Source organism: Lipotes vexillifer, unplaced genomic scaffold (assembly GCF_000442215.2).
Source record: "Lipotes vexillifer unplaced genomic scaffold, Lipotes_vexillifer_v1.1 scaffold1484, whole genome shotgun sequence".
Lineage (NCBI taxonomy): Eukaryota > Metazoa > Chordata > Mammalia > Artiodactyla > Lipotidae > Lipotes > Lipotes vexillifer.
The window spans coordinates 114,942-187,030 of record NW_006798010.1 but is presented as its reverse complement, the minus strand read 5'-3'; the positions used below and the strand labels follow the sequence as shown (position 1 = coordinate 187,030).

Here is a 72,089-nt window from a genome sequence, read left to right as displayed (position 1 = left end):
AAAACAAGACCCGTATATATGCTGTCTATAAGAGACCCACTTCAGACCTAGGGACACATACAGACTGAAAGTGAGGGGATGGAAAAAGATATTCCATGCTAATGGAAATCAAAAGAAAGCTGGAGTAGCAATACTTGTAACAGATAAAAGAGACTTTAAAATAAAGAATGTTACAAGAGAAAGGAAGGACACTAAATAATGATCAAGGGATCAATCCAAGAAGCAGATGTAACAATTATAAATATATATGCACCCAACATTGAGCACCATAATATATGAGGCAAATGCTAACAGCCATAAAAGAGGAAAACAACAGTAAAAAAATAATAGTGGGGGACTTTAACACCTCACTTAAACACCTATGGACAGATTATCCAGACAGAAAATTAATAAGGGAACAGAAGCTTTAAATGACACAATAGACCAGATAGATTTAATTGATATTTATATGACACTCCATCCAAAAACAGCACATTACACTTTCTTCTCAAGTGCACTCTGAACATTCTTCAGGATAGATCACATCTTGGGTCACGAATCAAGCCTCAGTAAATTTAAGAATATTGAAATCATCTCAAGCATGTTTTCTGAACACAACGCGATGAGATTAGAAATAAATTACAGGAGAAAAAATGTTAAAACCACAAACACATAGAGGATAAACAATATGTTATTAAATAACCAAGAGATCACTGAAGAAATAAAAAAATATCTAGACACAAATGACAACAAAAACACGACAGTCCAAAACGTATGGGATGCAGCAAAAGCAGTTCTAAAAGGGAATTTTATAGCAATACAATCCAACCTCAAGAAACAAGAAATATCTCAAATAAACAATCTAACCTTACGCCTAAAGGAACTAGAGAAAGAAGAACAAAAAAAAACCCCCAAAGTCAGTAGAAGGAAAGAAATCATAAAGATCAGAGCAGAAATAAATGAAATAGAAAACAATTGCAAAGATCAATAAAACTAAAAGCTGGTTCTTTGAGAAGGTAAACAAAATTGATAAACCTTTAGCCAGACTCATCAAGAAAAAGAGGGAGAGGACTCAAATACATAAAATTAGAAATGAAAAAGGAGAAGTAACAACGGACACTGCAGAATTACAAAGCATCATAAGAGACTACTACAAGCAACTCTATGCCATAAAATGGATAACCTGGAAGAAACAAACAAATTCTTAGAAAGGGATAAGCTTCCAAGACAGAACCAGGAAGAAACAGAAATATGAACAGACCAATCACAACTAATGAAATTGAAACTGTGATTAAAAATCTTCCAACAAGCAAAAGTCCAGGACTAGATGGCTTCACAGGTGAATTCTATCAAACATTTAGAGAAGAGCTAACACCCATCCTTCACAAACTCTTCCGAACTATTTCAGAGGAAGGAACACTCCCAAACTCATTCTATGAGACCACCATCACCCTGATACCAAAACCAGACAAAGATATCACAAAAAAAGAAAATTACAGACCAATATCACTGATGAATATAGATGCAAAAATCCTCAGCAAAATACTAGCAAACAGAATCCAACAACACATTAGAAAGATCATACACCACGATCAAGTGGGATTTATCCCAGGGATGCAAGGATTTTTCAATATACGCAAATCAATCAATGTGATACACCATATTAACAAACTGAAGAATAAAAACAATATGATCATCTCAATAGATGCAGAAAAAGGTTCTGACAAAATTCAACACCCATTTATGATAAAAACTCTCAAGAACGTGGGCATAGAGGGAACCTACCTCAACATAATAAAGGCCAGATATGACAAACCCACAACAAACATCATTCTCAATGGTGAAAAACTGAAAGCATTTCCTCTAAGATCATGAACAAGACAAGGATGTCCACTCTCACCGCTATTATTCAACATAGTTTTGGAAGTCCTAGCCATGGCAACCAGAGAAGAAACAGAAATAAAAGGAATACAAATTGGAAAAGAAGAAGTAAAACTGTCACTGTTTGCAGATGACATGGTACTATACACAGATAATCCTAAAGATGTCTCCAGAAAACTGCTAGAGCAGATCAATGAATTTGGTAAAGTTGCAGGATACAAAATTAATGCACAGAAATCTCTTGCATTCCTATACACTAACAACGAAAGACCAGAAAGAGAAATTAAGGAAACAATCCCACTCACCATTGCAACAAGAAGAATAAAATAACCAGGAAAAAACCTACCTAAGGAGGTAAAGACCTGTACTCAGAAAACTATAAGACACTGATGAAAGAAATAAAAAATGACAGAAACAGATGGAGAGATATACCATATTCTTGGACTGGAAGAATCAGTATTGTGAAAATGACTATACTACCCAAAGCAATCTACAGATTCAGTGTAATCCCTATCAAATTACCAACGGCACTTTTTACAAAACTAGAACAAAAAATCTTAAAATTTGTATGGAGACAGAAAAGACCCCAAACAGCCAAAGCAATCTTGAGGGAAAAAAACAGAGCTGGAGGAATCAGACTCCCTAACTTCAGACTATACTACAAAGCTACAGTGATCAGGACAATATGCTACTGGCACAAAAACAGAAATATAGATCAATGGAACAGGATAGAAAGTCCAGAGATAAACCCATGCACTTATGGTCATCTAATCTATGCCAAAGGAGGCAAGGATATACAACTGAGAAAAGACAGTCTCTTCAATAAGTGGTGCAGGGAAAACTGGACAGCTACATGTAAAAGAATGAAATTAGAACACTCCCTAACACCATACCAAAAATAAACTCAAAATGGATTAAAGACCTAAATGTATGACCGGACACTATAAAACTCTTAGAGGAAAACATAGGAAGAACACTTTTTGACATAAATCACAGCAAGACCTTTTTTGACCAACCTCCTAGAGTAATGGAAATAAAACCAAAAATAAATGAATGGGACCAAATGAAATTTAAAAGCTTTTGCACAGCCAAAGAATCTATAAACATGATGAAAAGACATCCCTCAGAATGGGAGAAAATATTTGCAAACAAATCAATGGACAAAGGTTAATCTCCAAAATATATAAACAGCCCATGCAGCTCAATATTAAAAAAGCAAACAACCCAGTCAAAAAATGGGCAGAAGGGCTTTCCTCGTGGCACAGTGGTTAAGAGTCTGCCTGCTGATGCAGGGGACACAGGTTCATGCACCGGTACAGGAAGATCCCACATGCTGTGGAGCGGCTGGGCCCGTGAGTCATGGCTGCTGAGCCTGCGCGTCTGGAGCCTGTGTTCTGCAACGGGAGAGCCCGCAGCAGTGAGAGGCCCATGTACCGCTTAAAAAAAAATAAAAGGGCAGAAGACCTAAATAGACACTTTTCCAAAGAAGAGACAGAGATGTCCTAGAGGGAATGAAAAGCTGCTAAACATTACTAATTATTAGAGAAATGCAAATCAAAACTACAATGAGGTATCACCTCACACCACTCAGAATGGCCATCATCAAAAAAATCTACAAATAATAAATTCTGGAGAGGGTGTGGAGAAAAGGGAATCCTCCTGCACTGTTGATGGGAATGTAAATTGATACAGCCATTATGGAGAACAGTATGGAGGTTCCTTAAAAAACTAAATATAGAACTATCATATGACCCAGCACTCCTACTACTGGGCATATACCCAGAGAAAACCATAATTCAAAAAGACACATGCACCCCAATGTTCACTGCAGCACTATGTACAATAGCCAGGTCATCGAAGCTACCTAAATGCCCATCGACAGACACATGGATAAAGAAGATGTGGTACATATATACAATGGAATATTACTCAGCCATAAAAAAAAGAATGAAATGGGTCATTTGTAGAGATGTGGATGGACCTAGAGACTGTCATACAGAGTGAAGTAAGTCAGAAAGAGAAAAACAAATATTGTGTATTAACGCATATATGTGGAATCTAGAAAAATGTTACAGACGAACCGGATTGCAAGCAGAAATAGACAACAGATGAAGAGAACAAATGTATGGACAGCAAGAGGAGAAAGCGGGGGTGAGGTGGTGGGATGAACTGGGAGATTGGAACTGACATATATACACTAAGATGTATAAAATAGATAACTAATAAGAACCTGCTATATAAAAATAAAATAAAATTCAAATAAACACTTGTAAATTTTTCCAAAAAAAAAAAAAATGGAAATGAAATTGAGTTATTTGTAGTGAACTGGATGGACCTAGAGTCTGTCATACAGAATGAATTAAGTAAGAAAGAGAAAAGCAAATATCATATGCTAACACATACATATGACATCTAAAAAAAAAATGGTTCTGATGAACCCAGGGGCAGAACAGGAATTAAGACACAGACATAGAGAATGGACTTGAGGACAGGGAGGGCGAGGAAGGGTAAGCTGGGACAAAGTGAGAGAGTAGCATTGACATATATACACTACCAAACGTAAAGTAGATAGCTAGTGGGAAGCAGCCGCATAGCACAGGGAGATCAGCTCAGTGCTTTGTGACCACCTAGAGGGGTGCGATAGGGAGGGTGGGAGTGAGGCACAAGAGGGAGGGGATATGGGGATATATGTATACATATAGCTGATTCACTTTGTTATACAGCAGAAAGTAACACACCATTGTAAAGCAATTATACTCCAATAAAGACATAAAAAATAAATAAAGGAACACTTCTATTACCTCACTTGTGGTTGAGTTCATGGAAAAATTAAAAACTGTGAAATAATGAAGAGAAAATAAAGCTTTATTATTATGAAGACCTAAAAGGAAAACAGAATTTTGAAAAGTTTTTACTATAACCTTTTAAAACTATTTTCTATTTAGGAGAAAATCATAAGCCATAGCTTCTTTGAAGCTGGAGTATGAAGTCATAAAGACCAGAACAGGTTAGGATGAAAGAAAAAATTAAAAATAGAGCACTACAAGTTTTCATAGAGGTAGTAAAGGCAGAACTGGGGCAGCATGAAATATGTCAGTGGGTGGAGGATGAAACTGAAAAGATCTCCTGGAGGTCTTAGTGCCTCCTCTCAGTCTTACAGGGATAAAACCTAAAATAAAATTAATTCTTTTTTTTTTTTTTGCCATATGTGGGCCTCTCACTGTCGTGGCCTTTCCCGTTGCCGGACGCGCAAGCTCAGCGGCCATGGCTCACGGGCCCAGCCGCTCCGCGGCATGTGGGATCCTCCCAGACCGGGGCACGAACCCGTATCCCCTGCATCGGCAGGCGGACTCTCAACCACTGCGCCACCAGGGAGGCCCTAATTCTTTTTTTTTAAACAAAAAAGTATTACATGGGAGTATTGTGAACACTTCATGCCAAAAAATTAGAAAACTCACAGGTAATAGAGAAATTTTTAGAGGTACACAAATTACCAAAGCTTATGCAAGAAGAAAACAGAAAATCTGAATAGACCGATAACAAGGAAAGAAATTGAGTTGGTAAATAAGGGAAAAAATTTAAGCCTAATCCAAAATGGCTTCACTGGTGCATTCTACCAAATATTTAAATGAAAAAATAATACCAACCCTTCACAAATGCTTTCATAAAGTACAGGATGGGGGAAGAATTCTCAACTCATTCTATGAAGTCAGTATCACACTGATATCAAAGCCAGATAAAGATATCACAAGAAAAGAAACTGTAGACAATATACTTCATGAACACAAGCATAAAAAATCCTTAATGAAATATCAATAAACCAAATTCAGGAATGACAACAAAATTATATGTCGTGATCAATTTGTGTCTATCTCAAAAATTCAAAGTTGCTTTAACATCTGAATAATATATAATATTATATAACACAGTATATTATAAAGGACAAAACCATACAATAATCTCAGAAGATGCAGATAATGCAGAGAAAGCATTTGAAAAATCCAATCCAACATTTCTTCATGATAAAAATTCTCAACAAATTAGTAATATAAGGGGACTTCCTCAACCTGATAAAGGGCATCTCTGAAAAGCCAACAGCTAACATACTTAATGAGGAAAGAATGAATGCTTTGCACCTCAGATCAAGAACAAAGCAAGGGGGTTTCCCTGGTGGCGCAGTGGTTGAGAGTCCGCCGATGCAGGGGACATGGGTTCGTGACCCGGTCCGGGAGGATCCCACGTGCCGTGGAGCGGCTGGGCCCGTGAGCCATGGCCACTGAGCCTGCGCGTCCGGAGCCTGTGCTCCGCAACGGGAGAGGCCACAACAGTGAGAGGCCCACATACCGCAAAAAAAAAAAAAAAGAACAAAGCAAGGATGTCCCACTCTTGCCCCTTGTAATCAACAATGTCCTGGAGGCTCTAGCCAGTGAAATAAGAAAAACAGTGACATCTTAACAGCATGTGGATTGGAAAGAAGTAAATCTAAACTGATTGTATTCACATATGATGAGCTGACATGTAGAAAATCCTAAGAAGTTCACAGAAAAGTTATCAGAACTAATTCTTGAGTTTAGCAAAGTTTCAGGAGGTTAGTTCCTAGAAGGGTGAACAAGGAAATTTCTGGGGGAGCTGTTAGTGTTCTGTTTCTTGATCTGGGTCTTGGTTTATTACACTGCCTATTTGTCATCTCCTTTAGATGTCTTACAGGCATCTCGAACTTAATACGTCAAATAGATTATTGGTTTTACTCCCTAATCCACATCCATTCCCAACTGCCCACCAACTATCTCCCTTCCCATTAACTGACATCAAGATTCACCTACTTGCTCAGTAGGAACTGGAATTATCCTTGATTCCCCCCTTTCCCTTGCATCACATGTGTAATTCAACAGCAACTCCAGTGGGTTCTACCACAAAAAACATGGGGGATTCGTCCACTTCCCACCATCTCTATTACAACATCACTCTTCCTCATCTACTGTCATTCCTTGGTTTAATGAATGCATAGGCTCCACCAAGAACCTTGTCTGCCATCTCTTCCTACTCCCTTGCCTCATTAAAAGTAACCAACAATTTCACAAGTTTCCAAGTCCAAGGCAAAGGTCACTGGCATGGCTCCCAAAGGCTTGTACCACATGCCCCTCTCCATCTCCTCTTTTGCCACGTCAGCCCTGTGTTTGTCCTTAGGACTTGGCAAGCTCTATCCTGCCTTGGAGGATTCACCTATGCTCTCTTGCTGCCTGGAACCCCACTCATTCTCCATAACAGCGTGTTGTTCATGACCTTCTACTCACTTTCCACAGTCTTTAACATTTTTAAAGTGTTGATTTATTTACTTGTATACTGTCTGTCTTCCTCTGCTACACTAAACTTGCACGAGGTAGGCCTATGCCTTTTTCATTCACTACTATGTGCCCAGCATCTGCACAATGCCTGTCAGGTAGTTGGCATAGTGCTTATTTATGCAAATGCACAGTGAATAAAGGAATAAATCAGTAGATCAAGGAGTACTGGGGCAGACTCAGATGCTACATCTGATGATTCTTCACGCATTGCATATACCAGGGGTTCCTAAACTTGGCTGCATATTGGAATCACCTGGGTAGCTTTCAAACATCCCAACATACAGATTAAATCCTATGCCTATCACATCATAATGGCTGGGACTGAAAGGCAGACAGCAGCAGTTTTTAAAGTTCTCCGGCAAAGTTGGGGAACCACTGACATACACCCTTTAAAATAAAAGCATGCAATAAAGTCTTCAAAAGAAAAACTTTCCTTGTATTTACATAATACATGTTTGAAGTTAAAATGGCTCCTGCAATATACATTATAAGCCTGAAAACATAAAGATGTGCTATGCTAAATTCTAACTATGGTTAATATTGACAACTACTTTTATTTGTTAATTTGCAATGTATTCAAGAAGTCTGTAAATGATGTCCAGTAATGTAAGCACTTCTTTCAATATTAATAATGTTAAAAATGGTGTTTTTACCTGTATATTTTCAATTTTTAGCTGATTTTATTGATTAATGTTGATATTACCCGGCTATTATAATTACATATACATGTGTATGTGTAATTCCACAAACATTGAATGAACAAACATTATTTAGCAGGTATTCTGCTCAGTGTTACAGAATGTGGGAAACCTAAGACGGAGTTTTATTTATATAAAACATTCACGTGTTGGCAGTTTGCTAAGATGATGAGTGATATATTATCTGACAGAGCTCATTACCTGGTGTAGCAGCATCTTCCCCATTCAACCCAGTTCAAATTCCAGGCTGTCCTCTTTACTATCTGTATAAATTTAGGTGACTTTGTTAATCTTTTTATTTCCATTTTTTACCTGAAAAGTGAGAAGGGCAAGCTGAGTGCTGGAACTTTGGATAGGTTTAAATCATATGAAATACACAAAGTGATGCTGTTGTTTCCAATCAGTCAACAGACACGCATGTAAATGAACTCTGTTCACTCCTAGCAGCATATTTACTGTCCCACAAACAGCGTATAAGGAAGTGAGGTATTGGGACAGCCAATTTATAACCTATCAAAATCTGATCACCAGCACCTTTAAAACCAACAACAATAAGAACTGATTCTCAGCAACCACACTGTTTAATTGTCAAGAAGAAAACTTGGCATTAGTCCCACTGAAATGAAAGTAGTAGCAGGGTGGGTAAAAAGAGTGAAAACGAGGCTATCAGGAGATGAACAATAACACAGCCATATATTATGATAGGGCACATATGATAGAGGCTTCTTTTCTTCCCCAAAACAGCCTGAAATAGGGAAGAACAAATCTGACTCCATATTAGATCTGTTCCTTTTGTTTTAACCTTTGTGTTCCCTTGACTGTGCTTAGTCATGCTGGCTCTGCACCTTTTGTAAAAGAATGTTGTCTATGGCATGAAATATACAGGATAGCCCATTCTCAGGGCTCTGACCTTTAAGAGTCCATTCATATAGAGATAATAAGTTGCAGAACAGAATAACATTTGTCTTGTTGGAGGTTTACAGGAACATGGAGACCTGACCCACATGGAGAGCTGCAAGAACAAAGGATTCTGACACCAAGAAGATTGCAACAACCAACCATGCCCTCCCTCACCTGGCCTTAAACCTGCTTTGCTGAAACCCTTCGGGGAGTTCGGGCACTTTTGAGCATGAGCCACCCCGACTCCTTGCACGGTCCTGCAAGAAACCCTTCTGTGCTGTAAACTACAATGTTTCAGTTTGTTTGGCCTCACTGTGCCTTGGGCACACAAACTGGCGTTTGGTAACAAGCCCTCCCCCGTGGTGTCCCACGGAGTTAGCCATGAAGCACAGGATGCTGTCCTCCAAGGAGGGCTGCCCAAGGCTTCCTTGGCCTTACAGAAAACCCTGAGGCAGCAGGAAGTTCAGGTTCGCACAGGTGCTCTCTGCAGCCCTGGAACATACCTGCTGCCTGCTGGGTGCGAGCCAAGCCCACAGCTCCTAACCCAGCCCCATGGCTGCCCTGAACCTCGGCCTGCATGTCTTCACCCAAGAGCCCTCATCCTGGCTCTTTGCCCCTGTTTTAGGCTTCCTCTATCACCAAGATGTTCCCACACCTTGAAAAATACTATCTTTGGAGTTGGAGAACAAGAGAACTAAGAAAGATCAGCTGGGAGACAAGTGAAGGACCATCTACCTGCAGTGAAGCATTCTGGCTGGAACCTGCCCTTCCAAAATGAAGCTCTCATCTGCCAACAGGGATGTGATCACATCTGGCACATGGAAGACATTATCTCCGGAGGGTGGATCTCAAATACCCATTGCTCCTTGCTGATTAGAGCCGCATCAGCCCCCTGGCGACATCCAGATATTACACAGCATGCCTTTGATGGAGGCTTCAGTAGTGATCCCAGGTATCTAGGAGACACGATTGGTCTCATGAATTAATTTGGGAGAAGAAGAGACATTTGCACTGAAACAGCAAAAAGCTGGAACACCTCCTTAATAAGAGTCAACCCAGGAGATGAGACCACCCAAAGCAGGGTCTGAAGCTGTTAGCACCTCCTGGGGGAGCCAGCCTAGTCCATCAGGGAAGGAGGACCTGGTGCATATATATACACACACACATATACATGCTCATAACCATATACTCCACACACACACACACACACACACACACACACACACACACACACACACACACACACCTCCCCTCTCAACACTGAGCAATTCCAAAGTCCTGGAGAGTCTGACTACATGAATCATTGCCCTATTTGCTTTCTTGAAGACTCAGCTGCTTAAGAAATAAAATGCCAAAATAAATGGACCCATATACATTTTTAAGCTCAGCAGCGTGGGTTCATGGAAACTAACAAAAATCCTGTATTTGTTCATTCCACAAATAATCACACAATGGAAATTATTTTAGGTGCTCAGCGCACAGGAGTGAACGGACGAAAATCCCTGCCCTGGGGGAGCTTATATTCCAGTAGGTGAGACAGACAAACAATGAATAATCGGTATTAAAAAATGTCAATTAAACAAGAGGTTATGAGTCTGTTATAAAAAATAATAAGTCTCTTAAAGAGGAGATTATGAGTCTGTAAGTGCTATGACTAAAACAGAGGACTTGGCATGCCGGGCAGGAGCGGGTGGGGGTGGGAGAGAAGGTCATAAAATCAAACAACCTCATGGAGAAGATGATGAGGATGCAAACTCTTAGAGAAGCTGAGGGCTTAGCTGTGCAGATATCTGGGGGAAAACCATTATTTGAAAACTGATTTATTAAGTAACCAAATGTGATCTTTTTCACAGGAGACACCATTTTTCTAACTCAGTCCTAATGAGTGGGCTTTTAGTTCAGGGGGACAGAGTCTTGCTCCTGGATGCCTAAATGAATGATTTTAGAACTGGGCAACGTGGCAGGGGCAGGGAGCAAGAGAAGGAAAAATGTCAGTGTCTGCCTCAGGAGGTCAAAGTTGGAACTGGCTGCACCAGGGGCTGGACAAGGATGTCTGGGTCTCAAAAACCCAACCCACATGCATAGGAGCACCTTGATTTCTTCAACTAGTTTGATTTCCAGCAGCAGTGTATTAAAAGCTTAATTGCAATCTGCAAGTCATACAGTTAATATCTGATGTAAAGACAAATTTTTAAAAATCAACGGAAGAATACTCCAGGAAAAATGCATACCTCAGTGGACACGGACACACATCCTGCTCTGAGTCACAGCCGAAGCTCTGGGCCAGGCCCTGGAGAAGCAGCACCCCCTGGGGGGTCCTCTGAGAGCTTCCCAGGCGGGTGTCCCCCCTACAGGGCCCAGCACCCACCCGGCGTGGCTGAGGCTTACTCACTAGAACGCTTCCAAGGTGTGCAGAGAGGTGGTGGTGACAAACCTCCTTCCTAACCACTCTGTGGGGAGTGCTGGAGAAGGGCAAAGTCCAGGGTGAAACTTTGTGGGCAGATCACCCACAGAAGGCAGACCTCACATAAGAGAAGTATCTTGGCAAAGTGGGTAGGTTTGGAAATTTAAAGACTAAGATACACGCACGCACACACAGAGGCATGCACCTGCTCATTCTGGAATGTTCTGGAACGTGCTGGAACCCCACACACACACACAGCTCTCCCTCTGCTCACTGCCCCTGCCGATGACTGGCAGCTCCCATCTGTCAATGCCCAGGCTGGAGGTGAGGACACCCCCAGTCCCTGAAGTCCCTGGCCGGTGGTTGTTAGAGGCCGGGGACTGGCTGCCAGCTGTGTGTCTGGGGACACTTCCATGGGTAGGCTGCCCTGGCCACCTTGCTGAGGCTGGCTTGGGTGGCCCCAGGGCTGGCCTTCTGAGCTCCTGGCAGAGCACAGGGCTGGGAGCACTGCTGGCCCCCTGCTCCCTTGGCTCAGGATGTGTGGCCCTCTCAGTGCCCCGTCCTTCCTCAGAGGCCTCCACAGCCACCTGGTAAGAAATGTCTTCACCTTTGAGTTCAGTGCTTTTCACACTTTTAAATTCACACAACTATGAAAGATTTTACATGAGGGACAGGGCATTTATGTTTGAACCAAAAATTACCCTGGCTACCCTTTAAGGTAAATCTATTTTTCATTCTATTCCATTAAAAAATGATGGTGATGATCTACCAAATGGATTCCAGGCTCTAGGGGGTTGCTCAGAATGGCCTGACTTGAACTGATGTTGGGGATCTGCTGACTGAGCTGATGGGTGGGGACAGGAAGGCAGGAAGGCCTGGACAGCATCCAGGAGCAGGGGTGAATGACCAGCTCCCTCTGTGCTCCACAGCCCTTCACTCCTTGCTGTGGTCTAGATGTTTGTGTCTCTCCAAAATTCACGTACTGAAATCCTACCCCCAATGCAATGGTATTAGAAGGTGGGGGCTTTGAATTGGGTCAGTGACCTTATGAGAGACCCCAGGGAGCTCCCTCGCCCCTTCCATCAAGTGAGGATATGAGCAGACGGCTGTCTGCAACCCAGGAGAGAGCCCTCACCAGAACTTGGCCTGGCCCCTGATCTCAGACTTCCGGCCTCCAGAACCATGACAAATACATTTCTTTTGTAAGCCACCCAGTCTACAGCACTTTGTCATAACAGCCAGGACTAAGACACTCCTACCACTTGGGTCTGTAATGTGACTGAGGAGGTTTCCTGAGGCAGGGGTGAGACTTCCCACAGCAATGGCCCCAGCTCCGGACATAGCTGCTGGTGAGCAGGAGGTCCAGTAAAACTTCAGTGGATGAACAAATGAATACTTTCAAGGTGGAGAAGTATATCGTGCATTTAATACCACTTTTACTCACTTGAACTTTGCTAACCAGGAAGAAATAGTCAATTGATTTTTGAGGTATAAAGCAATAGCTTAAGAAAATCAACATTTTAAAGTTAGATTTTGTGTACAGGTAATATTTTACGACTCTGATTGCACTTCTTTATAAACATAGTGACAAGTGACACTGAAGGTGTACTATTTGTGAAGAACTTTTAAAGCACTTAACATGCATTATTTTATTTCATTGCCTCTACCATCCTATGTGGTATCATCGTCCCCACTTTACAGATGAGAAAAGTGAGGTTTGGAGAGGTGAAGTCACTTGCCCAAGGTCACACAGTTGGTGAGAAGCTGGAATTCGCATCTCCCGGTCTGACTCTAGAATCTGTACTAGAAACCACAGCATAATTTACTAACCTCTGATGACAGATTGTTGTCTAGTAAAAAATCTGTCTGGCCTTTGTCCCTGGCTTCCTGGGAAGTAAACTTTAAATCCTTGGGATTTCCTGAGTGATAGGTGTGCCTTTGTCATTCATGGTGGATCCCTTGGATCACAGCTGCATTTATGCTAACCAGATGACTCAGGACAAAGCTGCCCGGGCCACAAAGACCAGCTATGTAATTAGTGATTAGTAGGTTGGGGCTTTTAGTCAAATGTTATCAGCCTAACCTCCCAACCTCCTGGGAGGGAACTGGGGCTGTGGCCAGTGATCCAACCAATCACGTCTCCATAGTGAAACCCCGGTTAAAAACTCTGGACACAATGGCTTGGGTGACCTTCCTGGTTGGTGACCACGTCTGTGCCAGGTGAGTCATATGCTCTGACTCCACGGGGAGAGGACAAGGAGGCTCACAGGCCTCACACTGTGCATCTCCTCGTTTGGCTGGTCCTGATTTGTACCTTTATCATAAAACGTAACTTGTAGCAGTCAGAAGTACAGGTGGCCTGGGGACTGTGGAACTTGTGCCCGGTGTCTGAAGTGAGGCAGGCTTGTTGGGGACCATGCTCTTAACTTGTGGGGTCTGTGCTGACCCTGGGTGGTCAGCGTCAGAACTGCCCAGCCACACTATGCCATCGGATCTGGAGAAGCAGGAATACAAGGGAGGGAGCCTCAGATAAAAATCTGGTTCAGCCTCATGGGGAGAAATTGGCCCCCAAAGGGAAGCCCTTCAAAGATGTGTCCCATCCTTGTTGGACTGCAGGAAAAGAAATGTCTCCTTGTCAGATACAGAGTGTTCCAGATTTACTGTGGTCAGCCTTGAGCATGGCTGCCCTCCCACCAGATGGGGTGAGGAGAGCGACAGTTCCATTTCAGTGGAACTGCTTTGCTCTACTAAAACTATAACCAAATTAAAATCAAAGGACCATTAAGACTTAGGACCACTGAGGAGAAAGTATTGTATCCCTTGTGCATCAAACAGCTTTGCAATGAGACGTGATTGCCAAGGTCTGCCTGTAGGAACTGAAGAGCCCTTACAGCACCCTTCAGGGGATGTGCAATCCCAGAGCTGAGCTGGGATTTTGTCCCTAAAAGCAGCTGTTCAATTTTCTAGGAAATGAAAGTGGGCTTTAAGTGTATACTAGGGAAACTTGCTATATATTTAATAGGTTCCTATCATTAATCCTGAAATGGAACATCTTGTTATAAAGCCACCTGACCACTTGTCTTAGTCCATTTGGGCTGTTGTGACAGAATACCATAGATGGGGTGGCTTATAAACAACAGAAATTCATTTTCCACAGTTCTGGAGGTTGGGAAGTCCAGGATAAAGGTGCTGGCATACTCAGTGTCTGGTGTGTGCTCCCTGATTCGTGGATAGAGCCTTCTGTGTCCTCACATGGTGGAAGGGGCAGGGGAGCTCTCTGGGGTCCCTTTAATAGGGCAACAACCCCATTCATGATGGCTCCATCCTCATGACCTAATTTAACTCCTAAAGCACCCCCTCCTAACACCATCACACTGAGGGGTAGGATTTCAGTATATGCATTTTGGGGGGACACGAGCATGGCATGCAGTCTATAGCACCCTCCTAATGGCTGGTATTCCCATGGGTTCAAGGTGATTCAAAAGGTTAATGCTGAACCAAATTAAATGTGATCCTTGCCTAGTGGGGTATCAGGACACTTACATGGACCCTGGAGGCTCTGTGGGGTTTCTGGGGTCTTGGGTTAAAGCTGGCAGCCAGCATGGCTGGGCGATGGGGGGAGGCCCCTCACCCTCTGTCCATGAAGGAGGCTGGGCTAGGAGCACTGCACAAGGCAGGCAGCATGAGTGGGAAACAGTGCCTGGAAGCTGGGGTCCCAGGGCTAGTGCAGGCCCTACTGCCATCTGGCCGGGGCCAGCAGGCAGCCAGGCAGGGCCTCCACCCCAGGTGCACACTGAGTGAGACCTCACCACAGGCCCTGGAGTAGGTGGGCTGGAGAGATGGGGGGGGGGGGGGTTCTGCCTAAAGGGGGCTAAGGGGAAGGGCTCTGCACCATTCTGTGTATAGAGGACCACTCTATGCAAAGTAGCCAAAGGCAGGAGCCTGGTCAGAGGATGGCTGCAGTGTTCAGAGCCAGGACGCCACTGGCCGAGGGAGGTGAGAAAGGGGATGGACACAGGGAGTTGAAGCAGGTAGGGCTGACAAGCAGTCTTGGTTGGGAAGGGAAGGGTGGCAGGGGAAGGGGACAAGAGGCCCCTCCCCAGTCTCTGGCTTGGGTCCTGGGGTGAAGTGTGTGGGGGACAGCGCCTGGGGGCTGTGTGCCTGGAGGGGCCCCTAGGAGGGGCTGGTTAGGATGAAAGGGAATGGTTCTTAGACACAGAGTTCCCAGTGGTCAGGCAAGTGGGCCCCCATCTCAGGAAGAGGGATGGAACTGGCTGAGTTATTTGCCCCATGGAGAGGGGCAGGAGGAGCAGACATTAAGTCTAAGGACAGTAGCTCCAGGTTGCGGTCCAAGTTCTACATCATAAGAGCTGCAAGGCTCCTCTGTGGGGCTCCAGGAGGTATGTTCACAGATAAACCACAGAGTATGACAACCGTGAGGACGGATGTGCCACGTGTGAGATAGAGGGGGTTCACCTGGATCCCCCACGGTGATGGGAAGGTCTGAGAATACCAGACTCGCTCACTGCAAATTACTTTTCAAAAAGAAAAAAATACAGAACCCAAGGCAAGGTTTCAAGTACCTGACAAAGTAAGTGCATCTTCTAGTTGAAGGTGCCACAGAACCACACACAGCGCACCTGCCACCAAGGGGCAGCATACCACCTGCTGGGAGGACGCCCTGCCCTGGGCCTGCACCCTCCCCTCCAGGAGCGCTTGTGTGCATCAGTGTGCCCGCGCGCAGAGGAAACCGCTCCTCAGTTGTGGGCGTGTTTGGGAGATGAAACATGTTTTTTGAAAAAACAAAGAAACAAGATGTGCATACATCTGATTGGGAGTTTGAGGTTAACGGAGGCAAACTAGTATATATATAATGGATAATCAACAAGGTCCTACTGTATAGCACAGGAAATCTATATTCAATATCCTGTGAAAAACCGTAATGGAAAAGAATATGAAAAAGAATGTATATATATGTATAACTGCATCACTTTGCTGCACAGCAGAAATTGTAAATCAACTATATTTCAATAATATTTAAAAAATAAAAAAGATGCACATATATATATTACACACACATAAATGGGGGGGGTGTTCTTTTCTTTCCTTGCTCTTCCCCTCCCCTCCCCCCCCCAAATCAAGAATAATGTCTTCACTCTTCAGTCTTGTAATTTCAACAGGATCCATGAAACAAAGATCACTGTGGACACCAGTGTTTGTAATAAAATGTAGCATTTCAGCCCCATAGGAAAGTTACACAGAGGGGACACTTGGGAAAACAGCTGTATCTTAAAAGGATACAATCTACTTGATGAAAATAAAAAAAATATTTTAGAAACTTTGAATACATCTAAACAGTTCATTTCCACAGAAGAGTTCCAGTCATTTTGAAAAAAAAGACTGTTCTCCCTTTAGCTCTCTCCCAGGTTCACTGTAGAGGTCGAACACTGCACCTCCCGAGCCCATGTGCACCGCTGAGCCCAGAGGCCAGCGTGTCCCCAAGGCCCTGCATCCCTTTCTTTTGCGGTACTGTGACCCCAACTGACACCTGGCTGGGATCTTGGAACTGAAACTCGCATAAGGAAGAGCCACACGGTGCTAATGCACTTTGAAAAGTCTGCTTCACTGATTTAAACTTGCACACAAAGGCAGCTGGGCAGCATATGCATTTCATCCACGTTCTTACAGGCTGCATGGGAAGCAAACCTGGTATCAGAATTATCTCATGGGTGTGATAAAGCCAATCATTTCATATAAATAGCCTTAGTTACATAAGAAAAAAGATGCATGTTCCTGCATACCTCACCTTCCTGCAGGCAGAGGAAGAAACCTGCTCCTTGCCCTGGCTCTGTATATTAAAACAGATGTCTGCCTGGGTCTGAACCTCCAGGAAACAACTTCAAAGTACTGTCACACCTTTTTCAGCCCAGATTTGGGCTCCTGGTGAAACTTCCTGAACATCAAACCAGATTGTCACTGTCAGCCTCTGGTCACCAGAGCCCTCCTCCTGGACACTGTGTAGGCCTGGGGGGGTGGGGGGGGTGGGGGGGGAGCCTACAACACAGGGACACAGAGGGAAGGGGCATGTCCACTCTAGATCTGTCTTTGGTAAAGGAGGGTTTGGAATTCACCTTCTCCAAGGGTCCTGCCAACCCTGCAAGAGTTACAAAGAGAACCTACAAGAGACTGGGAATTGCACACCCGCCTACTTCCAGTGAAGGCCTTTGAAGTTTCCTAGGGCGGCCCAGAGGCCCAGGGCAGAGCAGCACGATGTGATGTGATACATCCCTCCTTGGGGGAATGCCCCCTCGTCATACAGGGAAGAGAGAGCCTGGCTTGACTCAACAGTGACAACGGAAGAAGCAGGCAGGCCACCACAGCTGTAATTAAAAGCCTCTGCATTATCTGCCCCTCTGCTTTATGGATTCACCTAAAACTTAAGCAACCAGGTATCAATTTAGCTGGCCCCATGAAATTTCCTGCTGTTTTATCCACTTCTAATAATGTGCACGTAAGCACTTAATGTTCGAACTAGCTCCTACTTTATGTATATATTATATCTAAATCATTTATTTAAAGGGGCTCCTGAAACGTAAGAAACAGCTACTTGTCTTTTAGATATCAGGGGGTAGTCAACCTCATTCTGGACTAAATTCTTGAATTAAACTAACAAGAAACCTAAATCAAGCCTCCTGACAGCAGAGAGTCTTGCAGGATACAGGAGGCGCCAGCAGGAGCCACCCTGAGCTTGGCACCTGTGACAGTCTGTCCTGGGCCTGTGGACTCTGAAGCCTGAGGTTTCAGTGACCCTGGAAAATGCCCCTGGCCTGGAAAAGGGATTCAGTAAGGGGTTTTCACTTACTAGCTAAGTCTCCCCACATAGGTTATGTGGGGAGAACTGAGGAAGGAGTCTTCTTCGGTAAGAAGATCCCCAGCAAGAAAGAGCTGCTCATGCTGCCTTCCGCAGAGGAGAAAGGGCAGGGGGATATGTAGGAGTCTTCCGCCAAGTTGACTGCCAAAGTACATCTCTACACAAGACGGGCTGGCCCTAGGTTGGATGGTTGGAGATGCTGGGTCCTGCCCTTCAATTCCTCATATTCCCATGTTCTAAACAGTCAGCAGCTTCTGTAGACTTTCCCCAGGGAGAAGGAGGCACTGACCACAGGGGGACATATTCTGGATCTACTTAGCAGTTTTTCACAGCAAATTTTAACAGTAGGGTTATACGTCAGCCTCTTGCTTGCCTGGTTAAAGTTCATAATACCCCTTGTGGCAAACTATTTTCTAATAAGGCAAGGGCATTTCTATTATCACAGCATCATATCTGCTCTTTTATTACATGGCCTTGCTACCCCTTCCCCCAAGAGGAGGGGTCCACTACATTTCCCCTTGATTCCTGGCAGGTTCACGACCATAGGATCAAGAGAACACAGCAGGCAGGGGGTGACCTCCTAGGATGGGTGCTCACGGGTGATGCAGCCTTGACTCCTGGAATCCTGTAACAACAGCCCTGAGGCCGCCATTCTATCAGGATGCCAGGCCACATGGACAGGCAGGTGTAGGCGGTCGGTGGGCAATCCTAGTCTTTGTGTCATCCAAACCCAGGCCCCAAAAGGAGCCTTCAGGTTAATCCCACCTTCATTCTTTCCAGCTGGGGCCCTGGATGTTATGGAACAGAGACAAACCATCTTCATTCTGTCTGAGTCCAGCTTAATAAAAAAGTGGTTTATCTGGGGCTTCCCTGGTGGCGCAGTGGTTGAGAGTCCGCCTGCCGATGCAGGGGACACGGGTTCGTGCCCCGGTCTGAGAAGATCCCACATGCTGGGGAGCGAGTGAGCCATGGCCGCTGAGCCTGTGCGTCCGGAGCCTGTGCTCCGCAAAGGGAGAGGCCACAACAGTGAGAGGCCCGCGTACTGCAAAAAATAATAACAATAATAAAAAATAAATAAAATTTTTAAAAAGTGGTTTATCTGCTAAGTTGTGGTGTCATCTGCTAGGAAGCAGTTAGTAACCAGAACACCCTGAACCAGACCGGCTTGAGTATGTCGAAGTTTGGGGCTATGCGAGGCTGCACGTGACACATGGCCCTCCCAGGTACTCCCGACTTTGTGAGACTACCCTTGGCACCCAGCTGTCTTTCCTGAAAGGCATGGTTTTGCAATTCTTGCTCACAAAAATGTATTTTAGTGCCTGACTATGACAACGGGTACATCTTTACATTTTTAAAGGCAACACACATCCCAGGTCTATCCTGGGTCAGCTAGGACAACACAACCTCCCCTCCACTTAGATTCTGACTTGGCACCCGATGCCCTGCACTGCCTGGTCCCCACATAGCCTTTCCATCCCCAGATGCACTGTCTGTGCTCCAGTCATACTGGGCCTCTCACCTCACCACTGTTTATTCATTTAACCTTTATCCTAACGAGGGGCATTTTTACTGCTTCCAACCAATTAGGACAGATTTTAAATAATAAGGGATAAACATCCTCACATATAAGTCTGCATCATATCTTTAGTCATTTCCATAGGAGAGATTCTTAAAAGTGGGACTGTGGGGCACTGAGTATGAGTTTCAAGGATTCTGATACATACTGCAGAGTGGTTTTCCAGAAACCGATTACTAGCAAAGTTGGACATGGTTTGAAACCTCATAGGTCATTCCTATTTTTCTTTTGTGAACTGTTTCCCCCAGTCCTTTGGCCATTTGAGGGCATGTGTTTTCTCATTGGCGGGCCGGGGTCTTTTGTGATGCCCGTGTTCCCAACGTAGTTACTGCACCCACCCTGCCTCCGTGTGGGAACAAGGCAGGTGGGCGCCGGCTGGCTCAGAACCCACACTGGTGGGGACTGACCACATGACGATAACCCAAAGGTTAGAGTCATGAGGGGATGCAGGGTAAGGAGATACGGGAGTTTGGGAGGGGGGGATGCAGGAGCTTAGCTGCAGAGCTGCTCACTGAAATGAGGCCCAAAGGGACTTCATAACCACAAACAGAAAGCCCAGAGGGGGCCGAAGGCTGGGTCTGTCCCGAGAGTCCACCACAGATCAATGTGCTTGGATCTGGATGGGCAGGTAAAGAGGCAAAAGGTGAGGTCAGAAAGTGAGGGACAGGGCCCCGTGGGTGCAGGCAGGGCGGCAGGAGGCCTGAGGAGTCGTGAACAGGGAGGGCCTGAGTAGGGGCCCTGGCTGGGGGATGGTGTGGGACAGGGCAGACCAGGCAGACAGTGACAGCAACAGTCCTGGCAAGGGGCCTGAGGACATGACTGGCAGATGGGCAGTGACAATGGAAAGTAGGTAAATTTAGAAATAACTTCTCATGACTTCATGATGGATTGGCTGTGCTGAAAGACAGGTGTTACATGTGAATCCAAAATCTCTGAACATCGGGAGGCCTGGAGCAGAAGCTGGCCGACAGACAGAGCTCCCTTTGGAACCCCACGTTGACATGCGGATGTCACCCCGGTGACTAGCATGCTGGCCCGGGGCACAAAGGACAGTTCTGAGTGGAGGGATAACTTTGGGAATCTGCACAAAACTAGCATTGAAAGCCACGGGTCTTGAGACACCAAACAAGAGTTGAGTTAAAAAGAAAAGGATTCTGGGCTTCCCTCGTGGCGCAGTGGTTGAGAGTTCACCTGCCGATGCAGGGGACACGGGCTCGTGCCCCCGTCCGGGAAGATCCCACGTGCCACGGAGCGGCTGGGCCCGTGAGCCATGGCCGCTGAGCCTGCGAATCCGGAGCCTGTGCTCCGCAACGGGAGAGGCCGCGACGGTGAGAGGCCCGCTTACCGCAAAAAAAAGAAAAGAAAAGAAAAGAAAAGGATTCTGGACTGAGCCTGCAAGAACTCCAACATCTGAAGGTCAGCTGGACAAAGAAATGCCAAGAACCAACACTTGGGCTGGGAAAGCGTGGCCACTGAGCTGGGGAGAAACCGAAACACTGTGGCATTCTGGAAAACCCAGGGAGAAAGTGCTTAAAGACTATGGAAGGTCTCACTCACTTCTCTCCGAGTGGGACCCTGTCCGGACAGTTTGTGTAAGCTTCTATACTTGTACCTGTATAAATCCTTTGCTAATCTTTCTGCTTGGTGTTGGTGATTCTCGGGTGTCCTTGGTTGGGACACGGGTCGCATTTACCGGGGAACTTGACTCCAGGCATGTGGGTCCCGGACCGTAACATTTGGGGGCTCGTCCGGGATAGGACAGTGGAGGTAAAAGACCTGAAACAGGGTCCCTCCCTGTCTTTGGAATACCCGAAGTGGAGGTAAAAGACCTGAAACAGGGTCCCTCCCTGTCTTTGGACTACTCGAAGTGGAGGTTAAAGATCTGAAACAGGGTCCCTCCTCCGAAGCCACCGCCTGCTCCTTCCTCGGGTAAGTTTGCGACCCTTGGCTTGCCGGCAAGAAACTAGGAGACTCCATTAAGGCTTGTCGGACGCGACGTTAAGCCTGGAGTCAGGAGGAGTCCCGGGACGCCGCGATTCCTCCCTGGGAATTCAAAGTCGGTTTCGATATTCTTTGGTCCCGACTTTGAACTGGGATTGTGTCAAAACTTGTTCTCTCCTTCTGTCTTTTGTCACTCGTGTGTGTGCTCTTGCATTTGCTTGGACACTTTGGCTTTGTGCTTGTGCTAAAACTTTTAGCTCAACAGGAATTTAACAATGGGACAAGGTATGTTCCGGATGCAGACCCCCCTGAGCCTAGTTCTGGACCACTTCAGAGACTTCCGCCAGATCGCCAGGGAATTCGGGGCCTCTGTATCCCCGGAAACCCTCCGCACCTTTTGTGAATTGGAATGGCCGACATTTGAGGTGGGATGGCCATCCGAAGGTACGTTCTCTATTCCGGTTATAGCTGCGGTGGAAGATATTGTCTTTAAGGTACATGATGATCAGATTCCTTATATTGAGTGTTGGCGGGGTCTCGTGGAGACACCACCTGACTGGCTGAAGCCCTGGTTGCCCCCGCCGGGAGCTACCAACAGAAAGGAAACAAGATCTAAAGATAACATGTGTGCCGCCAAGATGGCGGACGGGAAAAAACCTAATGTTAAAAGCTCTAAGTCCCCGCCCCCTCCTCTTGTAGGGGAGGGAGAGGAAGAAGAAGAAACCCCTCCTCCCGAGGCGTCTGCGCCTCCCCCTCCCTATGTCCCTCCCGAGGCGGATACCGGCCCCGATGACGACATCCTCCCAGGTCGGCCCAGGAGCACTTGACTGAACCGCGGCCCACTGCTCTGCCTCTGCGGCAACAAGCACCTAGACCAGGGGAGGCACAGCCTTTTCTTACTTACGCCCCATTCTCCACGACTGATTTATATTAATATCACTGTTAGAAACTATATTTGTAACTCATCAGCCGACCTGGGATGATTGTCAGCAATTGTTACAGGTTTTGTTTACCACGGAAGAAAGAGAAAAAAAATCATGTGGGGGGCCCGTAAACAGGTACTTGGTCCAGATGGACGGCCCACTGATAACCCCAACCTAATTGAAACCGTGCTCCCTAGTACCCAACCGGAATGGAATCCTAACACGGAGGAGGGACGAGGGGCTTTGGCCCGTTTTCGCCAGGCTCTGTTAACAGGACTTCGGGCGGCAGCACGAAGGCCAACTAATATGTCCAAGGTTACAGAGGTGACCCAGGGAGCCACAGAGTCTCCAGCCGCCTTCCTGGAAAGGCTGATGGAGACTTATAGGCTATGGACCCCCATAGACCCTGAGGCACCAAAAAACAGGCAGGCGGGCAATTAACTTGGCCTTTGTGACACAGTCGGCCCCAGATATCCGAAGGAAATTACAAAAATTAGATGGTTTTGAAGGGAAGAACTTATAAACTGAGAAGAGACAGTTAAGGCAGGTATTAAAAGAAAAAGTATTCTCAGTCACTAGGCAATGTGTGACTTGTGCACAAGTAAACCAAGGGGCCAACTCACAACACCAGGAACTGCATCGGTATCGAGGCAACGAGGCAGGCCGCTTTTGGGAAATGGACTTTAGCCTGATAGGAATTTTAAAAGAGGCCTTCTCCCCTAAGCTAAGTATTAAACAAAGGGGAAACCTTTGAGATACAAATGTCCTATCTGGTCTTCTAAGAAACCCTTATCTCTGCCATCTTTTTAAATGCAAATTTAAAAAAAGAGGGTAAAGTAACTTAACACTTGACTTGTCAAGGATAAATAGAAATCCCAAGTGTCTTTTCTATAAGCACTAGTAAAAAGGATTTAGCCATCTAGATTGGTGACCTTGATTTGTTCCATCTGCCAGAAGCCCAATTTGAATCCAACCCCTTGTAACTGATAGATTTTATGTTGTACCTGACTCAGGACTGAAATTTTGGAATGGGAACAATGAGACCTCTGTGTTTGTACTTTCATACGTATCTATATGTGTGTTGTAGATGCATGGTATTGCCAAAAATTAATTCATAGAAGAGCTCTACTTAATTGGCTTTTAAAAAAATCAAACACTTACATAAATACTCAGAAGTAAAAAATAATCTGGCCAGAATGAATTTCGGGTTCATGTCATCTGAAAAATATTCAGTACTAAACTGATATCTGGTATTGAAGGTGGCTTAAACTTGTTGGTTTAATATAGACATGTCTTTAGAGTCATCAATGTTGAGTATAATACTTCTGTTGTACCTAGGTTTACTAAAGGTCAAATAAAACCTTATTCCATCTGTTATAAATCTGTCAACAAGAAAAGTAACTCAATGTAAAAAAAAAAAACTTTTAAGGAAGGTAAGATGTATGTTTTCAGTAAAAGAAGGTGGGATGAATGAGAATAAAAAAAAATACTGAAAACAGTAATACATGATCAGGATTTTCTAAGATTGGACTGAATTTAGTTGGGTAAATGGATTTTATTAGGAATGGGCTAGAACAAGACTGGATTTGGTTTCTTCCCCCAAAGTATTCTTAAAATGCTGCTTTGACAACAGACTGTGTGAGTTTCTTTGCATTTAAGTGATCTGTATTTGCTTTTGAGATCTTTTGTAACTTCAGTTAAGTTGTTTTAAAACTTTTTGACAAACTTCCCAAATATCAAATTTTAATTGTTTCTTTTGATTTCCAGTTAACTTTGTGATACTTTAGAGGTTCCCCTGAGGTATTTAAAAAAAAAATATTTAACTAAGATTACTTGGTATGTTAAACGTAATCATTCATAATTCTGGTTATTGTAACCAAGTTTCTTTATTGACTCCAAGGATTTGGACTGGATATAAAAGAAAAAGGGGGGGATATTAGATAACGAGAAGGAAGGAAAGATATAGATTACAGGGGGCCACTGGGACTCAACGCTGTTTTTGGACCACGGACAGGAAGGTCGACTTGGGCAAGCAGGCAGTCACCCACTCCTTCCTGGTCATGCCTGACTGCCCCTGTGGGGGCAGGACGGGGATCACCGAGTTTTTATTCCTGAGAACCTAGGCCTGATGTTGATTCGATGCTTGCGTGAGGGAACGCATCTGGGATCTACAGGGTTACATGAACTGTTAAAAACTCGTTTTCGAATTCCATAACCAGTTTCCCGAAGTAACCTTATTACAATATGTGGATGATTTACTTGTGGCTGGAAAAACTGTGCGGGATTGTCTAACAGGAAGAAAAGGCCTAGTAAGGTTACTACAGGACTTGGGCTATAAACTCTCAATTGAAGGGGCTCGGATTTGTCAAGAACAAGTGGACTATTTGGGGTATATCCTAGAAGGAGGACAGAGCACTCGGGCCATCCTGGCCTTGCCAGCCCCTGCCACAAGGGGGGGAATTGAGAGAATTCTTGGGAATGGCGGGCTAGTGCCAGCTCTGAATACCCAGATTTGCAGAGCTGGCCAAGCCTCTGTACGATGCCCTGGGGGGCGTTGGCCGGAGTGGCCCCGAGGCCACAAAGATTGGCTGGGCTGAGACACAAGGGAGGGCCTGCCAGGACATTGGAAGGGCTCTTGCCTCGCCTTCTGCTCTGGCACTCCCCAACCCTGATGTGGGCAAGCCGGGGTGGCAAGGGGAGTACTAACTCAGAGGCTTGGGCCCTGGTGAAGGCCGATAGCCTTTCTCTCTAGATGGCTGGACACAGTGGCCTCCAGGTGGCCCTCATGCGTCGGACAAGTTGCTGTCGCTGCCCTGCTGAACCTCGGCAATGGAAAGCTTTTGTACAAAAACTGAAAATAAAATTTCCGGAACCCACATTGCCACCTGGAGACTTAGTCTGGGTAAAGAAGCATAACACCCAGACATCGGAGACTAGGTGGACTGGACCTCATCTGATTGTGTTGAGTACCCCGAATGCTGTTAAAGTCGACGGTGTCCGGACTTGGATTCTTCATAGCAGAATAAAGAGAGACTACACCACAGAGGACGTGGGCACTAACAGATGGATTGACCGGGCAAACTTTAGCCCAAAACGAAACATACCTCCTGAATACGAAAGACCAGGAATCAAGGATTTGATTAGTTCCTAGAAAAAGGGGGGAATGTGACGAAATAAACGGAAGAACAGCTTCAGGGCTAACAGCACATTTTGGCTTCTGTAAGACACTTGCTTGCTTGCTTCGGGCGGGACGAACCGGGTTCCTGATTGGCTGATTCAAAATTAAACAGCTCCCTCCCGCCTTGGGGACTTCCCGGCCTGTGAAGTGTATAAAAGCCTCGCCTGGCTGTTAGTCTGGGTCTCACTCATTTCTCTCATAGTGAAACCCTGTCCGGACAGTTTGTGTAAGCTTCTACAGTTGTATAAATCCTTTGCTAATCTTTCTGCTTGGTGTTGGTGATTCTCAGGTGTCCTTGGATTGGACACGGGTCGCATTTACCAGGGAACTCGACTCCAGGCGTGTGAGTGCCGGACAGCAATACAGTCTCTAGGAGTATACTCTTCTATGTCTAGGTGCAAAGCTTTCTATCACTAGTTGTAGAGTTTTCTATGTCCATAGTCTTGTATCTCTCGAAGTATTATCTTCTATCTCTAAGTGTAATGTCTTCTATCTCTACGAGTATACTCTACAATCTCTACGTGAAAATTCTTCTGTCTCTAGTTGTATAGTCTTCTATCTCTAGTAGTATACTCTTCTAGCTCTAGGGGTAAGGTCTTTTATCTCTAGTTGTATAGTCTTCTAACTCTAGTTTTAATTTAAAAAAAAAAAAAAAAAAAAGACTATGGAAAAAAGGCAGAACCCCCAGCTGCTAGAAAACAGGAAATGAAAAAGCTGAGTTTAACAGACACCCGCTGTGGGCAATTATGGAGGGGATGATGTGTCCAGCACCCAGGGGCCTGGACTTCAATGGCCATGAAAGAACCCCAAAGCAGAGCTTCCTCAAGACCCTTCCAGGGGATCCACAAGGTCAAAACAATCACTCTAAGTTGGTGTTTGTCTTTTCACGGTACTGATACTGATGGTGAAAAGCAAAGGTGGTGCCTTTGCACAAATGAAGACAATAGCACCAAATGTACCAATAGCCTTTGTCCTCTTTACCAGCAGTCAGAATTACAGAAACACACAACAAAAATAAAACAGAAAAACAAACAGAAAACAAATTAACTTAAGAATGCCCTTGCACTTGAGCCAGGACATTTGGGTATGTGTACTTAGCGGTGAAAGCTGCCCTATTCAAGCCACATATTAGGTGTCACTTTGAACAAACAGCATAATCTTACTGAGCTTCAGTTTCCTCATCTATAAAGTGGGGCAAGATCAGAAAATGCAGTGATGCATTCTGTAACACACACGAAACAGGGCTAGGTACAGAATAAGCATTCAATTAATATTAGCTACTATTATTTAAAACAAAGGTTTTTATCTAGTACAGCAAGTTCTCTATCTTCCAACAATACTTTCTGAGTTTGCCTGGGTACTGAAGGCAAAGAGGCCTGGAGCTTGGACAGGAATCGTGTTACAAGAACCTCCTCTTGTATGAGCCAGACAGAGGGTGGGTGAGCCAGTGGAAGGGGCTGTGGCTCAAGGCTGGGGTATGTCACCTCAGCTATGGGTGCAGAGGTGAGTGGTGGACGGTGCCTGGGAGACAGGTGACAGGGAATCCTGTGCAAGTGCACCGCTGTGGGGTGTGTCACTGCACCCCGTGGCCCTCTCTGTGCCCTGCTGCTTCCTCCATCACCGCATTTCATAACGACGTGGGTGGCAGCAGAGAAATGTCCTCAAGAAAAAGGTCAGATAGTGGGTCTGACAATGAAGGTTTCTAGCAAGAAGGTAGAGCCAACTCACTCTGGGATGGGGAGGTCTAGAAGGGACCCCCTGGCAGAGCTCTGAGAGAGCCACTCTGTGGCTCAGAACCACAACATCACCAGAGCTCTGAGCTGGGACCCTGGAATGATGTCAGAGATGGCCCAGCCTCCCTCCTCATTCCATCTTGTTACATGCATAAGGCCTGCTGTTCTCCAAAAGAAGGACCTCAAGGAGGAGGGAAAATGTTGTTTTACATCTAAACATAGATATTTGGCTCCAGAGATGCTTCTCCAACCGGAGAAACCCAAGGAGGACTGATCAGACCTTGCAGGTGGGAAACCACGGCACAGAGATCTGTGACATGCAGAGGCATGGCGGTTGTGTCCTGCAGGAACTGTAGGGTTGTCTGGACCTTGCTCCCAAGAAGGTCCACCACCACATGGTCACGGAAACAAGTAGCTTGATCTCAAGGTAGGACATTGTGTTTTCTAAGCCAGATGTGATTGCATTATTGGAGTAACAAAAGGGACCCTTGGTGGTTGTGAGGGAAGGAACAAGAAGACAGCACGCATTTGTTGGCTTAGCAAGTGAAGCTATGTGTTACCTTGAAACTGAGTTCTTAAAGGACACAGCAGGAAAGGATTTGGTTCTCTAATAGGAATGATAAATTTTCCAGTTTGGAGTTAGGTAGCTAATCATCTATGGAGAGATGACCATGTGAAGAAAATGTACATTTCCCTCCCTGCATCAGGGAACCTATAACGGAGGAGGACCCAATGGCTGTAGGAATGTGGGAAGCCTCTCGGAACTCATACTGGAGAGGTGCCCTGTGACTGCGATGAGTGTGGGAAGGCATTCAGTGCACAGCACCCACTTGCTGGAAATCAGAGCACTCCTACTGCTGAGAAACCTTTGAGTGTGAAAAATGTAGGAAGTTCTTTAGACTTAATTCAAGCCTCAAAGTACATCATAGAAGTCATAATGGTGAGAATCACTCTGAGTAAAGATAATGCAGAGAGGCTTAGAGAAATGGCAGGCAATGTCACACATAGCATAGAATTCACAGCAGCGCAAAATCCCTCCCGTGAATACAACATGGGAAGATCTTTAGATATGGTTCAATCCTTAGAAGAAATCAGGGAATTCATACCGGCATAAGACCCTATGGAATACAGGGAATCCCCCAGTAATGGCCCAAGCCATGTCCAGCATCAAAGAATTTGTAATATGCTTTATTTAACCTAAAAGCCTACTGTTATATCATTACAGTATCTTGTAGTTGGACAGTATACTGAATAATCATTCTGTCATTCCACAATGCCAGACCCAGAGTAATAATCAAGAATTCATTTTTTAATAACTGGGTGAATGAATGGGTTCTCTTTGATTTTCTAGGTAAACTGATTGCAAAGAATAAGTTTTGTTTCTGCCTTTCCAATATTTATACCTATATTTTCTCTTCCTTGTATTAATGCATTAAACCCGATTTCAGACCCTGAGAAATACAGAAAAGACTTTGTACTAATGTGCCTGATGAAGGTGTCATCATGCGAAAGGGCGCTTTGGACTGCAGTTAAGGAAACCCACACGAGTTGGTGAAACTGACTCTGAGAGCCAGGAGTGATATGGGCCCCAGACAGGGCAGGAACCAATGTTATGCTATAAGGTACCCACACGACGTTCTCTCAACTCCCATCTCTGCCTCTCCTGTTTTCCATCCCAGTGGCTACTGATGAAGAGAAGATTCTCCTGAAGAACCATGTGCAAGGTCCCAGGAAAGAATGCCTTGCCTTTCAGGTACCCTTCTTGGGTCAGTCATCAACAGTCCACAGCTAGGACCGTGTCGGCCCTGGCGTGGGTGAGGCACCTGTCAATCAACTGCAGTAGTGGTACCAGTGGTATTGGGGTGCAGGGACAGGGCCGTTTCTATGCACATGCACCAATGAGAGCTGAAGGGAAGGGCATCCTTAGAACAGAGGTGCTGAGAACCCCAAAGTCATCCACAGCACAGAGCCCAGATTTGCAGGGCCCTTTGTAGTTTACGCAGAGCTTGTTCATATCATCTCCACTGCTCCATCTTCAATACTCCGGCATTCTTTTTTATATACATTTTACACATGAAGAGACAGGCTCAAGGAGATTCAGTGACTTTTCCAAGGCCATACAATTATGAAATCCAGATACTCCAACTCCAAATTCTATTCTCTCCAGTCTCTCTGGCCATTGTCATACAGCGATGACCATCTCTTACACCCAGTTAGATCTCTGACATCATTGAAGTCTTAAGGAGGTTGGAAGTGAATTTCAAACTTTTGAGACTCTCAGGGATGATACTCCCAATTAAACACTGAGTGACGGTTACAAAGAATATCTACAAGTGTTCACTATAAGCAATGCAAAACATCGCCAAGCCACGTCGTTCCCCACATGGGGTAGAAACTAAGAGAACTGCTGGGAACTTTGTCTGGAATCAGAATCATATTCAGCCTCACATACAAACAAGTGGGAATATTTGTTTCCTGGCCTGCTGTGGTGTTCCCCAAGAAACACAATCGCTCCCAAGATGTCTGAGAGTAATTCCCACCAAAATGTCAATGGTGTCAATGTTTCTAGTGCTAAATGTTAATTTTGGAAATAAAAAATAAAGTAAGGCTACTATTTACATGAACTCTCTGAAACTAAAAGACAGGAATAAGGACAACATACTTGTCTTTCTCTATGAATCATATTTCAAATGCATATTCTCCCCACCTAGTCTGGTGTTATTGAGGCCCCTTATCACAACCTCAAAAGTCCTGGACACATTTGCTCACACCCTGATGATGATTTCAACAGGCAGCACATTCAAAAGATACCCAAACCCTAAACTTAACCCCTAACCCTAACCCTAACCCTGAGACTGGATGGTCTCAGCTTTTCTGTAAGAAAGTTGGGAGCGGATGCCTTCCCTAAGGGGCACCAGGGATGGGGACTCACGCTGCACACACTGTGAGCCCGTGTCATGACTTGGGGCTTATCCACTGCCCTAAACTCTCCAACTGAGTCAGCTGCCTGGGTCTCCTCATGACCCCAGCCCCTTCCTCCTCTTCTCCGCTGGCTGCTCCAGTCTTTCATTCAGAAGTTTTTTCCTGTTTCGAATATGAATGATTTCAGCCACTTATTTTCTTCCACTTCTCAGATGCATCTGATGAGCACAGTTGGCCCCAGAGCAGAGCAACACAGAGGAAGGTGGTGGGGTAGGGGGTGGGGAGCAGGTGGGAAAAGGGAGCAGAAAATGCCAATCCTTATTCTTCTCCTTGTCACAATTATATCTGCAAAAGGACACCAGTGGTTGTGTTTCAGGGGAAGACAGAGGTAGAACTATGAAAAGCAGTGCTGCTGCGTTATGGCCCACCAACCTTGCCTCCACACCATTTTCATGCAGTTAGAGCTACTGGCGCCAGGGCCGGGAGACTTCATTCCCAGGTCCCATCCAGTCTGAGGATTCTCAACAGCTGGGAGAAAGGGTGAGGGTACAATTTAAAGTCCTCACAGCCGGATGCATCTCTGGATTCTAAGGTTCTACCATGTAGAGGTGTAGCACCACTGCCCTGTGGACTCAGCATCCCTGGGAGATGGAGAATGTCATCCCTCCCAGAGAGACCAGGGCCAATAGCGGCCAGGGACCTCTGATACCATGGCGGTGGCTGGGTGGGTGGGTGGTCAGAACCAGCAGGGACTGTGAAAACCAAGTGGTTGAACCCACGCCCAGAGATTCTGATTCAGGAGGGCTGGGAGGGCCTGAGAATGTGCACTTCTAGAAAGTTCCCAGGTGATGCTGACGCTGCTGGTTTGGGACCCTAAAGCTTTCGTTTTATAGATGAGAACCCTGAAGACCTCAGAGGGGACGCCATGACTGGAACCCAGGTCTCTTGACTCAAAGAAATCGTCTAACAAGAAGGAAAGAAGGAAGGGAAGAAGGGAGGAAGGGAGGAAGGCATTAAATAATCTTAAAAAAAGAAGAGAAAGCACAAAACAGCTCACAGCTGAGTGTGTGGGGTGGGCACAATTCCATCTGGGACCCTGGGATGAGGGCGTTGGGGGGCTGCAACTGGCTCCACTGCTCAGCTGCCTTCCAGCCGATATGTCTCACAGCAACTCAGACAATGTAACTAACTCCTGTGGCCTGCAGAGCCCTCTGGGCCCACCTGCCCTCAACCCACTAATGGCAGCCTGGGGGCAGCATACACTGCCTCAAGGCACCAAGCCTGCAGGACCAGGTGCTCCCTTTATGGAACTGCCCGAGGGAAGGTCTCAAGGAGACAGAGTCAGAGGTCAAGGTCCTCTATGTAAGTCGGGGTAAGAATCAGAGAATTGGGACATTTACCAAGGTGACTTTTTTTTATTTATTCAAGTATAATTAATTTACAATATTGTGTTAGTTTCAGGTATACAGCAAAGTGATTCAGTTATACATTTTTTTCAGATTCTTTGCCATTATAGTTTATTACAGGATATTGAATATAGTTCCCTGTGCTAAAGAGTAGGACCTTATTGTTTGTCTGTTTTATGTACAGTGGACAAAGTAGGAGTCTAGGATTAACAAATACAAACTACTATACAAAGTGACTTCTTTTCCCAGAATATTCGTGGTGGAAACAGTGGGCTGAGAGGGAGAAGTCTTGATTCCTATTCTTGACCTTACAACGAGCCGTCATCTTAGGTGAGTCACTTGGTCCCTAGGAAGTTGGATTTTGTTAAATATACAAAATTAATGATTTATTAGGATTTTCCCAAATTTTCTATTCCATCATTCATCTTATTTTTTGGTTTTCTTGCTTTGCCCCTCTTTTTGAGTAGGAGGGTCAAGGAAGTCACATCTCCGCTGCTAGTTTGTAGAATAGGAAAAGCTTATCTAAATGGGTATTTGTGACATGGGCCCATGATGAGGGAGTTAGGTAACCTAGCAGCTAAAAGGCTTTCTAGTCGGCTTTGTGTTGACCAGGCTGACATGTGTTCCTATGATCTGCCATGAAGTGGATTTTATATTAACTGGCCTTCAAGAATATTCCACAGAGGGGGCCTCTGCCCCGTTTGAAACCTGCCTTCCTGCAGCTCTCCTGGGTCTCGTCCTTCCCCTCCAGCTCCCGAGGACAAAGGTCCTGGGGTGCAGGGCTCGGCCCGGGATGCTCTTTGTCTCCATCTCCATTGACACTCTCCTTAAATGCATTCATACGTGAAGGCTCTAAACAGCACCTGTGCGACGCAGAGGAGGCCACAGCCCTACCTCCAGCTCAGCCATCTCCCCGCGACTCTGGATTTCTGCGTCTGCCTGCCCTCCTGACGTTTCCACTCACTCCAACCCAGCCTCAGCCGGCCAGACCTCTTCACTTCCTACCCCACACCCTCTCCAACCCCTCCTCTTCCCTCCCCAGCTTAATAAACAGCACCGGCAGCCACCCAGCTTCCCAGCCTAGAACCTAAGCCTTCCTGATTTCTTCTCTTTTTCCGTCCCTACATGCAGCCAGTGGGCAGATTAGAACACACATCACATCTCTCCCCTTCTCGTGGCCTCCATGTTCCCACCTTGGCTACTTCCTAATATCTCTTGCCCCACTGCCTGATACCCCTGCATCCTTTACCTGACTACAATCCAAGCCCCACACAGCAGGCAGTGACTTTTTTAAAAAGCAAAAACCAGATTTCATCACCCCCAACTGAAAACCTCCCAGTGTCTGAGACCCAAACTCCATGGCCAGGCTCACAAAAGCCTGTCCTGCTCAGCCCTGCCTCCCTCCCCGGCATCCTGGGCCCCACGCCCCGCCGACCAGCTGGCCACCTTGGGTCCTAACCTGGAGCTTCTTTCATCTGTTGTTCCCACTGCCTGGCTCCTCCCCCTGGTACAGGTCTCACCCTGAACGTCTCCTCTGAGACACTCTGCTGACCATTCAGGCTGAAGTGGGCCAGGCTCTCTCTGCCACACCACCCTTAGTTCTCTGCACCGCAGTTATCACGGCCAGATCATTTTCTTGTTTATGTGTTGTCATCCCCACCAGGATGTGGGCATGCTCACCTCTGCGGCCTCAGAGCCCACTTGGGACAGTGGCTGGCCCCTAGGAGTGCTCAGGAAACACTCACGGGGCCCCAATTATGGGACACTGGCAGGGCTTCCTCTGGGAGCAATAGCTCAGGGGCAGAGCGGGGACAGAGGCCAGCGCCAGGGGTCTTGTCCTGCACTGCTGGGAATAACCCTGCCGCAGTCACGCAGGATGGCTCTTCTAACCACCATCCACAGAAAGCACCACAGACCTCGCACCCAATGCAAAGGGGCAGGTGGCACGTGGACACTGAGAATGACCCCCAAACTGACTTACCTCACCCCACCTCCTGCCCACAAGGGCACTCAGAGGACCTGTGCGGCTCTGCATCTCAGCTCAGCTTCCAAGCTTTTCCGAGCCAACTCTCCAGGAAGAGCCAGGGACGCCCTTTCTGATAAACTGGGCTAGGATCTGTCCTCTTCCCCTGCCGGCATCCATCGGGGACCTCAGTCACTTCAGTTCCCACCCTCTGCACTGATTCTGGCTTGGTGGTGGCTGTTACCCACCAGGATCACCAACCTGGAGTGGAGGGGGCGTGGGAGCTGCCGGGCTGTGGGGGTCCTGGGGGAGACCAAGGCCAACATCTCCCTTCCCTCCAGCCTCCACGGCTCCCCTTGGGACAGAGGGTCACCTCCTGCCTGCCCTAGTCTCCCCTGGCGTCTCTGCTTACCGTCCTCCATTACCCCTCCATGGTCCACTGTTGCCTTCTTCCTAGAAAGCATCCCTACTCTTGTCTCTGCCTCTTATGAACAGAACGACATATGTTTCCTGCTCATTCTCTGTCATTATTAAATCACAGCTCTGGAAGTGGGAGGGAGGTGTCATTTTCTTAAGTCTTCCTGTTTTTGTGACCAGACCTACCAGTGGAAGGCTTACCACCACTTATTTCCCTGTCACTTACAAAAGGCCATTCAGTTGCCCTCCAATGCATGCTTCTCTAATTAAAAACGATTTGGAGCATCTTTCCTTTGCTTTTTAACCTTGTGATTTTCCTGTCCTGTAAAATGCCTGAACAGATACTTTTCCCTTTTTTCCATCTGGGCTTTTCTTGGTTTCTGTTGATTTGGAAGAGGTTCCCTGCATATTGTTCCTTGAAATTGGTGAGATTCCCCCCAGAATGTCATCTGACTGTGGGTGCTATCCAAGGTCACGTTCATTGAACAGAAATTCTTAATTCTGATGTGATCAAATTCTTTCTTCTTTTTTTTTGCCTTATAATTTGTCCTCATCAGGTTCATTTAAGTCCTTCCTACAGCTAAACCTTCTTCAATTAACTTTATAATTTTATCTTTCACATTTAAGTCTTTTTAACCTCTGTATGTGGTGTTTGGTATAGATCCGGTTTCCTTTTTCTCTATATTCAAATTTCCTTCTATGGAGAGTTTCTATATAGAAACTTTCCTTATTGATTTGTGGTTCTACCTTAACGTATATTAAGCCCCTGTCCTATGGAAGTCTGTTTCTGAGCTCCTTCTTCTGTGCTGTGGGTCCATTTGTCTGTACTTGCACAAGACCACAATTTTTTTTTTTTTTTTTTGCAGTACGCGGGCCTCTCACTGTTGTGGCCTCTCCCGTTGCGGAGCACAGGCTCCGGACGCGCAGGCCCAGCGGCCATGGCTCACGGGCCCAGCCGCTCCGCGGCACATGGGATCTTCCCAGACTGGGACACAACCCCGTGTCCCCTGCATCGGCAGGCGGACTCTCAACCACTGCGCCACCAGGGAAGCCCAAGACCACAATTTTTAATCACTAGAGATTTGTGGTATGCCTTAATATCTGGCAAAGTAACTTTACACTGACAGCTAGATCTTTAAAGAGATTATTTAATAACTCTATCTCACCATGCACAAGGCAATATAATAATCCCAATGATATACACACCTATTCTAATATGAAATAGTCACTTCCTATTTTTGTTGAGTGCCCATTGTTACTGGTATATGATGGGGGGGAATGGGAGAAAACTATAAATGATAAATGATTGCTTCATTCATTCACCAAATATTTACTAAGCACCTACTAAGTGCTAGCTGGCATTGTTCTAAAGGCTGGGGATGGAGCAGTGAACACAAACGAAAAAAGAAACCCTGCCTTCATGGAACTTACATCTGAGTAATGGAAATCAGGAAATCATTTCAACAGCCTCTCCTCACCCTAGCCTACTGGCTAGGGAATGTCCCTTCCCTGGGTGTCCTGGGTAAGAACCTACTCTGGCTTTTTGAGTGAGTGTTTCATGAGAAGAGAGTCCATTTTAACCTGCAAGTAAATAAAATGTTATTGCTTCTCTTAGGGTTTATAGGCAACCCAGATCTATGAATTAATTTACTCAAGATTTAATTTAAAAATAAAAATCAATGTTATTTAGGTTCATTGAAATAACAGCTAATTTCTTTTCTCTCCAGAGTTTAGTCATTGTTCTGATATTGAATAAAGATCTGTAAGAATGAAGATTAAAAATACTGCTGTTATGAATCTTTTAAATGATAATACAATCTAGTTATGTTCATTATGTTTTTTTCATACTGAAAATGAGACTATCCCTGAAAACGGCAACTTGGGACTAAAAGAAATCTACACAAATTCAGATCTGCACTCTCCTTCTCATCCCAGGGCGAGGAGTAACACAGGAGGACGCAGTTCATCCTAGATGCATGCACAGGCTTTGCTGGGGGCCTCTCCCAGCCAGTGGGTGATCCCAAGGTACCTGAGGTTTCCAGTCTACCAGACGCTCAGCTGGAGGAGGGCTGACTGCAGTTTTCAGCACCACGGTGGTTTCACTTCATTTGCTCAGAACAGTATCGTAACATGGGGCTCAGACACCCTCAGGGGTTCAGCCAGAGAGCCGACCTGGGGGAGATAGGTTTACTATGCTCCACAGAGGCTTCAGAGTGAGGGAGAACTGAGGTAGGAGGAGGAGGAGCTATGACACAAACAGTTATGGACTGGCTGATCTCTCTAGTATTTCTGAAAGGGGACAACAGTGGGCTGGGATTTCTGTTAACTTCCTCTGTCCTCCCAGGCAGGTCCCACAGAGGGTGCCTCCTCACCCGCCTTTACAGAGCACTGGGGTTGGGAGCACAGCTGCGCAACGTGGGGCATATTTTGACCTCTCTGTACTCGTAGGTAAGCCTCCTAGGGCACACAGAATTCTGAATGCAGCCAGTGGTGCTAAGTGCTTTCCCCTGCATGGAGCTTCGAGCTCTTCCCTCTTCCTCCAAGCCTGGCACCTGGGCAAATGCTTTAACAGTCTTGTTCCCGAAACCCTCAAGATAACCCCGTGAGGACGGTGCATCATTCACATTTCACTGAAGGCTGAGATGAGTCTTGGAGAGCCTGCACAAAATGCAACAAGAGGGTCTCTTCCTTGTGGTGGCGGCTAGGGAGCAGAGTATGAACTGCGGCAACCAGAGTCATGGCAGGACAGGCATTTAGAAAGTTTCTTCCCCTCTTTGACCGAGTATTAGCTGAAAGAAGTGCAGCCAAAACTGTAACCAAAGAAGGCATTATGTTTCCAAAACAATCACAAGGAAAAGTATTGCAAGCAATGGTAGTAGCTGTTGGATCAGGCTCTAAAGGAAAGGGTGGAGAGATTCAACCAGCTGGTGTCAAAGTCGGAGATAAAGTTCTTCTCCCAGAATATGGCGGCACCAAAGTAGTTCTAGAGAACAAGGATTATTTCTTACTTAGAGATGGTGACACTCTTGGAAAATACGCTGACTAAAATAAGTCACTACTGAAATGGCATCACGTGAAGCTAGCTGCCCATTCCACTGAAGTTCTGAAATCTTTCATCATGTAAATAATTTCCATGTTTCTCTTTTATAATAAACTAATGATATCCAAACTAATGGGAAAAAAAGGCAACAAGATTCAGAGCAGGAACTGTAACCGAGCAGGACCCCACGGAGCCTTCGCTGAATAGACACCCTCCACCCCCACGTCCTCTGCCTGTCTCTTGTCTGCAGAAAAACCTTAGCTTCTTAGGCCTTCCCTGATTTCCAAAGAGTAAATTTAATCAGAGAAGTGAAAAAAATGCAGAAAGAAAGGAAACAGTTAAGCAAACCAAAATAATAATAGTTTAGCCATTAAACAAAGTCAAAGACCTTTAGTTCCTCCTCAAGAGCTATAGATAATATTCTGAGCCATGTCCTTTGAGCTATTTTGCAGGTAATGAAACCCCTACCAGGTGGAAGAAGTTAACTGTATGCTGCCCACAAGCATGTAGACCCCAGACTAGTTGGAACCAGAAGGTTGATGGTGTTGACTCCCTCGCCACCAACCAATCAGAAGAAGGTCCACAAGCAGACAACACACTCCACAACCCCCCTCCCCCTCACCCAGTCTCTAAAAACCTTTCCCTGAAACCCATTGGGGAGTTTAGGTCTTTTTGAGCATTAGCTACCTGGACTCCTTGCTTGGCTCCTGCAATAAATGCTGCACTTTCCTTCACCACAATCAAGTGTCAGTAGATTGGCTTTACTGCACATAAGCAAGCAGACCCAAGTTTGGATCGGTAACAGAACCACAGCCATGTTTACTAAACCTGAATCTCTGCATTAGTCAGGGTTCTCCAAAGAAACAGAACCAGTAGGGTGTGTGTGTGTGTATGTCTCTATCTGTATGTCTATTTTCTCTCTCTCTATTTACCTACCTATCTGTAACAGAGGTTGATTTGAAGGAATTGGCTCCCATGATTATGGGGGTTGGCAAGTCCAAAATCTGCAGGGTGGACTGGTAGCCTGGAGACTCAAGGAAGGGATGATGCTGCAGCTTGAAGCAGAAAGCTGTCTGGAGGCAGACTTCCTTCCTCCAAGGCTGACCTAAGTTTGCTCTCCTGAGGCTTCAGCTGATTGGATGAGGTCCACCCACATCATGGAGGGTCATCTGCTTTACTCAGGGTGATTTATATGCTAATCACATTTTAAAAACACCTTCACAGCAGCATTCAGATGTGTTTGACCAAAATATGGATACTATGATCTAGCCAGGTTGACACATAAAATTAACCATAGCTGTTTCCATAATTGTTAGACATAACATAAAAGAAATTAAGAACAAAAGTAAGCTTCTAGGTTAACTAGGACCCCACATTTTTATAGCACTTCTAGTTTTTATTCTACATTTATATTAGAGGTTTCTTTCCAACATCATTCTTGTGAAAACATGAAAAGAAAATTAAGATTTCCTGGAATTCTTCATCAATGATGCCCCATGTCCTGTCACCTCAGGAGCGACGATGCTGTCAGAGTTGCCTCTGGGATGTTATTCCAAGCTGCAGACACCCCTCAGCAAGCTGGGGGGGTGGGGTTTTATTGCTTAGAGTGGGCTGACTGATTTTTTTTTTTAATGTATTTCAGCAACAAACAAGAAATGATAAACTCATCTACCTCTAGAGACCTTCCTTCTTTGGGATACATAAAGCACTTGATTCTTGTGGGCAAGGAAGTGTAGACTCACAGTCATGTTTTAAAGAGGCTTACCTGTTCCATTAAGATGAAATCCAAGTGCCGCTCTCTTCCCCCCATCCTTCTGTGCACACAGCACCATCTCTCTTCAATGCAGGGTCAAGTGTAATCCCTCTGAAGATGTTTTAACCAGCAAATCAAACTCAGCACATGAAAAACGGTGACACCATAAACTGCTGTGCCCAGGTGTGCACAAGCCTGGGCCATGACAACCAGCCCTGGACCTGGGCGGGGGCACGACCCCCAGCAATTTTAGAGGTGATGGAATGTGGAGGAGATGTGCATCTTAGAATCCATGAACTATTCCTACAGCTCATTCACTAGAAATACTGAATCTTCAAAAGTGGCCCACCATCCAGTGAGCATGAAACGGCCTAAAGAGGGGGTGGCGCCATCTGTATTTACCTAATATATTACCTTATTACTAAAACCTCTAAGTTTCTAGCTGACATTTCATTACTTAAATAGATGTCATCTCCTTTATAAACAGGCCAAACACACAGACCAGTTTTCCTGGAAGAGCAAATTATAAATGGTGCTCCTCTGTAAAGTGTCCAATTTTGGACAATCCCAACCTGCAAGGTCAAAACACTTTTTTAAAAATTAATATTTGGGCTTCCCTGGTGGCGCAGTGCTTGAGAGTCCGCCTGCCGATGCAGGAGACGCGGGTTCGTGCCCCGTTTCGGGAAGGTCCCACATGCCGCGGAGCGGCTGGGCCCGTGAGCCATGGCCACTGAGCCTGCGCGTCCGGAGCCTGTGCTCCGCAAATGGGAGAGGCCACAACAGTGAGAGGCCAAAAAAAAAAAAAAAAAAAAAAAAAAAAAAAAAAATTAATATTTATTGGAGTATAGTTGCTTGACAACGTTGTGTTAGTTTCTGCTGTACAGCAAAGTGAATCAGCTACAGTATACATATACCCCCTCTTTTTTGGATTTCCTTCACATTTAGGTCACCACAGAACACCTAGTAGAGTTCCCTGTGCTATACAGTAGATTCTCATTAGTTATTTATTTTATACATAGCAGTGTATATATATATGTCAATCCCAATCTCCTAATTCATCCCACCCCTCCTCCCCTCTCCCCGTATCCATATGTCCATTCCCTACCTCTATGTCTCTATTTCTGCTTTGCAAACAAAGAACACTCTTTGACATAAATTGCAGCAAAATCTTTTTTGATCCACCTCCTAGAGTAATGAAAACAGAAACAAGAATTAACAAATGGGACCTAATTAAACTTAAAAGCTTTTGCACAGCAAAGGAAACCATAAACAAAACAAAAAGACAACTCTCAGAATGGGATAAAATATTTGTAAACGAAGCAATCTCCAAAATATACAAACAGCTCATGCAGCTCAGTATCAAAAAAACCAAACAACCTTATCAAAAAATGGGCAGAAGACCTAAACAGGCATTTCTACAAAGAAGACATACAGATGGTCAAGAAGCACATGAAAAGATGCTCAACATCATTAATTATTAGAGAAATGCAAATCAAAACTACAATGAGGTATCACCTCACACCAGTCAGAATGCCCATCATCAAAAAATCTACAAACAGTAAATGCTGGAGAGGGTGTGGAGAAAAGGGAACCCTCCCACACTGTTGGCGGGAGTATAAAGTGGTACAGTCACTATGGAGAACAGTATGGAGGTTCCTTAAAAAACTAAAAATAGAACTACTATAAGACCCAGTAATCCTAACTCCTAGGCATATACCCAGAGAAAACCATAATTTGAAAAGATATATGCACCCCAATGTTTGTTGCAGCACTATTTACAATAGCCAGGACATGGAATCAACCTAAATGTCCATCAACAGAGGAATGGATAAAGATGATGTCGTACATAGATACAATGGAATATTACTCAGCCATAGAATAGAACAAAATAATGCCATCTGCAGCAACACAGATGGACCTAGAGATTGTCATACTGAGTGAAGTAAGTCAGACAGAGAAAGACAAATATATGACACTGCTTATATGTGAAAACTAAAAAATGATACAAAATGAACTTATTTACAAAACAGAAGTAGAGTCACAAATGTAGAAAACAAACTTATGGTTACCAGAGGATAAGGGGGGGATGAATAAGTTGGGACTGACATATACACACTACTATACATAAAATAGATAACTAATAAGAACCTACTGTACAGTACAGGAACTCTACTCAATACTCTGTAATGGCCTATACGGGAAAAGAATCTAAAAAAGAGTGGATATATGTATGTATATGTATAACTGATTCACTTTGCTGTACACCTGAAACTGGCACAACACTGCAAATCAACTATACTCTAATAAAAATTTTTTAAAATGTTTAAATTGATTTGAAATAAAACAGACAAACAAACAAAAACAGAGACATGCTCCTATTACCGTTGTTCTAAGGAAAAATCCGTGTGTGTTTCGAGTCTCTAGTGCTGGACTATTTCTGCACAGCACATCTGTTATTGGACATTATATTAGTCTGCTAGGGCTGCCATCACAAAATATTGGGGGACTTAAACAACAGACGTTTATTTACTCATGGTTCTGGAGGCTGGAAGTCCGAGATCAAGGTGTTGGAGGTTTGGTGTCTCCTGAGGCCACTCTCCTCGGCTCCCCCATGGCCACCCTCTCCCTGTGTCCTCCCGTGGTCTTCCTCTGTGCAGACACATCCCTGGTTTCTCTCCCTCTTATTATAAGGATCAGGTCCCCACCCTCATGACCTCCTTTATCCTTAATTGCCTCCTTAAAGGCCCCGTCTCCAAATACAGTCTCACTGGGGTTGGGGCTTCAATATATGAAGTTTATGTGGGGCTACAATTCAGTCCATAGCAAATGCGACCTTCCGGGAAACTCTGAGACGGAGGAGGTCGTTGATCTAAAGGTGGTTTCCATGAGCTGCCTGGTGTCATGGGTACAGTTCTTTCTTTCATTCAACAAGCATTTACTGAGCTGCCTGATGCCTGATGTGTTTGCTGTCCCAGGTACCCCGGCTATGGCAGTGGACAAGTCAAGAGCAGGTTCCCATGCCCCTGGGTTGGCATGTGGGCAGTGGGGGAAAATACACCTGAAATGAACCAGGCAGCTTCTGGTGCTGGTCAGGCAGGCAGAGGAGAGAGGTCAAGGGTACCGGGCCTGAGATGTGATTTTTCTTCTGCTCACTGCACCAATCAAGAGGAAGGACCAAACCTCCCAGGGGATGGCCAGGAGTAAACCTGCTATAGCCCTGTAAATGCCCAAAGTGGGCAGCGAGACACTGCATCCCAGCAAGATGACCAGTTACTCTCAGCTCAGCAAACAGAAGTGTCACCCTGTGTGTTCCGGCTTGCCCATGCACAGGGCCGCTGGGAGACCGCGGGAATGCCACACACAGAGGGAAGACCTGCACTTAGGGAACCCGTGGCTTTGACGGCGGGTAGAGAGAAGCCTGCTCCTGATCTGGAGGGAGCCACACTCTCATCTCTGTGACAAGGCCAAAAGGAAAGAGCAGTTGAGCCCCTAGAGGTGCATCGAGTCGGGAATGCTAGGCGCACAGAGGGGCGTGAGAAGATGAGGTGGCCGCTGAGGCCCTCAAGGAGGAGACGGGGCTGAGGGCTATGTGGCCAGGAGGCAGCCACATAACCAGCTGGAGAAAGCTTTCTGAGCAGAGCAAAAATCAAGTGCAAAAATCTTAAGGCAGGGGTGAGTCTGGGGTGGTTCCTGGACCAGAGAGAAGGCCAGAGTGGCCAGAGGGGACCCAGCCAAGACAAGGGGCACAGAGGGGCAGAGGGCTGGGCTGCATGGGCCTGCAGGTCATGGGGCGGAGGGTGGGGGTGGGCTTTGTTCTGAGTGTGATGGAAAGACACCAAGCAGAGGAGAAACACCACCTGATCTGTGTCCCTGAAAGACCTCCCTATCCATGGGGCAACAAGGGGATGTGTGCAGAGCTGGAGTAGTCACGAAATCAGGAGTCAGTCCACTGAGACAGGAAAGGTGGTGTGTCTGGGCCAGTGCCAGGTTGATGCGGTGAGGGGGTCAGAGCTCATCAAGGGGAAGTGTGATGATGACGACCAAGCTGATTCAGCTACCACCTGCTGGGTGATGATCCACGGCCCACGGGCCACATCAGGGATTTGCACAAACTGTCTCTTTTTATCCAGACAGTAGTCCCAGAGCTATGTTTTTCTTCTCAATTTGCAGATGAGAAAACACTATCAGAGACTGGTTCAAGACCGTGGAGTAGAAGGACATGCTCTCATTCTCTCTTGTGAGAGTACTGGCATCACAGCTAACTGCTGAACAATCATTGACAGGAAGACACTGGAACTCACCAAAAAAAGATACCCCACATCCAAAGACAAAGGAGAAGCCACAGTGAGATGGTAGGAGGGGCACAATCAAAATAATATCAAATCCCATAACTGCTGGGTGGGTGACTCACAAACTGGAGAACACTTATATGACAGAAGTCCACCCACTGGAGTGAAGGTTCTGAGCCCCACGTCAGGCTTCCCAACCTGGGGGTCCGGCAATGGGAGGAGGAATTCCCAGAGAATCAGACTTCGAAGGCTAGCAGGACTTGATTGCAGGACTTCAACAGGACTGGGTGAAACAGAGACTCCACTCTTGGAGGACACACACAAAGTAGTGTGCACATCAGGATCCAGGGGGAAGGAACAGTGACCCCATAGGAGATTGAACCAGACCCACCTGCTAGTGTTGGAGGGTCTCCTGCAGAAGCAGGGGGCGGGCTGTGTCCCACTGTGAGGACAAGGACACTGGCAGCAGAAGTTCTGGGAAGTACTCCTTGGAGTGAGCCCTCCCAGAGTCCGCCATTGGCCCCTCCAAAGAGCCTGCAGGTTCCAGTGTTGGGTCGCCTCAGGCCAAACAAGCAGCAGGGAGGGAACCCAGCCCCACCCATCAGCAGACAAGCGGATTAAAGTTTTACTGAGCTCTGCCCACCAGAGCAACAGCCAGCTCTACCCACCACCAGTCCCTCCCATCAGGAAACTTGCACAAGCCTCTCAGAGAGCCTCATCCACCAGAGGGCAGACAGAAGAAGCAAGAACTACAATCCTGCAGCCTGTGGAACAAAAACCACATTCACAGAAAGACAGACAAGATGAAAAGGCAGAGGGCTATGTAACAGATGAAGGAACAAGATAAAACCCCAGAAAAACAACTAAATGAAGTGGAGATAGGCAACCTTCCAGAAAAAGAATTCAGAATAATGATAGTGAAGATGATCCAGGACCTTGGAAAAAGAATGGAGGCAAAGATCAAGAGATGCAAGAAATGTTTAACAAAGACCTAGAAGAATTAAAGAACAAACAGAGATGAACGATACAATAACTGAAATGAAAAATACACTAGAAGGGATCAATAGCAGAATAACTGAGGCAGAAGAACAGATAAGTGACCTCAAACACAGAATGGTGGAATTCACTGCTGCGGAACAGAATAAGGGAAAAAGAACGAAAAGAAATGAAGACAGCCTAAGAGACCTCTGGGACAACATTAAATGCAACATTTGCATTATAGGGGTCCCAGTAGGAGAAGAGAGAGAGAAAGGACCCAGGAAAATATCTGAAGAGATTGCAGTCGAAAAATTCCCTAACATGGGAAAGGAAATAGCCACCCAAGTCCAGGAAGTGCAGCGAGTCCCATACAGGATAAATGCAAGGAAAAACAGGCCGAGACACGTAGTAATCAAACTGGCAAAAATTAAAGAGAAAGAAAAATTATTGAAAGCAGCAAGGGAAAAATGACAAATAACATACAAGGGAACTCCCATAAGGTTAACAGCTGATTTCTCAGCAGAAACTCTATAAGCCAGAAGGGAGTGGCATGACATATTTAAAGTGATGAAAGGGAAGAACCTACAACCAAGATTACTCTACCTGGCAAGGATCTCATTCAGATTCGATGGAGAAATCAAAAACTTTACAGACAAGCAAAAGCTAAGGTAATTCAGCACCACCAAACAAGCTCTACAACAAATGCTAAAGGAACTTCTCTAAGTGGGAAACACAAGAGAAAAAGACCTACAAAAACAAACCCAAAACAATTAAGAAAATGGTCATAGGAACATACATATCAAAAATTACCTAAAGCATGAATGGATTAAATGCTCCAACAAAAGACACAGGCTCGCTGAATGGATACAAAAACAAGACCCATATATATGCTGTCTACAAGAGACCTACTTCAGACCTAGGGACAAATACAGACTGAAAGTGAGGGGATGGAAAAAGATATTCCATGCAAATGGAAATCAAAAGAAAGCTGGAGTAGCCATACTCATATCAGATAAAAATAGTCTTTAAAATAAAGAATGTTACAAGAGACAAGGAAGGACACTACATAATGATCAAGGGATCAATCCAAGAAGATATAACAATTATAAATATATATGCACCCAACATAGGAGCACCTCATTCATAAGGCAACTGCTGACAGCTGTAAAAGAGGAAATCAACAGCAACACAATAATAGTGGGGGACTTTAACACCTCACTTACACCAATGGACAGATCATCCAAAATGAAAATAAATGAGGAAACAGAATCCTTAAATAGACTTAATTGGTATTTATAGGACATTCCATCCAAAAACAGCAGATTACACTTTATTCTCAAGCACCCATGGAACATTCTCCAGGATAGATCACATCTTGGGTCACAAATCAAGCCTCAGTAAATGTAAGAAAATTGAAATCATACCAAGCGTCTTTGGTGACCACAACACTATGAGATCAGAAATCAATTACAGGGGAAAAAATGTAAAAAACACAAACACATGGAAGCTGAACAATACGTTATTAAAAAACCAAGAGATCACAGAAGGAATCAAAGAGGAAATCAAAAAATACCTAGAGACAAATGACAATGAAAACACGATGATCCAAAACCTATGAGATGCATCACAATCAGTTCTAAAAGGGAAGTTTAGAGCAATACAAGCCTACCTCAAGAAACAAGAAATATCTCAAATAAACAATCTAACGTTACACCTAAGGAACCAGAGAAAGAAGAACAAAGAAAACCCAAAGTTAGCAGAAGGAAAGAAATCATAAAGATCAGAGCAGAAATAAATGAGATAGACACAATGAAAACAATAGCAAACATCAATAAAACTAAAAGCTGGTTCTTTGAGAAGATAAACACAATTGAAAAACCTTTAGCCAGACTCATCAAGAAGAAGAGGGAGAGGACTGAAATAAATAAAATTAGAAATGAAAAAGGAGAAGTTACAACAGACACTGCAGTAAAACAAAGCATCCTAAGAGACTACTACAAGCAACTCTATGCCAATAAAATGGACAAGCTGGAAGTAATGGACAAATTCTTAGAAAGGTATAACCTTCCAAGACTGAACCAGGAAGAAATAGAAAACATGAACAGATCAAGCACAATAATGAAACTGAAACTGTGACTAAAAATCTTCCAACAAACAAAAGTCCAGGACCAGATGGCTTCACAGGTGAATTCTATCAAACATTTAGAGAAGAGCTAACACCAATCCTTCTCAAACTCTTCCAAAAAATTTCAGAGGAAGGAACACTGCCAAACTCACTCTATGAGGCCATCATCACCCTGATACTAAAATCAGACAAAGATACTGCAAAAAAGAAAACTACAGACCAATATCACTGATGAATATAGATGCAAAAATCCTCAACAAAATACTAGCAGACTCCAACAACACATTAAAAGGATCATATGCCATGATCAAGTGGGATTTATCCCAGGGATGCATGGATTCTTCAATATATGCAAATCAATCAATGTGATACACCACATTAACAAATTGAAGAATAAAAACCATGTGATCATCTCAATAGATGCAGAAAAAGCTTTTGACAAAATTAAACACTCATTTATGATAAAATCTCTCAACAAAGTGGACATAGAGGGAACCTACCTCAACATAACAAAGGCCATATATGACAAACCCACAGCAAACATCATTCTCAATGGTGAAAAATGAAAGCATTTCCTCTAAGATCAGGAACAAGGATGTCCACTCTCACCACTATTATTCAACATAGTTCTGGAAATCCTAGCCATGGAAGTCATAGAAGAAAAATAAATAAAAGGAATACAAATTGGGAAAGAAGAAGTAAAACTGTCACTCTTTGCAGATGACATGATATACATACAGAACCCTAAAGATGCCACCAGAAAACTACTAGAGTTAATCAATGAATCTGGTAAAGTAGCAGGATACAAAATTAATGTACAGAAATCTCTTGCATTCCTATACACTAATGATGAAAAATCTGAAAGAGAAATTAAGGAAACACTCTTATTTGCCATTGCAACAAAAAGACTAAAATAACTAGGAATAAACCTATGTAGGGAGAAAAAGGACCTATAAGCAGAAAACTAGAAGACACTGATGAATGAAATTAAAGATGATATAAACAGACAGAGAGATATACCATGTTCTTGGATTGGAAGAATCAATACTGTGAAAATGACTGTACTACCCAAAGCAAGCTACAGATTCAATGCAATCCTTGTCAAATTACCAATGGCATTTTTTACAGAACTAGAACAAAAAATCTTAAAATTTGTACAGAGACACAAAAGACCGCGAACAGCCAAAGCAGTCTTGAGGGAAAAAAATGGAGTTGGAGGAATCAGACTCCCTGACTTCAGACTATACTACAAAGCTACAGTAATCAAAACAAAATGTACTGGCACAAAAACAGAAATATAGATCAATGGAACAGGATAGAAAGCCCAGAGAGAAACCCACGCACCTATGGTCAACTAATCTATGACAAAGGAGGCAAGGATATACAGTGGAGAAAAGACAGTCTCTTCAATAAGTGATGCTGGGGAAACTGGACAGCTACATGTAAAAGAATGAAGTTAGAACACTTCCTAACACCACACACAAAAATAAACTCAAAACAGATTAGAGACCTAAATGTAAGACTGGACACTATAAAACACTTAGAGAAAAACACAGGAAGAACACTCTTTGAAATAAATCACAGCAAGGTATTTTTTGATCCACCTCCTAGAGTAATGGAAATAGAAACAAAAATAAACAAATGGGACCTAATGAAACTTAAAAGCTTTTGCACAGCAAAGGAAACTATGAACAAGATGAAAAGACAACCCTCAGAATGGGAGAAAATATCTGCCAACGAATCAATGGACAAAGGATTAATTTCCTAAATATATAAACAGCTCATGCAGCTCCATATTAAAAAAACAAACAACCCAATCCAAAAATGGGCAGAAGACCTAAATAGACATTTCTCCAAAGAAGACATACAGATGGCCAAGAAGCACATGAAAAGCTGCTCCATATCACTCATTAGAGAAATTCAAATCAAAACTACAGTGAGATACCATCTCACACTGGTCAGAATGGCCATCATCAAAAAATCTACAAAGAATAAATGCTAGAGAGGGTGTGGAGAAAAGGGAACCCTCTTGCACTGTTGGTGGGAATGTAAATTTATATAGCCACTATGGAGAACAGTATGAAGGTTCCTTAAAAATCTAAAATTAGAATTACCATATGACCTAGCAATCCCACTACTGGGCATATACTCAGAGAAAACCATAATTCAAAAAGAGTCATGTACCAAAATGTCCATTGCAGCTCTATTTACAATAGCCAGGATGTGGAAGCAACCTAAATGTTCATCAACAGACGAATGGATAAAGAAGGTGTGACACATATATACAATGGAATATTACTCAGCCATAAAAAGGAATAAAACTGGGTCATTTGTAGAGACATGGATGAATCTAGAGACTGTCATACAGAGTGAAGTAATTCAGAAAGAGAAAAACAAATATCATATATTAACGCATATATGTGGAACCTAGTAAAATGGTACAGATGAACTGGTTTGCAGGGCAGAAATTGAGACACAGATGCAGAGAACAAACGTATGGACACCAAGGGAAGAAAGCGGTGGGGCGAGGCGGGTGGTGGTGATGTGATGAATTGGGAGATTGGGATTGACATATATACACTAATATGTATAAAATGGATAATAAGAAACTGCTGTTTAAAAAAATAAATTACAAAAAAATTTTTTTAAACACTATCAGAGACAGAAGCGAGACGCTCCTTCACCCGGCTCCTGAGCGGTGGGCTTGGGGCCAGGGGCCAGGCCCTGCTGCTCACATCTAGCTTCTCCCAATGCCTTCGTGCTCTTCTTCTTGGGATGTGGGGCCTCCCTTTGGCCAGTGGGGTCACAGGCTGAGGAGGCCAGAGGCCTGAAGACATGGTGTCCTTACCTGCAACCCAAGCTTTCCTTCAGGCCAACCTGGCCCCCATGTTACAGTCTAATACCAGAAACAACACTTCAGATGCAGAAGCCAGGAGGCTGTTTATCACATCAGAAGCTGCGGGAGCAAGTAGGCCAGCAGAAATCTGGCCCTGATAGTAGGAGTATGTGTCTCTTTTGGGGCTGGATGCCTCTTAACGACAGAAGGGATGCAGAGTGCTCTGAAAGCTCACCCTGAACGTTCACATGGCAGCCCCCCATGAGTGTGGGTACCAGACCCCAGGGGCAAGGCCTCTAGGCGGTGCCGAGTGTCGGGGGGAGGGGTCTTTTGCTGCTCCACGGGTTTGCACTCTCGTGACATCTGACACTTGACAACACACTGCCATGCTCTTCTTTAGGCGAGACTCTCAACACCCAGAGACAGATGAGTAGTCCTCATCTTAAAGATTAAAGAAAACTGAGACTGAGAGTCATTAAGTAATTTGCTCAAGGGAAAACAGACAGGAAGTGGTAGAAAGATGACTCAAATCCAGGTCTGACTGATCCATTGTCCTCCCTGCCTCCCACAGAACTTCCATCCATCAATTCACCCATCCATCCACCCGTCCATCATTCACCCATTTGTCCTACGACATGTCTACAGTGTGCTTGGGGGTGATGGGCTTGGGTGATTCAGCCGCATGGATGCCTCCCCCCAGGAGCTCACTGGGAGACATGGCATGTCCATGTGTTCAGAGGACTCGGATCTAGGGACATACCAGCCAAGGTCTCGGAGCCTTCTGGAAGGACTGGGAGCACTAAGTGGTGGGGACAGACGTGGAGCGGGAGGGGGAAGAGACAGACCCTGACTCCATCTCTGCGCCAAGCAGCCTTTCCCATCAGGACAACAGCCTGGGGCCAGGCCCACCCTAAACCTGCCAAAGCCAGGCAGCCTTACAACCACAGCAAGAGGACCCTTCTCAAAACACAAAGGGAATCTTGCTCTTTATAGGCACTCGTAAAACCATCAACGTTTCCCATGCTTGGCTCCTACCCTGAACACCTAGCCCTGCCCTGTGCAGCCCAGCACCTCCTACACCCTCCGTTGTAGCCTTAGGGCCTTGGCACAGACTGCTCCTGCTGCCGGCATGTTCTTTTCTCCCTCTCTTCACCTCTTTAGCACCTACTCATCCTTGAGACTTGAAAATAACAGTCACTTACTCAAAGGCTTCCGAGACGGCCATGTCTGTCCCATCCTGCTGCTCCCATGGTCATTGTTTGACACATTGGGCACCAGCTGCCCTCAGCAAGATACTTGCATATTTTGTTCATCAGTGTCCTGCACCCCTGTAGGGCCTCCACAGAGGCTGGATGGAAGGATGGCTGGATAGACTGGCAGACAGGTGTTCCCTGAAGAAGCTCTGCCTTTGGTCAGCTGGGCCTTGGTGTCTGAGTGCAGGTGGGGAAGGGAAGGGTTGGACACGCCCAGGGCACGAACACATGGGGTCTGGAGATAACCAGGGCCCACGTCGTAGTTCAGCACACTGTCTGTTGAGACAAAAAGCCCTGGGGCCCCACACCACTGTACCTGAGGCTCAGTCAGACAAGGGCACTTTGACCTCGCTGAGGAGAGGCCAGGGCCTGTGCCCAGGGTCTTGGTGGTCCAGGATCTCACTCTCCCCAACCCTGACCCAGGCTGGGGGAAGATTAGGGATGCTGGGCCTCATGCCCACTGTCTTCCCCGAGGTTGGGAGTCCCCAGGACTCTGTGGGGCCATCACATCACAGTGCGTCTAGGATCACAGTGATGGAACCAGTAGGGACAGAGCAGCTGGCTGACCCCACAGCCCCCATGGCTGGAGAAAGCTTTATGAGCAGAGTGAAAATCCAGTGCAAAAGTCTTAAGGCAGGAGTGAGTCTGGGGTGGTTCCTGGACCAGAGAGAAGGCCAGAGTGGCCGGAGGGGACCCAGCCAAGACAAGGGGCACAGAGGGGCACCTGGGTAGGAGCGGAGAGCCGGGCTGGTGGCAACCACCCCTGGTGGCAGCCTGGGCTCTCCACGGGCCTCCCTGAGGTCCCCCATTCCAGCTGCACAGAGCCAGGTCCAGGGCTGAGTCCTGCTTCCCTACCCACAGGGGCCCCCAGGCCACAGAAGCCTCCTGCTGTCAGAAGTTCAAGCTCCTCCTGTCCTTTAGAGAGAGAAGCTGGGAAGGGAATGCTACACCTGGTTCACAGCCCAGAAAAAACCAGGACTGGGTTTTTTGTTTTTTGTTTTTTTTCATTCACTCTAAGATCCCTGATAAGTGTCTGGCTGAGCACTTCGCTGAGTCCTGCTGTCAGGAACCACGGGCATCCACAGATGGCTCCACCCTCGCTGCGGTCACCCACAGCCCCCGCCCACATGCACAGGCATCCTCGGGCCCCCTCCACAGGTGCTGGAAGCACACTCTCAGGCCTCTGAATGCTGAGCCAGAGATGAACCAGGAAACAACCACCACTGAAAGAAAACGTGCACCCACAGAGCCTAATGTATGGCATTATCCAGCAGCCCCATTATTGAAAAGAATGGAATCAGGTTTCCACAAATGGTTCTGGAAAGCAGATATGGCCAGAAACCCCACACTACAATTAGCCCTCCCAGTGAACAATGTCTGGAGCCTTTCCCACTTGGAGCACAAGCAGGATGGAGCTGCGGCAGGACTGCCAGGTGGAGCTCCAGGTGACAGGGAGGCCAGGTGTGAGGACAAGCCATGTCCTCAGCCCAGACAGGTGCTCTCCTCTGCTTCCCTGGCCAGGCCCGCAGGACACTGCCACGCTGTGCCCCCCACCCCGACCCCAGCTCCAGGCGGCCTCAGAAAACGAGACTGCTCAGAACCCAGCTCTGCTGGGAGCTCAGCACTTGGAGGGCCTGTCAGGACAGCCCCTGGGCCTGGGTCCAGGCTGCTGCCACCAGGGATGTGCAGGGGCCGTCACCATGGATACACAGACATTTTCTCAAAGTACATAAAATGGGATTTTTGGAACAACAGTAACATCTTAAAGTATCCTTTAAAAAAGAAATCAAACAAATTAGGAGAAACATCATTTACTTTGTGAGTGTTAAAATGGTCTGTGGATAGATTGTGTTGCGTATGTGTGTGTATACAGGAATATGAGGTTTACTACTGGTTACTTTCAATTTGCAACTAAAAGCCAAGAGAAATCAGGATGGTTTTAAATCCTGAACTTATTCTGTGCGACTGATGGTTCTTTATATAAATATGTAAAGATAGAATAATACATTATACATATCAGTATTAGAATATGATAATGAATGTGATTACATATATATACTATATAAAGTATATATATATAAATTAGTCTATATATGTATAGTATATATATGAAACAATCAGCCGCACAGCATCGATTTGGGATAAACATAATGTGTGTCTACGTGTCATATTAAAGTAATACTACTTTAGTGTCACATAACCTCCATGTACCAACAGTGTAGTTGTCTTCCATTATCTATGGCTTTTACATGAAATTACGAAAAAGCACGATAATATTCAACCTCACATTACACTTAGTTATGCCAATATTCACAATAGAAGTAACTACGAAGTAAATTTGATGTTATTAAAATTCAGTCCAACTTTAGCACATATGATCTGTGGGAATAAGTAGGCTGGAGAAATATTAACATCCTACATCTTTAATGAATTGAGTTATTTAAGAGGAAAAAGAAAGAAATGAAGTCATAGTTATTTCTTCTTTTTAATGCTGTCTTTGGAAGGCAGTTACCATTGCTTTGATACAAAAATACTATATATGGATTATTTCAGGTCTAAACCTTTCAGGCCTGAGTTGAACCCCTCTTGGGAGTCCATACAAAGACAGCTGGGTTGTCAGGCTCTGCACTGCCCTGGAGTGAGGGGGATCCCTAGAAACCTCCCAGGCCTCTGGGTACCCTTTTGGCTGAGGGAGAGAAGGATTCATGGACAGGCTTGTCTGGTGACTTTTATGGGTAAGACTTTACTTGAGCAGGGCACTCCAGGACAAATGAAAATACTAACAGCCGATAGAGAGAACGTGATGAAAAGGGGACCCTCCTACACTGTTGGTGGGAATGTAAGTTGGTGCAGCCATTATGGAGAACAGTATGGAGGTTCCTCAAAAACTAAAAATAGAGCTACCATATGATCCTGCAATCCCACTCCTGGCCATATATCCAGACAAAGCTATAATTTGAAAATATACATGCACCCCAATGTTAATAGCAGCACTATTTACAATAGCCAAGATATGGAAGCAACCTAAATGTCCTTGGACAGATGAATGGATAAAGAAGATGTGGTGTATATAAACAATGGAATACTACTCAGCCATAAAAAGAATGAAACAATGCTGTTTGTAGCAACATGGATGGAGCTAGAGATTATCATACTAAGTGAAGTAAGTAAGACAGACAAAGACAAATACCACAGGATGTCACTTATATGTGGAATCTAAAATATGACACAAATGAACTTATGTATGAAGACAGACTCACAGACATAGAGAACAGACTTGTGGTTGCCAACAAGGACGGGGGAGGGAAGGATTGGGAGTTTGGAGTTAGCAGATGCAAACTATTATATATAGAATACATAAACAACAAGGACCTACTACTGTATAGCACAGGGACTATATTCAATATCCTGTAATAAACCATAATGGAAAAGAATCTGAAAAAGAATATGCATATATACGTATAAGTGAATCACTTTGCTGTACACCAGAAACTAACATAACATTGTAAATAGAATTTTAAAATAGTAACAGCTGAAGGCCACTGATCCCCACAACCAATAATCATGTTCTAGAGAAGAAGACAGAGGTTCAGAGGGGGCCAAGTCACTGGGTCATGGAGCAGCGAACCCCAGACTGGGACTGGCAGTTTTGATCTGCAGGACGCAAATGCTCGCCTCTGCGGCACAGTGCCTGCTGCTCAGGGCTCAGGGCTCAAAACATCCTTCCACATCAGACTCCAGAATCACTTCAAAATCCTTAAGCAGAACTGTAAAAATACAAAGTCATTTGCAAAATGTCATTTTCCCTTTATGTCTTCCCCATTCACAAAATATTTCTTGAAAACTGTGTAATTTAAGCTTGTTCCTTATTGTCCCTAAGACTGATGGCTCAGATTCCTCACCGGATACACTACTGACACCCCCTTTCTGAGCTCGGTGACCAGGCTGTCCGGGGAGGTTGGGGACCACCACTCGCTTGTCTTCCCAAGGACCCTGGGGGAGGCCAGCACCCTGTCTGAAGCCATCCTGTCCTGCGGCTGGCCTCAGCTCCATTACGAGCAGACTCCATGTCTTTTCCACACATGCTGCCCAGCCACGAGGCTGAATCACAGAGTTTTAATTATAACTTTAAAGACTGGCCTCTGAGGTCCATCACCCTGTTCTCAGGCAGCCTGTCACTTAAGTGCCCTTACAGTGACCACCCGAGAGCAACATTCTCTGGCAGCTGATGTGCGGTGCCTCCCTGGCCCGTGAGGCTGGGCCAGGCAAAAAGCCCTGGAAACCACGTCCCCCAAGGAGATGCTTCAAGGTGACCAAGGGCAGAAGCAGAGAGTTCTCAGCCCAGAGCAGAGCTGCCCAGCTCCACGTGTCTTCCCGGGCACCAAAGTGTCCCCTTGGTGTGGGTCAGGGCTGTGGGTGACAGCTCAGTCCCCAACTGGAGGGTAAGATGGATGCTGCCCTGACCTACTAGGGGACAGAGTGTCACAGGTGGGAGACACTTCTGTCCTGAAAAGTGAAGTCAATTTAACCAAATCCCATTGCCGTCCTGGCCATCGCCTGCCCTTCACGCCTCAGCTCCACAGAGGCTTCCAGACCCTTTCGGGGCAGCACTTTCTTCAAATGGAATTGCAAGAAGAGCTGGGAGTAAAATGCAGAGCAGGGCGGTGGAGGAGGTGCCCATCTCCCTGTGCCCCTGCATTCCCTCTAAAGCATGTTGGGGAGAGCCCCTGGGACGCAGCCCTAAGAGCACAGCCCCAACGGGGTGCTTTTATGGCTTATAGGACACACTGGGGTCCCACCCACTCTCTGAACTAGAATCTCCCCAGGAAGCTCTCCCTTCCGAAGCTCAGGGCATTCCTCCTGCCTTGCCCAGCTCCTTCCCTGGGGACCGTCTCCTCCTCCCTTCCTACCCTCCCTGGACGTGCCCTCAGGATGGTGCTCTGCCAGGGGTCATGTCCGCCTCGCCCTCCACTGACTTCCTCTCCACCTCACACGATTCTTAGGGCGCTGCCGAGAGGCAGGCCTGATGTCAGAAACCCAGCTCAGTCTGCCAGGACTGCACTGGTCCTGGGGTGAGGCTGGGGTGGAGGACCTGCTGGACCAGAGAGAGCGGGCGGACCCCCCACCTACAGAGGAGCCATCACGGTGGGGCTCAGAGCACACTGCCCCCAGGCTGGATGGTGCCTGTGCGTGCACGTGTACACACACACACACCACACACACACATCCAGGGGTGAGTACAAGGCATGCCAACCCAACCTACCTGGGGAGAAGGTCAACCCCATATCTGCGCAGACTCCTTTGGTTTAAGCACTGACTGGCTATTTCTCTTGAATTCTAGGAGAACCACTCACAAAAGGCACAAAAGTGACTGCTGAGGGTTTCCCTGGTGGCGCAGTGGTTGAGAGTCCACGTGCCAATGCAGGGGACACGGGTTCGTGCCCTGGTCCGGGCAGATCCCACATGCCGCGGAGCGGCTGGGCCCGTGAGCCATGGCCGCCGAGCCTGCGCGTCCGGAGCCTGTGCTCCGCAACGGGAGAGGCCACAACGGTGGGAGGCCCGCCAGTCCAGGGGGATCCCACGTGCTGCAGAGCGGCTGGGCCCGTGAGCCAACGGGATAGGCCACAAAGGGGAGAGGCCCCCCGACGACAAAAAAAAAAAAAAAAAAAAAGTGACTGCTGAAGGAATAATGGGCTTGAGAAATACACAATCGCCCCAAGCACGTGTGGGGAGACCTTGGAAGTAGACAGGCATCAGAAAAGCAGCTGTGTGTGAAGGCTCCTTGCAGGCAGGCAGGAACTGCCCTTGACCTGCCCTTGACCTTTTCCTCCCCCTAAACCGGGCTGGAGGAGAGAATGCTTCCCAAGACTACTCGGAAGGCCCACAGCTGCTGGACCCCAGCCCCTGGGGAGGACGGGGGTTCAGGATTAGTTGGAAGCAGGAGGGCAGCCCCTGGAGGCCCCACCAGCCCTGAGGCTGCCACGGGCAGAAGGAGCCTTAAAGCTGGTTTTTAATGAACTGGAAAAGGCCAGATGAACGCAGGCCACCCTGTAACCTGGAGAGAGTGGGCAGCTCAGCAGTGGGCCTGCGTTGGAAGGCCAGGCCAACAGGAGCTTGGCACAGGGCAATCTGGACTCTTCCTGCCTCTCCCGAGGGCCCAGCGTCCTCCTGAAGGTGGGGATGCGGCCCACCTCACAGGGCCCTATGTGGGGGAAGAGCCTGAAAGGGTTTTGGGGTGGCGCCCAGCTGGCCAGCACTCAGCACATGTCCATGTCCTCCCTTCTCTCCTCCCCAGAATGGGCGGTGCTAACGGCTTCCATCTGGACAGGCACACGGCTGGAGAATGTGGCAACACGGCCTCCAAAGGGAGGCCTGTGACTGACCCAAAGGTAACTGGACAGAGGCACAGGCAGGAACTAACAGACTCATATTTGGCAAAATCCAAGACCTAATTATATCACACTCAGCACCTTTACTTAGGAATGAATGTGCTCCTCTCTGAAGCAGGAAGAGAAGGCATGGTCTCAACCAGATGCCCCCCTGGGAGGAATGGCCTACCTCCATGGACTTCCTCTGGGGGCCTGACAGCTGAGGGACAGCCTGGGGTCTCTCAGGATAGCCCTTCTCCAAAATCCAAGAAAGTGAACAAAAATTACCCACGTCAATCAACGAATACAAAACTAATTAAAATACCTCTCAGCTACCAAGCAAGAGAAGAGGCCAGAGGAGTAAGATGAACATTTTCAAGGCTTTCTCTGGCTTCCCCAAATTGCCAAAATGCCATATTATTTAGAATACATTTTAAGAAGGTTTCTATGTGGTAGTTACCAAATTAGTGTAGAGATCTGGAGATTTTCTACATGTTCGGGAACTGCATTCCAACCAATCTATAGTGATCATGGCCATAAAACTGTAAATTGCTTTATGCAAAACCCTTGTTGGCTTCCAACCCCTAAATCCGCTGAGGTTCATTCTGTCTAGAGAACTATGATCATTTTCTGCTAAGAGTTTATTTAAGATCTTTGCTGACGTTAACACAATTCTGAGTCTCATTCAACCCCAGCAGCACGTAGCTCCTCTTGCAATAATTGGTGCCTCTCTGGACAGGAACTTTCCCTGGTCCCTCATGGATGTGCCCTTGGTGAGTTCAAAGAGAAACATGTGCACCAGGAGAGATTTTCCTGTGAGTCAGTAAGTCATTCTTTCAGCAATGCATTTAAGAAAAGACCGTCCAAGCCAACTTCTTAAACCCACCGGCAAATGACTCAAAGCTCAATTTAGTCTGTAGAATATACTGCAGCAGGTATTCAAGGCTTCTGTGATTAAAAAGGCCTGTTCAAATGTTTACTGGCACTCCAGCCTTCTCATCAGACCTCTTTGCAGCCCAGTGAGGAGCTGTGCGCCCACAGGGCACCCGCCGTCACCACTGATGGCTCTGGGTTCAAACCCACCTGTCTCCCCATCAGTACCAGCGTCTGTGCCTCGTGTCCCAGGATCATGTAGAGAAATCAGTTCCTTTTATTAAAAAGAGAGATGATTTATCAAACTCTATAATCAATTAAAAAGTAACCACAGAGTACTTACAATTCCGTATAAATGCTACATCAGGAGCAGTGAGTTTCCCACTGGAAAAGTGTTGCTGCCATCCTAGCCCTGCCTCTGGGGAGCCAGCCAGGCACACAGCCTACCACCCTGACAGACCAGATGACAGGGGTCCACGGAGCACATGGACAGCCCTGCCTAGCATCATGGGATTTGGACTCTCCTGCTTTCCAGGAAGTGGGGATGGCCTTGGGCTGTGTGTGCCGCCCAACCCCAGGTCCCCCTCTCTTGCTGGTAGACATCGGTAAGCCTCTGGGTCCATTCAATTCAATTGTCCTTTATTTGCCAGTTCCTATGTGCCAGGCAGTGTACTAGTCTTTTTATAGCATTTCCTCATTTAATCCCCACCCAGGCTTGGGGGCGGTCAATGACATCACCCCCTTCCGCAGGGGCAAGGGGATCTCAGAGAGAATGAGTAACCTGCCCACAGTAGCTATGGTGCAGACCAGGCCTCCCCACCACTGAACCCTGGGCTCTTCACTGTCATCACCCTAGAAACATGGTCTAGCAGGGAAACGAGTGTGTGTGCACACACACGCACATAATCACACATGCACATACACACTCACACATGCACATACACATGCACTCACACACCTGCACACACTCTCACATACACACACATGCCCATACTCACACAGCACTTACATACACACGTATTCACACACACACTCTCACATACATACACATGCACATACACACACATACACACATATTCACACACTCACACACACACTCATAGACACAGGTGTCTGAAAAGGACCATGCCTGTGTGAGTTACTTGAGTTACTACAAGTCACTGTGGTTTGTGAATGTGCTTAATGTCTGTTTTTAATTCTAAGTTCCTATTATTAAGCATTTACATATTAATTTTCTGACTGTCTCCAAATTGCACTCTAATTTGGCCCAAAAGGTGCAGCAAAAAAATGGAGAAACACATCCAATCTCTTGTCTGGGCTTAAAATGACTTGGGGGCTGACGAGGACACGCCCCAGCTCCCATTTGGACAGATCTGGAGAACGCGTTGGAGAGGCCCGCCGTGGCCCAGTGAGACTGCGAGGCCCGCCTGGCACCACAGCTGAGTCAGCAACGCTGGCCCCTCTGCTGTGAGCGAGCAGAGCCCACCGCAGCCAGTATCCTAGTGATGGATGTGTCACATTTGATTAGAGTCGCACAGTCTCACAGAAGTACAGTGGATCTGGAATCACAGAGCAGAAAACAAACAAGCAAACAGCACATCAGAGGAAGTGACAGGACCCTCCTGGAATGCTGCTCACCCCACTCCATGGTCTATGTCACGTTAGCGGAACTCTCCCGAGAACTGTTGCCGAGAACTGAGGGGAAACCATCCAGTTCCGAGAGCCTCTGTTACCAAGATGCTGTTTTTATATTTAATGATCTAGAGAAAGTTCCCCTGCCTATAGTTGCCACTTTTTAAACAAAGTTTTTTTAAACGAATAATATGTGTCATTTTCATCTGTCATTTGAAGAGTTGATACCTTAAAGCATGTGGTACTTTTACATAGAGAAGGAGCGGCTATGGTCTGAATGTTCATGCTCCCCCTGTTACCCACCAGGGTTCCTGGCCTCCTTAATTAACAGAAATTGATCAGAGGCCAGACAAGAATTTCCAGCAAGGCTTTACTGGGGCCCCTGCTGCAGCAGCCTGGGAGTGAAAACAAGCAAGTTTCAAGTTTCCCTTGCTTGCTCACTCCCCAACGGGGGCGAGCTGGTTCCTTATAGGGGGTGAGGGTAGGGGTGTGTCCAGGGGTCCGGCTGGAGGGTTGGCTTAGGTGGTCTGCCCACCCCTTTGTGTTGTGGTGTGTGCAGGGGGCATGCACAGTACCCTGCTTTTGCTCCTGACCCCCTGCTTTTGCTCCTGGCTCTTCAGAGGTGGCAGTTGGGTTTTTTGGTCTCTTTGTATCTTATCCAGAATTTGTGCCAACTGTGCATACATGCAGTTATTTTTAGTCCATTATAGTTTCTTTATATTTTGTAGCTCGAGGAGATGTTTGTCCAGGTGCAAGCGTTTCAGCACTGCGGCAAAGGGTCCCCCAGGTCCCAGCCTGTTTCCTCCCAAAATTACTATGTCGAAATCCTAACCCCCAAAGATGATAGTATTAGGAGTTGGGGCCTTTGGGAGGTACTTAGGTCTCATGAGGGTGGAGCCCTTGTGAATGGGATTAATTTATAATGTCCTTATAAAAGACCCCAGAGCTCCCTCACCTCTCCCACCACATGAGGACGCAAGGAGAAGAGGCTGTCTACAGCTGGGTAAGGGCCCTCACCAGAACACAACCATGCTGGGGACATGATCTCGGGCTTCTGGCCCCCAGAATTGTGAGAATAAAATTTCTGTGGTTTACAAGCTGTCCAGTCTGTGGTATTTCGGTTACAGCTGCCTGAATGGACTAAGGGTCAGAAGAGAGAAAATCCAAACACATACTATTTTGTTCCACAGTCGAGCTAATAAATGCCTATATGTGAGGGGATAAAAGTTTGCTACCCAAAAGGAAAAAAACCTCATATATCCTTCACAAAATTTCAATTAAAACATGATCCAACAATTGCCAAACCATCAGCAAGGTGCCAGGATAAACTTTCCAAGCAAAGCAACCTTCCTATTAAGCAAAACTCTCTTTCCTTGTTACATGGGCCCCGAGGTGAAGCCAACATGCCTTGAAATCCAGTCAAGCATCCACAGTGACACCTGCCAGGACCTCCCAACATGCACCCTGTTTAGATGAGCACATCCAGGGCTGTGAAGAACTTTTCAGAAAACAGATGCTCTGAGAACAGAAGGTGCCTGAGCCACAGTCTAGCATAGGCCGTCCTTCCTGACCCCACTCCTTTTTGCCTCGGGATGACCGTGCACATGTATCTAGGACTTCACTTTCCATGTTTAGAAGTCGAGTGCAAGAGACCCTGGGGTCCTTTCCTTTTTTAGAGACACCAGAGCCCAACGTTGGATCTACTTCGTGTTCTGGGCTATGGGAGCATCTTTTCATGTGCCTGTTGGCCATCTGTATGACTTCTTTGGAGAAATGTCTATTCAGGTCTTCTGCCCATCTTTTTTTTTTTTTTCTTTTTGCAGTACGCGGGCCTCTCACTGTTGTGGCCTCTCCTGTTGTGGAGCACAGGCTGCGGACACACAGGCTCAGTGGCCATGGCTCACGGGCCCAGCCGCGCTGTGGCATGTGGGATCTTCCCGGACCGGGGCACGAACCCGTGTCCCCTGCATTGGCAGGCGGACTCTCAACCACTGTGCCACCAGGGAAGCCCTTCTGCCCATCTTTTGATTGAGTTGTTTGTTTCTTTGATATTGAGTTGTATGAGCTGTTTATATATTTTGTATATTAACCCCTTGTTGGTCACATCATTTGCAAATATTTTCTCCCATTCCACAGATCTTTGCATTTTGTCAATGGTTTCCTTTGCTGTGCAAAAGCTTTTAAGTTTAATCAGGTCCCATTTGTTTATTTTTGCTTTTATTTCTTTTGCCTTAGGAGCCTGATCCAAGAAAATACGGCTACAATTTATGTCAAAGAGTGCTCTGCCTATGTTCTCTTCTAGGAGTTTTATGTTTTCAGGTCTTACATTTAGGTCTTTAATCCATTTTGAGTTTAGTTTTGCATGTGGTGTGAGGGAGTGTTCTAATCTCATTGTTTCACGTGTAGCTGTTCAGCTTTCCCCACATCACTTGTTGAAGAGACTTTCCTTTTTAAACTTCCTGCACAATTGACCGAAGTGGAGACTGAAGGGAAAACAAAGCCAACAGGAAGCCAAGGCACAGAGAGGTGCGGGGGATGTGCAAGACAGATGCCAGCGGGAAAGGAGATGGGCACAAGGAGAGCGGAGGGCAGCGGCGGGCGGGAGGGGTTGGAGGACACACCAGGGTCAGGACCCAACATCTGCATTCCCCCAGGTTAGATTCACACCAGACTCCAAGTCCCCCAGACTCTGTTTTCTATTCACAGCCCAGGTAAGATACACTGGGGAAAGTCCCTTTCAGAGAATCTAGTAACCTTTCCACCACTGGCAATTCTGAATTCCAGCTATTAGGCAGTAAAGTGTATCCCATGAGAGACACTACTTTTGTTTGCCATCCACCTAGCACCAGTCCAGTCTCCTCCTGTCTCACCATCAGAACCTAGTTTGGGTGGTCGTGGTGCGTTCACATGCCTGGCTCAGGTGACAGATCTTGGTGAGTGTAAGCCAATGCCAGTTAGTGTGAGATAACATTGTTTCCCACTTTCCCTGCCTCCCTCCAAGCCAGTGGTAGCCATGTGACCCAGCTCTGGCCAATAAAATCTAAATATAAACCCGTCTGGCAGATTTCCAAGAAATCTTTTTAATCCTGATAAACAAAAATCAGAAACAGCTGGCATTGACCCCTCATCCTTCCTTGAACTAGGACATAATGGCTAGTGCTTCAGCAGCCACCTTGTGGCCAGGTGGTCAGGAGAATTACAGAGACGTCAACCAAAGGGTTGACCAAAAACCAAACCAAAGCCTCTGAACCAATGCTAGGAACCTCCTTATGTGTGAGAAGCAACCCACTATCTGGTCAGTTTTCTGTTACTTACACCTGAACAGATTCCTGATACACACGCTAAGGTATTTTATTTTCACACACCAGTAATTCAGTGATAACAGCCATAATAATGATCTTCCTGTGTATAATCGTTGTTTAATCTACTGAAGACTTCCACAAAGCCTATCTAACTGGACCCACTGACATCTTGTTACCAGGCAAGTGTCTTCTCCCCATTTCTGAGATAAGAACACATACTCTGAAAGGTAAAGTGGTAAATCCAAGTGATGCCCGCCAGGCCCTCCCCAGGGCTTCCTGTGGAATCAGCACCCGACGGCCAGGTCGAGGAGGACAGTGCAGCTTATCAGGTGGCTGAGGAGGGAGGCCACTCCAGGAGGCAGGGAGGGTGTCCCTCCCCACATGGCACACTGGCCTGTCTGTGAGCTCACACATAGAGCTCCAGAGAGCTACCTACACAAGGAGTACATGTGAGACAAGGGAGGGCAGCTGAAGGAGGTCAGAGCAGGCAGCAGAGCCAAGCTGAAAACTCCACCACTGTTACAGACTGAAGAGCGTGCCTCCAAATTCATTTGTTGAAGCCCTAACCCCCAATGTGAGTGTATTTAGACATAGGACCCTTGGGAGGTAATTAAGCTTAAATGAGGTCTTAAGGGTGGGACTCTGATCTGATAAGATCAGTGTCCTTCCAAGAAGAGGAAGAGACACCATATCTTTCTCTCTCTCTCTCCCCTGTAGTGCACAGAAAAGGTCAGGTAAAAACACAGCAAGAAGGTGGCCATCTTCAACCAAGGAGCATGGCCTCACCAGAAACCAGAGTGCCAGTGCCTTGATCTTGGACTTCCAGCCTCCAGAGCTATGAGAAATAGATGTCTGTTGTTTAAGCTACCTAGTCTGCGGAGTTCTGTTAGGGCAGCCTGAGCTGATTAATACAACCACCACCTTGACTGGAAATTTCAGCAGCCTCTAAGTGCTGCTAAAATGAGCCATATCTCCAATGGTTCTGGACTAACCTTTGGAGGATCAGTGCTCCAAGGACTAACTTGGTCCCTTCTGGAATTGCTCATGAACACCAGCCTCTCTCAGCTCTGCAGCATCGCCTACCTCAACATTTGTGCCCAGGAGGCTCTGAACCCTGAAGGACATCCAGCAGGGCAAGGCAGGGCTCCCTCTCATGAGAAAGCCCCAAATTCAATCAGGCTCAAACCACGTGGCTGCCAGCCCACGCTACGTGCCCGTGGATGGAGAGGCCTTGCATGTGCACACCTCCAGAGCCAGGTCTGAGGGTGTCCTGTTGAGGGAGGGGCAGAGCAAGTAAAAAACACATTATACACAGACCAGGCACTGCAGAGGGGGAGGGGTGCACGGATTTAACCTCCTGTCTCAGTCTCTACCATTAAGAGCAATTTAAATGACATTTGGTGAAAAAGATAATAATATTTCAGGTCAGAGGGAGACAGTGATGGCTGCAACCAGGACAGCATGGATGGAGAGAGGTGGATAGAGTGAGTAAATGAATCACGAGGACCTTGTGACTGATGTGACGTGTATGCGTGTGGGGGTGTGTGTATGGTGTGTCATGTGGTGTGGGGGGATGCGTGTATGTGACGTGTGGTACATGTGGTGTATGTAGTGTGTGCACACATGTGGTAACGTGTGTGCTGTGTGTGTCTATGTGGGGGGAGGAGGCAGTGGGAATAACAAGAATCCAAACCCCATTCCTTGTCCTGTGGGAGCACAAGGGCCCTGGTGACAGATGAGAACCAGGACACAGGTGACCATGCAGTCAGCTTGCGAGTGGAGCTGGCAGGTGTCCACTGACAGTGGGGTAGGAGGGGTCCAGCTCCAGCGCTTGTGGCAGGAGAGGAATTGTATGGACAAGACGGGGTGGTCAGTGGCTGTGCACAGCCCCCGACCCGGGCCTCTGGAGGAGGTCCAGCCTGGACCATCACACTGCATCCCAGACACTGCACACTGCATTTCAGGGGACCCGGAGAGAGCCTGGGAAGTTCACTGGCCATTGCTGACTGGTTTGCCACCCTGTTCTTTCCCCCCATCAACAGGGACCAAGGGCACTTAGTGCACCAAGCTGCCACCTCCTTGGGTTCTTCTGTACAGGAGGGGCATGCACATGTGTGTATAAGAGTGCACTTGTGCATGGTGTGTGCATGTGTGACTGCATGTGTGTGGCCGTGCACACATGTGGTGTGTGTGGATGTGTTCAGCATTCATAAAATGTATGAGCATAAATTGTAGTTTATGTGCACATGTTGTGTGTGTGTCATGAGCACACATGTCTTTTGGTCCTTTGAGGGACAGGAAACGAGAACACATGTTGGCATGGGAAGTGAAAGCATCCGGCGGGCGGCTGGAGAGGCCCTCCCGGGGCTGGGGGACACTTGGCCCATAGACGTCAGCCAGGCCCATGTGCTGCAGAGAAGACAGCCCAGCCCCCAGGGAGGGGAGAGGAGCGGCCTTGGCCAGGGAGGGGAGGAGGGCTGGGACCGGGACCCAGAGGCTGGGTGGTGGGAGTGCTGGTGGGCCAGGGGCCCAGGGTTGGGGTGCTGATGGGCCAGTTTCTCTCTAGCCAGAGCCCTGTCCAGGCAGGGTGGCCTGAGGAGACCTGGGAGGAGGAGTGAGTGGAGAGGAAGATGCTGGGTCCCTGTGACCTGCTCTCCAGCCTCTCAGGGCGGAAGCACTGACCTGAGTCCTGCTCAGTCCCATGCCCGGGCTCACACCCCAGCTGCACGGCTGGCTCACTTGGGGATCGTTAACAAAGATGCCCCAGGAGTGGGACCCCAGCTTCTGTATTTTTGTAAGTGTCCCTGAATTACCAGACCCAGTGCCCTGTCGGACCAGAATGTTCCTGCTGACCGTGTCACCAGGGAGGCCCTTTTAGGGCTTCAGCCCTCTCCCCAGAGGCCCTGTGCCCATGATGCTGACCTGCAGAATTGGGCAGTTACAGCATCTGCCGGCCGAGGGCAGCACCTTCCAAAGGGCCACCTCAGCCATCGTGAGGTCATTTGAACGTAAAAGGGGGCAGAAGTTAAATTGTTCTTCCTCGTTCCCAGCTGTCCCTGCTGCAGGAAAGAAGCCGCAGCCTTGGGAGAGGCTTCACGGGACAGTTAAAACTCGGGCCCTGAAGTGATATCATGGCCTCGATTAAAGGACTGATTTCTGTCTTTTGAGCCTGAACAAATTCCAGAAGAACTGCCTCATCAGAGGCATCAAGATCCTTCGCACGACGGCTGAAAGAAAAGGTGTCCATGGGGAAGAATCTGCCCAGCTGCTGTGAAGCCCCCTCCCCTGCCGTCCCCACCAGCATCTCCCTCCATCACATCACCAAGCAGGTACCCGGCCGCAGGTGTGAAGGTCAGACCCCTCCACTGTGCACCAAGCCTCATGGGACTGACATACATGGTGAGCACAGCCCTGTCTAGGGACCCGGCCCCCATCCCCCTGCCCACCCCTCAGCCCCCTGTTGGCCACCTTAGCGAACTCTCCCCTTGACCCTCAGCACCCTTGGCCCTAACAAGTGACGGCCTCCACTAAAATGCAGAAGTCTAGCAGTCACTTCTAAAGGGCACAAACACAGCCGTGAGGTCTTAACTCATCACATGGGCTCCCTCAGGGCCCCATGCTAGGTCTTCGAGGCCAGGACATTCCCAGCCACTTCCAGAACCCAGCCCCAGAGAGACAGAGGGCAGAAGCCAGGCATCTGGTGCGGGGTCTTTCACAGGTCGGGGAGCCTGAGAGTCACGTGGTATGTGTTCTCCATGCAGATCCCCAGGCCTCACGCCGAGACAGCCCTTTGTGCGGGTGCTGGTGGGGGCCAAGGACCTGTGGGTTTCTGGGTGCCCTCCTCACGCTGATGCTGATGCACAGGGTCCTGGGCCAGACACGGAATGTTCTACACACCAGCCAGCATAGGAAGCCTTGTATACAGGTGGAGCTCAAGAAATTGCTGCTTAGAAAGGACTAGAAAAGGAAGTAACTATGTCATAATATGCACTATATAATAATGACTTCCTTTATGACACATCCTGCAGCTTTTAGACAGGGAAGACGCACTATTGTACTGCACCAGGATTCAGCAAATTCCATATATCGTGTACTAACTTCCCTGTAAACACTGTGTGGAGCTGGGGTAGGGGAGGACATTTTTCAAACAAGTCTGAAAAACACTGGATTCTACTTGACTAAACTGTGGGCCTTCTCAGAGTCTTTGATCCGCTAATGGGCACTGCATACCTTCAAGGACAAATTGAGAGTGTACAGAATATATCCCAAACTTACTGAAGCAAAGCACCTTGTTTTATTTTTTAATGGAACCTATTTTAGCATCATGAAACATAAATGGGGAAATCTCTAGTTCACCATTTCACAGAGTTTTCTAGTTTTCAACATGCTTCTGTAAATAAGAATGTCCTGGTATGTCCACGCCCAGTTCCTGCCTCTGCAGGCAAGTGGCTTCATTCCTGTTTTGTTGAGAATGCCTGAAGATTCCTTAACCAGGAAAGCTGGAAAGTGACCAGAGAAATTATCATATTGTCTTGGTTCTAAGACACAGGATCCTTCTGATAACAGCTTGTAGAGAAAAAAAGAAAGAAAGAAAAAAGCAGTGAGAGCATCAGCTCCAGCCAGTACGCTGGTAGCTCACACCCACCATGGTTTATTTCCAGCCCATGCTGCGCAGTCATGATGGGTCAGCTGGGCTGTGCCCTAGGACCTCTCCCCATTCTGGGCCACAGGCTGATGGGGCAGCCCTCCACCCCCAACACTGCTCATCACCAAGCAGAGGGTAGGACAGCTCTGAAGGGTCACACGCCTTCATGCAAACAGCCTGTAAGTGACACACATCACTCCCACTCAGATAACTCATGCGGCAGAACCCATCCCCCAGGCCCGCCCCACCACCCAGGCCTGGAACGCAGCCCTGCTGGGTGCCACGAGCCTGGAAAGCTGGAAAGCCTGCCCACCCTGGTCGTGGTGTGACCCTGACCACCTGGCACGTCCTAACTTCAGCAACACTAAGATATAAAGATGAATCTTAACATTTAAGAAAATGGAATTTAAAAAATTGTGCTTAAGTTCCATGTTTCCTGACTGGTTAATATGTGCACAGGTATGAATCCGTGTACACACTGGCCAAGTATTTGTGACACGACAGCTCTGAGTGACCAACCTGCCTTGCCAAGAAGGGAGTGACCTTTTGCACACTCGGGGCCACCTGCCCTGGCTCTGGAGTCCCAGAGGCTGCAAAGGAGGCAGTCGGCCTTCCTCAGCATTTGTCCCTGGTCCCTCATCAGAGGCATGAACAAGAATTCCCAGCCTTGCCCCTGCCTCCCAGGGCCCCAGGATGCTGCATCTAGGTTTGCAATCGCCCGAATCCATGCCACATGGAAATGTCCCTCCAAACGCCCTTTGCCAGGACATTTGTGATGCTGTGGCCATGGGCACAGTGCTTTACAGGCACCCAACTTTAGCAGGCAAAGTAACATCCCCTCACAAAGAGCTATGAATCAGATGGCCCCCAGTGCAACCGTCCTGCCCCTGTGACCTCCTTGGCCCCAAATGTGGGTGACCCTTCACATCTGTCCTCCGTCTAATCATCACGGCCGTCCCTGGAGGGCAGCCGGGGTGATGTACAGTCATTCTCTCTTACAGATGAACACACAGCAAGGCACCAGCTTGAGGTCACTCAGGTAATTGACATTCTGGTTTTTCAGGCGTCCGGTGCTTTTGGCCCCTCTGCTGATGGCTTTCCACCAAGGCCCAGGAGAGGGTGGAACATTCTGTGGGAGTTTATTTTGAGAAGAGCCACAGACTAGATCTGCCAATCTTGGAAGGAACCTGATAGGTTCCTTTCATTCTGGAAGTAGCACCAGGATACGAGGTGGGCAAACAGGCTGACAGCATCCCCTCCGTAGACTCCCATAGATGGTTGCTCACAAGCTGTATCACAACATGCGTGGAAGCACCCGGGAAGTATTAACGAACAGGAAGCTTCCCCTCTCACGTGGACATTTATCTGTAGCCTGCCTCTCTGCCAACAGGACCAGGGCCTCTTGAGGGAGAGCGGTCCCTCCCCATGTTCCCAAACTGCAAGGCAGGTGGCGGCTTATGCCCTGAGCCCTGCTCCTCCCCCTGGTGAAAGTGACAGGCCAGGGGCGGCTGCTCCAGTGTGGGCCCCTGCCAGCCTCCAGGACAGAAGCTGCGCCTCGCCGAGGCAAGGAGGCTGCTTTGGGCGCTCCAGCTACTTTCCCACCTTGGGTCAGAAGACTTTAAGCAGTGTGCTTTGTACATGTCTACTCATCAGATTAATCTAAGGGGACATCAAACCTGGGGTGGCAGGCCCAGGTCTAGACATACAATTCCAGGCTGCCTTTCTTGGAAGGCACAAAGAAGATATTTTATTCTTTCCTCATAAGGCCAGAAAAGAGAGGAAGGAAAAAAGCTGTCTGAAATACCAGGCTTTTTTTTTTCCTTTACAATTGATACTATTATATTAAGGAAACTTATTTTTTGAATTAGAATCATGTGTTAAATGTACATTGAGATGCTTGCTACTTGAAAGAATCCTAGAGTAAATCCTTTGGCAAACATTACTCCTGCCAGAATTTAATTTATATATATTAGAGTTATAACTGCTTTAGGTACTTAAAAAAAAAAAAAGTAACAATGCAGCGTATCAGTGAAATGTAAAAGATTAAAACAACAAAGTTCTAAGGCACGTGCTGAGAGGCACACAGTGGGGTCCACAGAGGGGGACACAAGGCCCCACCCTCATGGAGTCAGGGTGGGTGACAGCCAGCAGGGCCCACCCACCACCTACTCAGAGGAGGGCACTAGAAAGGGGACCTGAACCTGTCATGTGACAACACATTTAAAAAGACAAGCTAATAAACAAATTAAAAAAACCCAAACTGCCCTCTCTAGTTGAGCTCACAATGACAATAAAATTGGAGAAATGCATTCTCGGGAACCCAGATCAGAAATAAATAACAAAGCGATCAGCTCCTGGGTGTGTGTCCGGACTGAGGCTATGAAAATTGTGGTTTCTGTCTATGATAGCGTCTCCCTGGGTCCTCGGCCTGGGGGATTTCCAAACCCTACCTATTTCAAGGTCACTCAGGTTGCTGTTCAGAGCTTTTCCTCCAAATTAAGCCATTACATTTTTTCCTCTTTGCCTTCATAGCATTCTGGCTCATTTTCCCACCACCCACAGCTCTCTGGAGACTTTGCTACAAGTCGGGAGAAGCCGGGATTGATAAAACAATGGAATTCTAAGGAAGACAGGTCCCCTTTCACAAATGAGACATCAAACACCAGGTGATTTGGTGCATTTCAGTCACAGTTTTCTGTTGTGTCATGCTCTATCCAGAAACTCAATATCATTTATAGATTAGAAGGAATTCTGCACAATGAATGTTTCTACTCTGGCCCTTTCTTCTACTGATCATTGAAAAACCCAGGATTTTTGTTCTGCTGGAGGCCTCGCAAGTCAGGACACATGAGTGGTTTCTGAAAGCATGAACTGCTTCTGAATGGCAACCTGCACTTTCTGGGTTTTTGGCAAATCCTTTCCACAGCTAAGAAGCTGGTATACTGCCTTACCCTCTGAGGAGACAGGGGCCAGTGGATCCTGAAATTGAGCCACCAGCCACTAGCCAAACCATACCCCTGGCCTGGGTTGCAAAGGGTCCCACCTTCTCATTGACCCCAAGGTGCCACCTACCTGGCAAACCCACCTGCCAGCTTCCCATCTGTACACAGAGACACACCATGCAGGCCAGCAGCAGCCTTAACACCAAACATTTTAACACAGTAATTCTATGCCTATAAACTTATCCTTAGAAAATAAAAGGACAAACACAAACAGAGGTATGGACACAAGAAGATGGTCATTGCATCTGTTTCTAAGGAGCAAAACGGAAGCTGAGAATTTCAACAAAAGGGTATTATGGTCGCTACTGGTGCTGCTAATGGAGCAGCCTGGCCTTCCTCCTTCCAGATGAGGGGTGATAGTGGCTGCCCTGCCCCGGGGAATAAAGCCACAGCCTTGCTTTTGCTGACAAGGAGCAGGCAGAGGTGTCCTGCCACCTCCTGGAGGGATGGCTCCCATGCGGCCCCCGCCCCTGCCCCCCTGCAACGTTCTCTGCAGGGACCTCTCTGTCAGTCTTGGTCCCAGAGGCCCGTGCCGACCCAGGATGGACCCGAAATGGGAGTGAGCGATAAGCCACTGCCATCCTGAAGTTGTTTGTTACCAAAGCACAACAGAGCATATGGTGACTGACACAGAAATGAGTATCTAGTAGCGAGCTTCTGTTGTAAATAATATTAACTTATGTAGATTGGCCTCGGGGGTTGGATAGAGAGGAAGGATACTCTTATCTGAGGCTGGGAGGATGAGGAAAGATTCATTGAAAGCATTTCCAGGGAACACCTGGAGGGCAGATCTTGTACTTACTAAAGGTGGAGGGCTCAGGGTCCGGCAGGTGTGGGGTTCGCTGTTTGCTGGGTTTAATTAGGTAAAACAAGAAATATGAGCTCAGGAGAGAACTCGCTGGGGCTTCCCTGGTGGCGCAGTGATTAAGAATATGCCTGTCAATGCAGGGGACACGGGTTCGAGCCATGGTCTGGGAAGATCCCACATGCCGCAGAGCAACTAGGTCCGTGAGCCACAACTACTGAGCCTGCGCGTCTGGAGCTTGTGCTCCACAATGGGAGAGGCCACAGCAGTGAGAGGCCCGTGTACCGCAAAAAAAAAAAGTTAGGTTTACACTATACTGTGGTCTATTAAGTACACAATAGCATTATGTCTAAAACAATGTATATACCTTAATTAAAATACCTTATTGCTAAAAATACTAATCATCATCTGAGCCTTCAGCAGGTTGTAATCTTTTTGCAACAGTCACATCAAAGATCACTGATCAGGGGTTGAGATCAAGATGGTAGAGTAGGAGGACACATCAAAAATAAACCTACATGTGGAACATTCCCACTGAAAACAACCTGAAGCCTGGCAGGAAGACTCTGCTACAACCAAGGCTACAGAAAAAGCCAAATGGAGTCAGGCAGGAAGGGAAGTGAGCGATCAGGTGGGGACAAGCACCCGTGGGAGGGGATATAGAAGACGAGGGGGATTACATGGGCTCAGGGATCCTGCCTGGGAAGTGAGGAGCTGGAACCACATATTGGGCACCCAGCCTTGGGGTCTGACACCAGGTAGATGAGTCCACTGAGCTGCCCTTTCCTCTTCTTCACCCTGCCCTCAATAGGGTGACGATGGTCACTGAACATAGGAGTAGTTCGGTTCATACTTGGCTCTGGCTCTAGCCCCTCCATCTCTAGCCCCACCTCCCACCATGGTGATAGCTGCCAGCACATCCTGGGGGGAAGATGTGACCCATGCTCACGTCAGATCCAGCTCTCCCACCAAAGCCACTGTACACACACGAACTGCATAGGACATTTCCGTACAAGGACACCCTTCAAGACCAGGACAGGTGACTGTTTCA

The 72,089-nt window shown here is 46.6% G+C and overlaps 1 pseudogene; it reads left to right on the top strand.

Annotated features, from left to right (window-relative positions):
* Nucleotides 1–36,874: 36,874 nt before the first annotated feature.
* LOC103089152 (10 kDa heat shock protein, mitochondrial pseudogene) lies at nt 36,875–37,183 on the top strand (annotated as a pseudogene).
* Nucleotides 37,184–72,089: the final 34,906 nt, after the last annotated feature.